At 55.2% G+C, this 64,745-nt stretch overlaps 5 protein-coding genes across 11 annotated transcripts; 3 read left to right on the top strand and 2 right to left on the bottom strand.

Moving 5' to 3' along the window:
• Positions 1–479: 479 nt before the first annotated feature.
• Positions 480–9,826, bottom strand: CDC25B (cell division cycle 25B). 3 transcript variants are annotated; one of them, XM_022592901.3, is made up of 16 exons: positions 9,528–9,824; positions 8,620–8,726; positions 7,949–8,000; positions 6,246–6,287; positions 6,023–6,059; positions 5,647–5,769; positions 5,411–5,533; positions 5,086–5,220; positions 4,537–4,617; positions 4,239–4,418; positions 3,955–4,050; positions 3,378–3,440; positions 3,138–3,236; positions 2,793–2,926; positions 1,954–2,065; positions 480–1,791 (listed from the first exon to the last, which is right to left on the bottom strand). In XM_022592901.3, the coding sequence occupies exons 1-16, from the start codon at positions 9,725–9,727 to the stop codon at positions 1,651–1,653; spliced, it is 1,725 nt and encodes a 574-aa protein (XP_022448609.1). In that variant the 5' UTR covers positions 9,728–9,824; the 3' UTR covers positions 480–1,650. The 3 variants fall into 3 exon arrangements, with proteins under 3 accessions (XP_022448609.1, XP_089752736.1, XP_022448610.1); XM_089896610.1 differs by lacking the exon at positions 3,138–3,236 and having other exon boundaries at positions 9,528–9,826; XM_022592902.3 differs by lacking the exon at positions 8,620–8,726 and having other exon boundaries at positions 9,528–9,733.
• A 5,017-nt stretch (positions 9,827–14,843) lies between these two features.
• On the top strand, positions 14,844–18,487 carry CENPB (centromere protein B). Its single transcript, XM_022592900.2, has 2 exons — positions 14,844–14,860; positions 15,376–18,487. The coding sequence occupies exons 1-2, from the start codon at positions 14,844–14,846 to the stop codon at positions 17,657–17,659; spliced, it is 2,301 nt and encodes a 766-aa protein (XP_022448608.2). The 3' UTR covers positions 17,660–18,487.
• A 2,663-nt stretch (positions 18,488–21,150) lies between these two features.
• SPEF1 (sperm flagellar and cilia associated 1) lies at positions 21,151–25,749 on the top strand. 3 transcript variants are annotated; one of them, XM_022592905.3, is made up of 8 exons: positions 21,151–21,340; positions 22,434–22,545; positions 22,896–23,052; positions 23,241–23,280; positions 23,453–23,513; positions 23,727–23,850; positions 23,950–24,053; positions 24,199–25,749. In XM_022592905.3, exons 1-8 carry the CDS (start codon positions 21,232–21,234, stop codon positions 24,518–24,520), a joined length of 1,029 nt encoding a protein of 342 aa, XP_022448613.1. In that variant the 5' UTR covers positions 21,151–21,231; the 3' UTR covers positions 24,521–25,749. The 3 variants fall into 3 exon arrangements, with proteins under 3 accessions (XP_022448613.1, XP_022448617.1, XP_089752737.1); XM_022592909.3 differs by having other exon boundaries at positions 23,950–24,304; XM_089896611.1 differs by lacking the exon at positions 21,151–21,340 and having other exon boundaries at positions 22,448–22,545; positions 22,862–23,052.
• A 933-nt stretch (positions 25,750–26,682) lies between these two features.
• On the top strand, positions 26,683–40,509 carry ADISSP (adipose secreted signaling protein). Of its 3 annotated transcripts, none has more exons than XM_022592913.3 (6): positions 26,683–26,792; positions 33,757–33,873; positions 35,301–35,443; positions 38,480–38,618; positions 39,480–39,602; positions 39,840–40,509. In XM_022592913.3, the coding sequence occupies exons 2-6, from the start codon at positions 33,855–33,857 to the stop codon at positions 39,938–39,940; spliced, it is 525 nt and encodes a 174-aa protein (XP_022448621.1). In that variant the 5' UTR covers positions 26,683–26,792; positions 33,757–33,854; the 3' UTR covers positions 39,941–40,509. The 3 variants fall into 3 exon arrangements, with proteins under 3 accessions (XP_022448621.1, XP_089752743.1, XP_030618802.1); XM_089896617.1 differs by lacking the exon at positions 26,683–26,792 and adding an exon at positions 26,890–26,988; XM_030762942.2 differs by lacking the exon at positions 26,683–26,792 and adding an exon at positions 26,892–26,988 and having other exon boundaries at positions 33,703–33,873.
• On the bottom strand, positions 40,280–59,075 carry HSPA12B (heat shock protein family A (Hsp70) member 12B). The gene is made up of 13 exons (XM_022592904.3): positions 58,693–59,075; positions 53,813–53,872; positions 52,069–52,166; positions 50,931–51,055; positions 48,175–48,361; positions 47,724–47,828; positions 47,277–47,393; positions 45,307–45,481; positions 44,507–44,593; positions 43,973–44,077; positions 43,605–43,863; positions 43,016–43,119; positions 40,280–42,424 (listed from the first exon to the last, which is right to left on the bottom strand). Exons 2-13 carry the CDS (start codon positions 53,853–53,855, stop codon positions 41,769–41,771), a joined length of 2,061 nt encoding a protein of 686 aa, XP_022448612.1. The 5' UTR covers positions 53,856–53,872; positions 58,693–59,075; the 3' UTR covers positions 40,280–41,768.
• Positions 59,076–64,745: the final 5,670 nt, after the last annotated feature.

Raw genomic sequence — 64,745 nt, forward strand, 5'->3', positions numbered from 1 at the left:
ATTAACATTTGAAACCAAATCTTAAAAGAGGAAAAGCAGATTGGGGAGAGCATTCCTGAGGATAATACAGCAGATACAAAGACAAGGAAACGTAACAGCAACTCTGTTGCTGGGATTTGATTCAGCAAGAGGTGAGGAATGAGGCTGGGGAGGGCCTAGGTCCTAAAGGGCTATGAGACTTTTAAGTTTATCTGAGGGCAATGGTGAGCCACTGACAATTCTAGAGGAGAGAACTGATGGCATCACTCTTGCCTTTTTGGTGCAGAATTTGGGAAGGGTGAGCCCAGAAGTGCTTGAGCAGCCAGATGAGGGAAATGGGGAGGCTGAATCCAAAATCTTGGCAAGACTTGGGAAGAGGGTAAGAGGCCACCTTCCCAGGAGTCTTCCAGCCTCAACCTGCTGACTTGCCCCTGCCATATTCCACCATCAGTGTCTGCCACAGTCTTGTCAAGGGCTCCACAGGACACATGCTGCCTTACTCAACTTGCTCAGTGCTTTATTGAACCAAGACCCTACCAGATGACTCATCAGGGCCTTCAAGAAGCCCTGCCCGTTTCCTGAGATTCAGAATCCAGAGGTGGCTGGCCTTGGTTTAGCTGCTTCCATGACATTTCCTTTTGAATATCTCCAAACCTTAAAGTGTAAAGATTTTGTCCACACAGATACACGTATACTCCTGCTGCAGGCTGTCATCCTCACTGAGACACTTTCAACTCAGCGGTTTGTAGACAAGGCATTGTGCACCCATGGCCATCCATCCATCCACTCTTCCATTCATCCATCTGTCCATCCATGACAAGACAGCAGCAAGTTCTGACATGGTTCAGGCCCCAGGGTTCACAGCAGTGAGGGCTGGGCTTCCAGTGGGCTCAGGATGCAGGCCTTAGCCCTCACCCAAGGGCCTCCGCAGATACTAACATCCCTTTCTGAGGCAACAGAAGCCAGGGCCAAGTGGGTTATGAAAGTTTGAGTCTTTAACCCCAACTGGACGGGGGAACCTAAACCTTAGCCTGTGACTATCCTGAGATGGGCAAAAAAAAAAAAAAAAAAGACAAATCAAGCCTACAGATAACACTGAAACAGGAAAGAGTAAGCGCTCATGTCCGTGCTGGAGGTGTTCATATGGAGGAACAGGAAAGAGGAAAAGAGAAAGGGGAACATGGCGCACACACTCAGGAGTGCTGTCGAGGGCCTGGGGCACAGTGCTGAATCCTAGGGCAGCGAAGAGTACAGCTGTGGCCCATCCTAGGGGGCTGTAGCTTTCTCTCAGCCTCATACATACAAACAAAGCCCCTAGAAAAAAGGGGGCTTTTCTGAATACAGGAAGACAAAGGGTTAACCCAAACAATAAAGAAAAAAAACCGAAAAGGCTCCTGCTACACACAAAATACTTCCTTTGAACTAGACTTAATCCAATTTCACTAAGTCAGCAGGCTGGGCTCTTCCAGGGGTGCCAGGGGTGGGGGCGTGGGTGTCACCAGGATATGGAGTATGACTGGAGTGAGACAGGGGATCAGCACTGGGGTGGACAGACAGGACACCCTCACCGTCTTTCACCCAGACAGCAGACCCTCAGCCCTGTAAGCCACCGGGCAGCTGACGCCCAGGCCGCACAAAGCAAGAAAGGCGGGTGGGACAGTTGCCAGCACTTCACTGGTCCTGCAGGCGGCTGCAGAGCTCCCGCCGGCTCCGCTCGCCAGCCCAGCTGCGCGTCTTGAGGCGGAAGGTCTTCAGCTCATCCTTGAAGGCCTCATGGTTCATGGGCCGGTAGTCTTGAGGCTCACAAAAGGTCTAGGGCAGGATGGGATGCGTTGATCAATTCGGGGAAATGGGCAACTTCGGTGGGGTGACCCAGTCCTCCCTACTCCTTCTCCTAGGGCTACCGCCTGGCCGAGCCCTTTCCCTGTAGCCCAGCCCTCCCACGGAGACTATGGCCACCCCCACCCATGGTACCGGGTGCTGTGGGAAGAACTCCTTGTAGCCGCCTTTGAGGATATACATCTCAGGATAGTAGAGGCTGGGGTAGTCATTGGAGGCTCTGTCCCGTTCCCGGATGAAACGGCACCTGGGACAAGCAGGGGTGTGAGGTTCAGAGCTGGGCGTGCAGTGGGTGTACATCAGGGGACCTGGTCCCCGCGCCCACTCCTTTGAGGGCCTTGGGGAACCACAGAAGGCTTGAGTGGAGGAATGTCAGCCACAAGAACACTTTGAGATCAGTCTGGCTAACTGGGTACAGAAGAGGTTGGGGAGATAGAAGGAACGAAGCAAATCAAGGGGGTTCTGTGTCCAGAAGACAGTTGCTCAATCTCTGTCAGAGACATTTCTCCTGGGCTGAGAAAGGGGAGGCAGAAAGGAAAGAAGTGGACAAAGTTCAAGAGGTAGATTCAGAAGGTCTAGACAAGGCTTGGTGAGGAGGAGGTGGAGAGAGAAAAGGACGATTGAACTCTGGAAGGGTCAGTGTCACTGAGGACTGGGACAGGGCCCTTGGACTTTAAGGACACTGATGGAGACTGATGGAGAATTAGGTTTTGGGGAGGGGGGCGGCAAGGGACAGAGGGTAGATGGGAGGCCTGTTGGGAAGGACAGTGAGAGGGAGACAGGAGGAGGGTGCCATGCACAGGGAAGCGGGGATGAGGTCTGCTCCAAGGTATCAGGTGAGACAACAGGTCTAGGCCCAGATGGGGCCATGGCTGGGCTTGGGCCTCTTGGCCATTGGATGGCTCCAGCACCCACAATCCCGGGCGAGGAAGGTCAGGAGCAGCACTAGCTGGCTGGGCGGAGCTGGGACTCACATGCGGGGCCCCCTCTCAGATGAAAATTCACAGTGGAAAACGAGGATGATTCTCTTGTCCAGGCTACAGGGTGTGATGGGGCTCTGTAGCAGGAAGGTCTCAGCATCCCTTTCCAGAGGCAGGTTCACAGCAGTCTGCCAAAGGAGCCAGAGGTCAGGCCACAGCCCTAGGCCTGGGTAGGAGACCCTGCCCTATGCGGTCCCCATCTTTCAGATGAGTGACCCCACCTCCTGAGGGGCAGAATCCCATGAGAGGGTGCACCCACCCCCTACTGATTCATCCTCCGGGCAGAGGAAGGATAGAACTGGGTGAGTCTTCAGGGCCTCTCCCGTCACCCTGCCTCACCTTGATGTGCCCGCCTTCATACTCGTAGGGGTATCTGCAGTCCACAATCACAAACCTCTCCACGATGTTGCTGAACTTGCCTGTCAGCAGTGCCACCATCTGTAGGAGGCCACGGAGGTGGGTTCCAGCAGTTCAGGCGGGCAGGCAGGGGCTGACCCATGCACGTAGCCTGACCCCAGGGGAGGTTAACAGGCAAACAGAAGTCCCAAATGCACCAGAAAATGGCTCATGCCTGCATACCGTTTCTGGTGAGATGTACTTGAGGTCTTGGTGCTTTCCATCCACAGTCTGTAGGAGGAAGGCCTGAAGGGAAGAGGAGAGAGAGGAGAGAGAGAAAGTGAGATTGGTAAGATGGAAAAGATGGAGTTTTTTCCCAAGCCCAAAGGCCACACCTGCTTTGACCTTCAAATTCAGCTCTGGTTCCCATAGCAACCAAGAGGGGCCTCTAGGGTCTGATCCCCAGGGAACAACCTTCCAAGGGGAAATGAAGATGGGGAGAAGAGATGAACCCCCATGCCTCCTGCCCCCATGTATTGCCAAGCAAGCCCCAGGATGAGGCCCAAAGAAGCTCAAAGCAAGATGTTATGGTTTGGAAATGTTTTCCAAGGTTGAGACACCACTGATGCCCTGTACAGATTTGGGTACAGTCGGGATATCAAGGAGAGTGAGAGAGAGGAGTCTAGATGAGAATAAAGGATAAGATGCAAAGGACAAAGCGAGGGGCCTCTGGGGAGAGAGGGAGTTGCTGAAGCAGCTGCTGGGCTCAGGGGCCAGTCAGTAAGGGATCGAGCCTCCTGAGGGATCCCACTGCTAGTACCTTGGAGTAATCCCCGATCAGTTCTCGGTGGTCACTGTCCAGGATGTTCTCAATCTCGTCATGACACAAGGACTTTGAGCGGAGAACGCGGGCTTTCTGTGAGGCAGGTGGCAGCCAGGGTCAGGGGTGAGGCTGCCCCTCAGTGCCCCGTCTGGCTAGGACCCCCCTTCCCCGCACCCTGTCCTCTGCCACAAACCCGGCTGAGAAGGACTTGCAGGGTGGACTTGGAGGGTGGCAGCTCAGCCCTGCCAAGCCCAGTCCCGCCCTAGAAGGAGGGCACTCACGGGTTCCTCAGCCTCCCGCTGCTCCTCCTCTGGAGGGGTCACGCTCCTTCTCCGCTTGCTCTGTATGGGCAGGTCCCTGTCCTGGGGCCGCTCCAGCCTCTTGAGGATGGGCCGGATCACGCTGCAGGGCATGGACGGAGAGCGGAAGAGCCGCTGGCACTTGCTGTACATGATGAGGTCCTGGCAGAGGTGGCAGGTCCGGGGTCAGAGTTTCCAGCCCCTGCTCTCCGCCCCAAATCCCACCTGGAGGGTAGGGCCCCACCCCTCCAAATTCTGAGGGGCCTCTCCAGAGGCTCACCTGCTCCTCTTCCTTTTCTGAGGTCTTGACCAGTGGGGCACTAATGAGGCTCTCCATGCCTGGGGGGACTACATCATCCTCCTGAGGCCAAATCAGCAAGGATATGGTTACATTCGCAGGCAAAGGTCCAACCTCTAAGGCCCCAAGTCCTCCAGGATAGGCTTCCCAGTTCTCCCAGCAAACTTCAGGCCAGCAGCCCTCCCTGACCCTGCTCACACCTCCCTCGCTTTGCCCGAGCACAGGGCAGCCCCCCAGAACTAGAAAGCTGCAGGGCCCCACTCGCTGCAGGGGCTTGCATAGAACTGTGAGAAGTGTGGCCACGCAGGAGGACCAGGCTTCCCTCTGCCCTGCCCATCCGCCCTTCACTGCAGCACCAGCCACCTCCTCTCCTCTGATTGGCCAGAGGTCAGGCTGTGACTCAGTTACCTCCAATTCTTCTTCTGACACTGAAGTGAGGTCATAGTCTTGCTGTAGGAGCTCAGAGCTCTCCCCTTTTCTGAGATCCCAAGGAGGGAGAGGTAGGGGGCCTGACAGGGCAAGGCTGTTCACCTTTAAGTCACTCTCCAGGATATCCACGAATCCATCATCTTCCTCGGCAGCCCCCCTGGCCGGGGTCAGGGAGAAGCAGCATTGGGCCAGGGGAGTCAGCTCCTCCACTTCCATCTTCCGCGCAGGGGCGAGACACTGTGTGGGTGACGAGTAGACACAGACGACTCAGGGGTGGGGCCCTGAGGCAGTCCCCACCGCAAACTTTCTGAGAAAAGTTTCCCAGCACCTCAGGGCTCAGGATCACCCTCAAGTCCCCCAGGCTGCCTTCACAGGCACCTGCCCCGCGTGCATGCCTGCCCTGCATGGGTCAGCTCTCCTGATATACCATCAGGTCGGGAGCCGAGCTTGGCCTCTGGGCAAAGGCTTCTCTGCGGCTGGCCCACTCTGCCAGGGCATGGGTGTGGCTGGGATGTGTGGGCTTCCCCGGCATCTTGAAGACAAATCCATCCTGCGGGCAATACAGGGAGAGGAGGGGGGTGCGTGATCAAATGCCAGAGAACCATCCCAGCAAGCCCCCTTCTCTCCCTGGAGTGCTCCCACTCTGGCCTTCTGGAAGCGCACATTCTCTTTGTCCTCCCTAGAGCTGTGGGCAGCTCGGCCACATGCTTCACTCTTCCTCCAGGTGCCAGGCGCTTGGGAGTTGGTGATGTTCCGTAGCACAGGGCTGTGGCCCAGAAGCCTCCCCTAGAGAGCCAGGAGGGCAGCAGGTACAGAAGGCTGCATTCCTCTGGTGCCAGCCCAGGCCCTACTTTCTCCCATCCCTCTTCCAACTCCCCCAGCTCCCCTGTCCACCTCCAAAGCCCCAGCTCCCACAGCCAGACCAGGGACACCCAACCGATTCAAGTCCACCCTCTGGGAACCAACCACAGTCCCTCCGGCCCCTCCACAATCCTGGCCAGCAAGCCCGAGCCTCCTGATGGGCCTCAAGGACACTCACCGGCAAGGACTGGAAGCGTCGGATAGAAAACTGCTCACTGCAGAAGGAAACAGGGACACCTCAGGGCTGAAGAGTTGGGCCGTGACAGAGAGCATGCAGGGTCTCCCCCTCCACCACAGAGCCCTGTGCACCCCTTTGGGAGGACCTGGGAAAGCACCCTCCCTGGGCCTACTCCACCCACACGGGGCAGGGGAGCCTGCGTGAGGAAGGCCCGAGCACTTACTTTCGAATAACTCGGCTGGCTGTCTGGATGGCCTGTTCAAATCTAGGAGAGAGAAGGGTCCCATGCAACCCAGCTCCCCTCACAGCCCATCGCCCACCCCCAGCATTACGTTTTTAGTCCACAAGGGCCAGGGCCAGGGTTCAGGCCAGAGGAAAGAGGGGAGGAAGAATGCAGACTATCAGGGGGCCCAGGTGTAGGGGAAGGGGAGATGAGAGGCAGCCTGGGATTTTAAAGGCTGCCGTGAATGAAGGAGGCCTGGAGAATGGCAGTGACAGAGACAGCTGGGGTAGGTTGCAGGGTGGCTGAGGAGTTACCAAGGCAACAACAGTCTCACCAGCCTGCCCACAGGCCTTCCACCTGTATGCAAATCACCTCAGCAGGGCCATATGGCTGCCAGGAAAGGCATCCATCCATCCTATGATGACAGGCCTTGTCCTGACAATGTGGATATCTCCAGGGCCTGGATGCCAGAAAGGCTGGGCTTCCCTCCCTTGTGTGGGACTGTCCTGGATCCTCCAGGACAGGGGCCTGGTTCAGTCTGCTGTACCAGACCCCCCAGCGACAAATGTGCAGGGTCACAACCTCTCCTCCCTCCTGCGGAATTTTCCAGGACCCAGACTCTGTCCTACCCCCTCCTCCTGCCTTAGAAGAGGCCAGCAGGCAAAGAATTCCAACAGATGTTCCTTCTGAGGCTAGCTATGTTACCAGAGACCACCTGCCAGGCGGGGCTTTTGTGTGTCTATGTGTACACACACACACACACACAAACACACACACACACACACACACATACACACACACTTCTTTCTGTGTAACCATCAAAGCAGGTGCAGTGGTGGTGGGGGGAACTGAGGGCTAAAGTGTCAGGGGGATGCCCCTGCCCCAAGTAGTGGGGTGGCTGTGCCCAGCCAACCTGGCATCAGGATGACCAATTTAATTGGCTTGGTTTTCAGTCTGCACCTGGGCCCTGGGGGTAAAGCAGGGACAGTTCTGTGTTACCATCAAAACCCAACGTGCAGTCCCCACACCACCACCCAATGCTCTCCCCATTTCCTGTTTATGAACAAACCTGCAGCCCAGCCCAGTCTGATCAAAGGCAATGGGAGGAAAGACAGCCACTGCCCTAAACCCAAAGCCACAGTCCCTTAGCCCAGGCCACGGATGCCCAGCTGTTCCCAGTAATGCCTGACAGCTGCTCTCCCTGCTGGGGCATGATCAGCTGGATGGGAACAGCTGTGCTCTGGAAGGTACTACTCATGCCCCACAACCAAGAAGCAGGGAACTATGCTGAGCAGAGCCCACCAACTTCTCTACTCCTCCTCACAAAAGTCCTGGTCCAGGGGTTGGCCAGAGGGTCAAATGTCACTGAAACCAGAGGTTACTGATAGGATGGCCAAGGGCCAAACCAGCTTGCAGCAACTGTTTTGTTTGGCCTAAAGTAAATTAAAAACTTTGAATTAGTTGGACCATATTTTCCTACCACCCCCGCCCTGAACCCACTCTACGCTGCTCCCATGAGAGCAGACCTTTCCATGAGACAAGGAGCAGAATTCTAGGACATGGGAAGGTCAATTAGTGCCCCCATTGGGGATCCAGAGAGGTCTGTTTGCTCTCCCAGGATTCCCAGTGAGTTTAGGGTAGAACTGAGATTCCCCAGGGCAGGTTCCCCGTCCTTGGTAGTGTGGTCCCTCTTCTCTACTCACGTCTGCTCCGCCACCTGGGGGTCCATAGGGCTGGGAGAGTCCATGCACAGACCTGAGGACAGAGTGCATTGGTTTGAAAGTGGTGGCATTTCCTGCACACTTTCCCCCACCATGTTCCAACCCTATTCAGAAAAGGGAAAAAAGCCTGTTGTTATTTTAGGTCTTGACATATTAAAAAATGAAACAAAACCCACCCATGGACCCCAAGGGCTGACACACTGCCAAATCACACAGGGCTCCACTCCCTGTTTACTATGGAAACTCCTCCCTGTAGGCTTTAAACCAGAACTCTGCTAAGCATTTTTCTAGAACTGGTTTAAAATAATCTGTTCTAGAAGAGATAATGGCTTTTTAAAGGAAAAAGTTAAAGCTGAAGGCAAGTGAATGTTATAAAATGACAGACTTTCAGCCCTAATGCCTCCCAGGTGGGGCTGTGGTTCAGGACTTTGGCGCCTGGTTTTAAATAGGTAAGATCTCATCTCCCGCAGGGGACCCCACCCAACACCCACCTTGCCCAGCCAGTCTGTGCTGGGCGTGGTAAGCCCCACCAGAAGTGGGCAGAGGGAGGCTGCTGGGCCCACCAGGTTGTGGTAAGGATGTTAGTCTGATCAGTAGTGAAGTGGGGAGGCTAAGGCAGCCCCCCAAACTCCCCTGGCACCCCTGGGCCTCACCTGCATCAGAAGATTCAGAGGACTCAGACGACAGGGAGGATTCAGACGCCCGACGGGACAGGGATAGGCATGTGAGCAGGCTGCCTACCTGACTCTTTGGGGTCTCGCTGGGAAGGGAGCAGGGACCCAGGGAAGGAGAAAGGTAAATATGGGGCTCAAGGGCTGGCCGGCCCATGTTCCCACCAGCCACCCACCTCTGAAGGGCCCATCCAGCCTCTGCACTGTCCCAGGGAGGCGATGGCATCAAGGGCCTACCCTCTTCTCAGGCCTTCTACAGAGACTCTAAGTGTCTTCTCTTTGTTGATTGATTTAACGTTCTCCTGGGTGCAGGGGAAGGTGAACCCGGAGCAAGAGCAAGGAGGTAGGCTGGAGGAGGTGGGCTGGGATCATGCTGGGGGATTGTGGGGCAGCAGACAGCCCTGGAGGGCCTTCCCCTAAACTCTTCAGGCCCCTACCCATCCACAAGCCTTTCTGGAGGAATGGCCAAGACTTTGGTCTTTATTGGTCCAAGGACAACCCAGGCTGGAGCTGCAGGCTTGCTCAGGGAGCAGGACCAGAGTTTAACCCCTTAACCCCAGGAAAGAACTGGGGGTGGAGGGAACAGGGCCACCCTCAAGTTCCCCCTCCAGACTCAGAATCCCCTGCCTGGGGCAAAATGGTGGAGATTTGGGCTCAGATTAGGAAGGCAGCATGGTGGAGGCGGGGAAGAGGGTCTCCAGAGGCTTGTGCGGGCCAAGAACAAGTCACCTGGAGGGTGTGAACAGCACAGCCCTAGTCCTGGGCCCCTGAAGCAGTCTCTGTCCCGGATGCCTCCCCATTTGGCACCCAGGCAGGGCTCCCAAGAGGCCTGGGACTAAACCCTAATGCGGGCCTCTCACCCCACATCCAGTATCCTTGGGGCGCCCTACCTGCCGAGCCCGGCGAGGTCGTGCATGGTCTGGGTGAGGGTGGTGACCGGCGAGGAAGCGGCGGCGCGCTTCGGAGACCCCAGGAGGCCATGAGCCCCCAGCCGGAGGCCCGGGAGGTGGCCGGGACGCTGGGCGCCACCGCGCACGCCGGCCGGACTGAGAGTCGAGGCTGCCGCGGGCTCCGGCTGGGGCAGCTCCATCTCGGTGGGGCGGGAGGGCTGGGCGAAGGGCGACCCACAGACGCCGGGCACAGCTGGCCGGGACGAGGTAGGGAGCCGGCCCGGGGTGGAGGGGGGAGGGAGGGAGGAAGGAAGAGCAACGGGGCCGGAGCGAGGGAGGAGAGGGAAGCGGGGAGGGTGGGGAAGGGAGGAGGGACGCAGGGACCAGCCACCAGCCCGGGAAGCCTCTGGCAGAAGCTGCCACCTCCACCTCCTTATATATTCGAAAAATAACAGCGGCCGCGCCGCCGAACGCCACCAATGGGGGTGCGGGTTAGAAGAGAGGCGGGACCGAGGGCGGAGCCCGTGTGGTGGAAGGCGCGGAGGCTGGACCAGCCGGGCCTCACCCAGTTCCAGGCTTTGGGTGGGGTGGAGGAATTAGGGTTTCTCTTACACCCCTCGCACTCCCTCCCAGCTACGGTTCGAGGAGCCTGGCTTCCCAAATTCCCCTTCTCAGTATGTGGTTTGGAGCTACACCCCCCGCCCAGCGAAGAGGGTGTGTAGAGGACCTCCAGCGAAGAGGGCCTCAGAGGATGCAACAACCCCCCAGGGTGGCCTTAGAGGGACCCCCGCCATTTAACATCACTCACAAGCACCGGTTGGCATCTTGAGAGCCTCCATTCCCGGAGCCTGCAGAATACAGCTGTGCTGTGCGGTCTGTTTTCTCCATTCCACTTTACAGACGGGGACAATGAGGCATAGAGAAGTTCATTAACTCGTTCAAGGTCACATGGTTGTGCAGATGGTGGAGTTGAGATTCACCCCAGGTGCCTCTACTCCCACAGCTTCCCTGACCCTGCAACTGGCAGCTCAGAGCGGCCCCAAAGCGTAATTCCCACGGGGAGCCCCCAGTGCAGGAGGTGGACCCGCGGTGGGGGCTGACACGTAACTGATGGGTGCTTCCATGACCTCTGATTAGATGTGATGCCAAGGGATCCAGTTTTCTCCCGCAGCCCCAGAGGAGGCTCTAACGGTTGGTCTAGCCATGAGTTTTGGCCGTAAGGGCCAAATAGTGTGTCAGCAACCTCAGAACCCAGTTATGGAATTATCTCATGCCCACTGACGGTTTGGCTAATATGGTGCCAACGTTTAATTGGTGTTTCTTTAATCAGGGAGGCTGAATTTGTCACTAGTTTTAACTGAACATCTTCTAATTATCTGATCACCTCCTAGGGAGCCGTCTTTCCTGGACCGTGGTGGGAAGGCTGAACCCAAAAGCGAGTGGGTGGTAAGCTACTCTTGCACCCCATCTCCCCCGGGGAGAGGTGCCCTCCGGCTTGTCAGGTCGCAGCTCAGGAATGCTGGAGCCGCGGCCTTGAGTCCCTTCCCCTGCAGCCCCAATCCTTCAGGCCAAGGAGCAGTGGGTGGGGGTGGCAGAAGGGAGGGCATGGCGGTAGGGGGTTGGGTGGGCCAGGAGACATGTGGAGGAAGGGAATGGAAAGACCCCAATCCCATCTGAGAGGGGTGAGGAGGGTGGGGACGTGACAAAAGTATGTCTCCCACCCCACCCAAATCTTCAGGGCCCCTCCCCAGAGGCAGTCACTACTATAATTTGTTGCATATTCTTCTGGAGTCAGTCTAAACAGTCCTAGCTAATAGAAACAAAATGGGAGGCACAAATACGAGCCACATATGTAATTTAAAATTTTCTAGTAACCGCATTTAAAAAAGTGAAAAAAAGGACTTCCCTGGTGGTGCAGTGGTTAAGAATCCGCCTGCCAAGGCAGGGGACACGGGTTTGAGCCCTGGTCCAGGAAGATCCCACATGCCATGGAGCAACTAAGCCCGCATGTGACAACTACTGAGCCCACGTGTCACAACTACTGAAGCTCGCTTGCCTAGAGCCCGTGCTCCGCAACCAGAGAAGCCACTGCAATACGTCCACACACTGCAACAAAGAGTAGCCCCCACTCGCCGCAACTAGAGAAAGCCTGAGCACAGCAGTGAAGACCCAACGCAGCCAAAAATAAATAAATTACAAAATAAATAAAGGAAGGGTGTTTAAAAAACAAAAAAAAGGAAAAAGAAACTTTAATATTTCATTTAACCTCTTTTAAAAGTTATCATTTCAACATGTTATCAATATAAAAATTTTTAATGAGATGTTTTACATACTTTTTTTTGGTACCAAGCCTTCAAAGTCCAATGTGCGTTTTACACACACAGCACATCTCAATTTGGACTTGCCAGAATGTTTTATACCTTGCTTTCTTTTACTTGATATATTTACTCAATTCCCTAATGCTGAACATTTATTTAAATGATGCAACAGATATGCATAGAATGAAGTCCTAAAGAGAAACTGCTGGAAGGAATGGACTTTATCAAAATCTCCTTTTCCCTTTCCTGAATCTCATTTTCTCAATCTGAGTTATTGAAGAACAGGGACCAAGTCATTTACCTCTCCTCCCGTCTCCCAGAACCTTGAATAGGCCCAAGCCCAAGGTTGGTCTCTAACCCCCATATCCTACTTCTAGAGATTTCTCTTAAGAAGGTGATAAAAGTACACAGAGATGTATGTTCATAATAACAATGAAAAATGGAGAGCAAGCTGAGTCCTTCAATAGGGAACTAGACAATAAAGGTGGTTCCTCTATACTGTGCAATAGCTGAAGCATTTAAAGAGAACAGGTATTGGGAGGGTCAGGATGCCTGGCACCTGGCAAGCCCAATAATAATTGCTGATTATTGAATGATTACCTATTGGGCTCTTGGAAAATGATCTTTTGGAGAAAGGGTTCCTAGAGTAAAAGAATTTTGAAAGTCATTGATGTAGATATTTATTGACGTGAGAAGATCTTTACAATACGGGCTAAAAAATATTATGCCAAGCGTGGTCCCATTAAAAATAATATGCACAGGGGACTTCCTGGTGGTCCAGTGGCTAAGACTCCATGCTCCCAGTGCAGGGGACCCGGGTTCGTGCCCTGGTCAGGGAACTAGATCCCACATGCCATAACTAAGAGGTCGCATGCTGCAGCTAAAGATTCCACATGCCACAACTAAAAGACCCCCGTGCCGCAACTAAGACCGGCGCAGCCAAATAAATAAATTTTCTTTTTATTATAAAAAAAAATGCACAGATAAGTATCCTAGAAGGGTATTCTCTGAGTGATGGAATTAATGGTGATTAAATGGTTTTATCCTAAAACTTTTCTGTATTTGAAAATATCTTCTAAAGAACATAATTTGGAATAATATTATAATAATAACATAATTATAATTTTTAGATTAATTAAAAGAACATGATCTCCATCTGGCAGTTCCTCAAACATTTAAACATAGAGTTACCATGTGACCCAGCAATTCCACTCGTAGGTATATACCCAAGAGAAATGTAAACATATGTCCTTGCAAATAAATATTTATAGCAGTTATTTATGATTGCCAAAAGGTAGAAACAACCCAAACGTCCACCAACTGACAAATGGATAAGCAAAATGTCATATATCTGTACAACAGAATATTATTCAGCCATAAAAAAAGAAAGAAGTACTGATAAATACTATGTCATGGATGAATCTTGAAACATGAAGCTAAGTGAAAGAAGCCAGTCATAAAAGACACATATGATATTATTTCATTCATATGAAACGTTCAGAACAGGGAAATCTATAGACAGACAGTAAATTAGTGGCTGTTTAGGGCCAGCCAGGGAAGGGGCAGAGAGTGGATAGGGAGATGATAGCTAAAGGTTATGGGATTTCTTTATAAAGTGATGAAAATGTGCCATCTTTCCAATTCTCCACCTTAGGAAAATCCACAGTCCACCTTCCCTTCTCTTGGCCTAGGCTGTCCAAAGCTGCCCATGAGGCCTATACCCATTCCACTTACGTCATCACTATCCTTTGTGCCTCTCAGCAAACTTTCCATTTTCCTTTTCACTTTATTATTATTTTTAAAACATTTTTGGCTGCACCACACAGCATGTGGGATCTTAGTTACCTGACCAGGGATCGAACCTGCACCCCTTGAAGTGGAAGTGCAGAGTCTTAACCACTGGACCACCAGGGAAGATCTCCTTTTCATTTTAAAAAGCCTGTAGTACTCGCTATTGAAGAAAACTTGGAAAATTCAGCAAAGTAGAAAAAAAAAGCTCATCTATAGTCATTTCACCCAAACAACCATTGATTATAAGTCAGGATGGGTGGGGAGGCAGGAGGACATACATGCACATGGATGAAACCTCCAAAACTGTAGACTTGGTTTCCTGAGGGTTTGTGGGAAGGAGTCCTCAGCCAGGTGGTCCTACATTTACTTCTGCACAGGGACCTCACACCCATTATGGGCCAAGCATTGATCTGGCTCCTAAAGGAAAAAATCTCCCAAGTTTTCTTCTGGACCTTGTGATTGGAAGGATATTTTTCATGTCTTGAGGCAGGGGAAGGGGGAGAAGCTCTAAGTAAGACACAAAATCCAGAAGCAATAGAGGAAAAAACTGACAGACCTGTCTACTTAAAGATTAAAAACTTCTCATATCTGAGATTCCCTAGGCTAAGTAAAAGGACAGTGGCAGACTGGGATAAAATATTTATAATATATTTAAAGATTTTATGTCCAGAGCATATGAAGAGTTCCTAAAAGTCAACAAAAGAGAAACAAGGGCAAAAGATATGACTAGAAAATTCTCAGGCTTCAAATGGCCAATAAACATATGAAAAGGGAAATGCACACTGAAACAGCAGTGAGTTATACTTTCTTCCCTTGGCTTCCAGAACAGCTTATGAGCTTGAATTTCCTCCTACTGCTTCAGCTGCTCCTCCTGTGTTTCTTGTTAGTTCTTTCTTGAGCCCTTAACCTTGGAGAACCCCAGCACTGTCTTTGGTGCTATTTTATTCTTCGTCTACACCCATTTTCTTGAAGTCTCATCCAGCCCCAGATCCTCAGCCTGTCCCTCTGGGTCACAGCCTTCCTCTCTGCCTACTCCTCAGGCTACTTTAAGATTTTTTTTAAAAAAACACTGCAATTCATTGTTTAAAGAATTTGTCATGTTTATGTGTTTGGTGGAGGAAGAGGTTTCAGGGATTTGTATGTATGTATGCTTATGTACATACATGACATTATTTCTGTAGGTGCAAACACATTTATGGCTAAATGCATGGAACAGCACAGAAAGTGAGACACTGAGATGTTATCAGTGTTTATCTATGAATTGTGGGATCATCATCAACCAGATTTAAAACTATACTGTTGCTTATAAAAATAACCTAAATGTGTAACAATAGGCCCCATCGATTAGTGTTCAACCATAATTGGAACAATATGCAACTATTAAAAAGTTTGTTGGTAGTACTTTATCAGTAAGGCAATATTTTCATCACTTGATGCCAGGTAAAACAGCAGGAGATGCCAATACACAGTCTATATCGTCTGATGCCAGTTTTATGCGATAAATTTTTAAAGAAAACTGCATGCGCCTAGAGAAAAGACTGGAAGTACATGTATCAAAATGTGACCTGCGCATCTCTCCAGGTGTTGGGGTGAAAGGTGCTTTTTAGTTTCCTTTACTTTTCAGTTTCCTCAAAAAACGTGGGTTATTTTTACCTTAATAAAATAAAAAAGACAAAACATAGTTGTTATTCTTTATAAGCAACAAATGGCTGCCCACCCGGCGCGGAGGCCGGGCACAGCGCCCCGGCCCGCACCGTTGCCGGCGGGTCACCAGACGCCCGAGCGCTGGCCGTTCAAGCAGGCCGAAGCGCCCCCGCGCGGTCGGTCCGGGGCGGGGAGGAGGGTGGGCACGGAGGGCTGGAGGCGGTGCCGGGCGTCCCCGCGCTTCCCGCGAGATCCCGCTCTACCCGCTCCGCCCTGCTCGCCGCGCTCCCAGCTCCCCGCGCCGCGGCACTTCCTGCCTTCCGCTCCCGCGCCTCCCGCTCTCGCCCGCGCCCGCCGCCTGCGGCCCGCCGCCCGGCGCCGCGCCCGCCGGCGCCCCCGAAGGTGCCCCCGGCCCGGCCGGGTCGCCGCCCCGCCCGCCGCCCCGCGAGCCGCTTTGTCTCGGGCGGGGCGAGCAGGAGAGGCCGCCAGGTGCCCCCCGCCGCGGGCCCGGGCCCCCCGCCCCGGGGCGGCGGCGGTGGCGCCGGGCCCCGGGGCGGGGGGCGCGCCGGGGTGGGCCCCAAGCGGCGGCAGCTGACGTTCCGGGAGAAGTCGCGGATCATCCAGGAGGTGGAGGAGAACCCGGACCTGCGCAAGGGCGAGATCGCGCGGCGCTTCAACATCCCGCCGTCCACGCTGAGCACCATCCTGAAGAACAAGCGCGCCATCCTGGCGTCGGAGCGCAAGTACGGTGTAGCCTCCACCTGCCGCAAGACCAACAAGCTGTCTCCTTACGACAAGCTCGAGGGGCTGCTTATCGCCTGGTTCCAGCAGATCCGCGCCGCTGGCCTGCCGGTCAAGGGCATCATCCTCAAGGAGAAGGCTCTGCGTATAGCTGAGGAGCTGGGCATGGACGATTTCACTGCCTCCAACGGCTGGCTGGACCGCTTCCGCCGGCGCCACGGTGTGGTGTCCTGCAGCGGCGTGGCCCGCGCCCGGTCGCGCAGCGCTGCCCCCAGGCCCCCAGCGGCGCCCGCCAGCCCGCCCACGGTGCCCTCGGAGGGCAGCGGTGGGGGTACCACGGGCTGGCGCGCTCGGGAGGAGCAGCCGCCGTCGGTGGCCGAGGGCTACGCCTCCCAGGACGTGTTCAGTGCCACTGAGACCAGTCTGTGGTACGACTTCCTGCCGGACCAGGCCGCGGGGCTGTGTGGCAGTGATGGACGGGCACGCAAGGCCACCCAGCGCCTGAGTGTCCTGCTGTGCGCCAATGCAGATGGCAGTGAGAAGCTTCCCCCACTTGTAGCCGGCAAGTCCGCTAAGCCCCGTGCAGGCCAAGCCGGCCTGCCCTGCGACTACACCGCCAACTCTAAGGGTGGTGTCACCACCCAGGCTCTGGCCAAGTACTTGAAGGCCCTGGACACCCGCATGGCTGCAGAATCTCGGCGAGTCCTGCTGCTGGCTGGCCGCCTGGCAGCCCAGTCCCTGGATACCTCGGGCCTGAGGCATGTGCAGCTGGCCTTCTTCCCGCCAGGCACCGTGCAGCCGCTGGAGCGTGGAGTGGTCCAACAGGTGAAGGGCCACTACCGCCAGGCTATGCTGCTCAAGGCCATGGCAGCACTAGAGGGCCAGGATCGCTCAGGCCTGCAGCTAGGCCTCATGGAGGCCCTGCACTTCGTTGCTGCAGCCTGGCAGGCTGTGGAACCTTCGGACATAGCCACCTGCTTTCGTGAGGCTGGCTTTGGGGGTGGCCCTAATGCTACCATCACTACTGCCCTCAAGAGCGAGGAGGAGGAAGAGGAGGAGGAGGAGGAAGAGGAGGAGGAAGAGGAAGAGGAAGAGGAGGGTGAAGGGGAGGAGGAGGAGGAGGAAGATGGCGAGGAAGAGGAGGAAGGGGGGGAAGGAGAGGAGCTGGGGGAAGAAGAGGAGGTAGAAGAGGAGGGTGATGTTGATGACAGTGATGAAGAGGAAGAGGAGGAGGAGGAGAGCTCCTCTGAGGGCTTGGAGGCTGAGGACTGGGCCCAGGGAGTAGTGGAGGCTGGTGGCAGCTTCGGGGGTTATGGTGCCCAGGAGGAGGTCCAGTGCCCTACCCTCCACTTCCTGGAAGGTGAGGAGGACTCTGAGTCAGACAGTGAGGAAGAAGAGGAAGATGAGGAGGAGGACGAAGATGACGAAGATGATGATGAGGATGGTGATGAGGTGCCTGTACCCAGCTTTGGGGAGGCCATGGCTTACTTTGCTATGGTCAAGAGGTACCTCACCTCCTTCCCCATTGATGACCGTGTGCAAAGCCACATCCTCCACTTGGAACACGACTTGGTCCACGTGACCAGGAAGAACCATGCCAGGCAGGCAGGAGTTCGGGGTCTTGGACATCAAAGCTGAGCCACGGGGCCTAGCCATGCCCCCAACCCGGATGTGGCAGCACCAGCCCAGGGCAGAGGACTCTCTGGGCAGCTGTTGTGGATGGAGCCAGAGTGGGGAACCCCAGATCCTTTAGTGATGTTCTCCTGGTCTTGTGACAGGCCCAGTCACCTCGGTAGGGCCTGGGGCTGGTGTCAGCCTCACTGCCTGCTTATTGCCTCTTTCTCAGAATCCTCTTTCCTCCCTATTTGCCCCTGGGCTTGGGGGACCAGGTGGGGAGGGTGGGGAGCTGTCCGGTGCTACCACACCGTGCCATCAGTGGACTAGGCCACAGTAGCAGCCAGGGATGGACCCTGGAAGCTCCTGGCCAGAGAGTGCCTCTCCCCTCTGCCATCCACACCAGGTCTTTGGTGGGGGGGACCCCAAAGCCATTCTGGGAAGGGCTCCAGAGAAAAGTCCAGCCTAGGACCCCGCAAGGCTGGCAGCCCCGCATCCCTGCCCCGAGGCCGCCTTGAGAAGCACAGTCTAACCGCAGGCTCCTGGGCCTGCCTCTGCCTGCTTCCCCACTTCCCCAACCCCTTCCTCTGGCCCAGTCCATGTTACTTTGGCCCTTGCTTTTCTTTCCAGATTGGAGGTTCTCAAGAGGCCCTCCAGAGGAGTGGTAATGGGCACTTCCCTTGTGGGCAGCTGCAGGCCCCATGCCTCTCCTCCCTCTCTGGCAGGGCCCTATCCTGGGCAGGGGTCCTGGGGCTGGGCCCAGAGTCCAGCCATCCAGCTGCTCCTTTCCCAGTCTGAATTCAATAAATCTGTCCACCCCCCTTTTGTGGGAGTGGACATTTTAACAGCCAAGGGTGCATCCTTCATGGTCTGGGCTTGCGTCTGTCTTGGGGACACTTTCTTTCCCGGTTCCCTTTGGTCCTTGCTCTGGTGGGACAAATGTTGAGAGAGTGGCTACAGCCCAGGCCCTGACCAGGGTGAGGGGCAACATGTATATCTAAGTGTTGCCTAGGCTTGGGTGGGAGGGGTCTTCAATGCACCTGCCTGGGGGTGGGTTTGAGCAAGCTGGGCCTTGCACTGCTTTGGGGTTAAAACTTTTGGGTCAGTTGGCTGGAACAGGAGGGAGGGAGCCAACAGTCCCTGGAGGGCCAAATTAAACTGTGGGCACCTCGGAACTAGGCTTATCAAGGACCATTAAAGAAGATCCCTGCAGGAGAGGGGTCGGAGGGCAGAAAGAAAGGAGTGTTGGGGCAGCTCCTGTGGTCCAGGTTGGAGTTTGTAGGGGCATACAGGGCATCTCTTGTATGGTGCCTTAAGAGGGAGTCCTCTAGGCCTTTCAGTGATTGGCATTTCCAATTCTGGTGGCTATCCTTGGGAACAGTGTCAGGATGGAGGTGAAATTGCTGGGGACACATTGCACCCCCAAGAGGTTAGCCACTTCCTGTGTGGTACCCTCTGGAGCCCCCCCCCCCGCCCCTATTCAAAGGTGAGGACAGGCCCTCTGCTGATCCTACCCAACCTTTCTCTTCAGGGCCAGCTCGCCCCTCCCGGGCCCTTTGTCACTGAGGCCCTCAGGCCCCAGTGGTTCTAGTGAGGGGAGGGCCTGAGCTTGAGCAGGCCAGCAGCTCTGGGCCCCAAACCGGTTTTCCCACCTCTACTGAGGCTGGCACATCACCCCTGTGGTTCCCTGCCCCCACCTCCTCACAGTTCCTCCTCTCTCCACCCTGGAATGTGGGGGTGGGGTGGGGGGTGTTGCAGGCAGTTATCCAAGTCATCTTTTTAAACAAGAAGGTGGAATGACTTTCCCTTCCGTACCTCTGACTCTCAGGGATTCCCTCAAGACCTTGAAGGCTTCAGAACTAAGTGAAAGCAAAAAAGCAGTTGGGATTTCCGGCCCCCATCCAGTCCCCATCTGAGCCCCGGAGGATGAGACAAGGAAGCCCAGCCCACCCCCTGGCCTGCTCTGGAGTAACTATGTGGGAGCAGTAGCCTTCTCCCCAGGTGCCCCTGGCCAACCCAAGGCCCTCACCTCAAATACCAACAAGGCAAATACTTCCATTTGTCTCCTGCCAACAAGAACACCTCTTTTGCTGGAACTGAGATCATCTCATTAATGATAACACCAACTGACATTAATAGGGCTCTTGCTGTGTGCCAGGCTCTATGCTAAGTACTTTAGATGCTCACAAAGCCCCTGTGAAGTAGGTAAAACCATGAGAAACACAGAACAGAAAGGTTCAGTAATGTGCCCAAAGCCAAACCACTAGTATGTGGCAGAAGCAAGCTCTCTCCCCAGGCTGACTCTAGAAGTGCCCCTTTACTAAGGAATTCCTAACCCTAACCATATTCCTAAAGGAATTGCTTACTGACTCAGTTTCTTTTTTTAAAAAAAAGCTTTTTATTTATTTATTTATTTTTGGCTGTGTTGGGTCTTCGTTTCTGTGCGAGGGCTTTCTCTAGTTGCAGAGAGCGGGGCCACTCTTCATCGCGGTGTGCGGGCCTCTCACTGTCGCGGCCTCTCTTGTTGCGGAGTACAAGCTCCAGACGCGCAGGCTCAGTAGTTGTGGCTCACGGGCCTCGTTGCTCCGCGGCATGTGGGATCTTCCCAGATCAGGGCTCGAACCCGTGTACCCTGCGTTGGCAGGCAGATTCTCAACCACTGCGCCACCAGGGAAGCCCCTGACTCAGTTTCTAACCCATGGAAGAATAGCTCTTGGAGATGAGGGATGTGGAAGTGTCTACAGGAGCTCTTGAAGCTCCTTTACCTATAACTAACCCCTGTTCCCCCAGTCCCCAAATACAGGTCTTCTGTAAATACCCTTCCCATTCTCTCTATTACTCCTCAGGGACGGTAGGTGAGAACCATCCCCATTTCATGAAGGAGGAACTAGGGTTCAGGACTATAAATGACCTGCCCAAGACACTGGCCTTGAGCTCTGGTGCTCTCCCTGGGAGTCTGGGTTACATATAAAATGCCTCACTGGGACACTACTTGGGGGGTGGGGGGCAGTGGTGTGGGGATGGCCCTATGAGCACAGAGCTTTGAGGAGGGACCTAGCAAGGAGGCACTGTCACCCAGCCTACCACACAGTCCAGATGTGAAGCAGCTGGTGATTAACAATGGACCACCAGATAAAGCTGACAAACACTGGGATGCTGACTTCACTTGGGACTGATTGCTAAAGGACCCTGGAGGAGTTTCCTTGTCCTGAGGATACTGATGCAGGGGTTCTGGAGGCCTGGTTGGCTTTGGCAGTTCCCAGAGTGGGCCAATGTCTGGTGAGCAGTTGGCAGAGGTGATTTCTTGGGAGGTGGACAAGACAAACCGCCTTTTCAAAGCTGGGGCCTGAGAGGAGGTAGCTGGAGGGGGAAAACTACAACTCCCAGAAGCCCTTGCTCCCCCGGCGACTCGAGTATGGTTGCCATGGTTTCAGAAAACAATATGGCCGCTCCCAGCTGGGAAGTGAGTCTTTGGGTTAGAGAGGCAGAGGAGGATCTAGGCGGCGGCAGTGGCGATAGAGGAAGCTCTTGAGGGGTCGTGAGGTTGGGCCTGGACTCTGCACAGCTGGAACGGCCTGACCTTTCTGAGGGCGCCAATGGCGGGCAGCGTGGACGAGGAAGCGCTGCACCAACTGTACCTGTGGGTAGACAACATCCCTCTGTCCCGGCCCAAGCGAAATCTCTCCCGGGACTTCAGTGACGGAGGTGTGCGCTCCAGCGTGTGTGTGTGTGTGTGTGTGTGTGTGTGACAGGCGTGTGAGCTCCAGCGTTTGTGTGTGTGTGTGTGTCCGCGTGCGCGTCTGGGTGTGTTCTGTGTGTCCTTGTGTGTCTACGCGCTCTGTCCTGTATGTACGGGTGTACGGGGTGTGTGTGCATACATGTCTCTTGTGCTTGTGTGCTTGTGGCGGCGGAGGCGGGGGTGGGTTGGTGGGAGGGGTGTCTATCTCCTAGAACTTCAGTTGTAGAAGTGTGCATCTTGGGTATGTGGGCATGTGTGTGTCCATATTATGTATACATGTTCTATCCTTTATGCATGTGGTGTGTGTGTGTGTCTGAGTCTGTGACTCCCTCCTGGGACTTTAATGACTAAGATGCGTTCTGTGTATGTATTTGTACATTTCTGTGTGTGTGCATGCCTATTCCTGTATTCTATACATCTGTCTTGTGGGAGTCTGAGCATGTGTTTGGTCATATGTGTGTTGACATGTTCTGTCCTGTATGTATGAGTGCGGATGTTGTGTGCATATGTTTCTTTGTGATTGTGTAGGTGTGTGTCCAAGACTGTCTCCTGGGATTTTAATAATAGAAGTATGCACCTCTCTGTGTGTATATTGGTGCATATGTGACACTTTGTGCTTCTGTGTGTGTGTGTTGGTGACTGTCTCTTAGAACTCCAGTGATAGAAGTATGTGTCTGTGTATGTTTCTGCATCTCTGTGTCATTTTGTGTGTGTGTGTGTATTTATGTCAATTCCTAGAGTGAGGCCCCAGCCTCCTGAGGCGTTCTCTTTGAGTCTCATAGAGGACTAGAGACCTTGGTTTTTATATGCCCCGAGTTAATGGCAAAGGAGTGCAGCTCCTTTGGGGTGTGCTGGAATTTTTGTCTCTGGCTGATCACTGATCTTGCTTTCTTACCTCACCTCCATATCATCCTTACCCCTTTCCACATCTTCACCTATCCACTTGGCCCCACCACTCTGCAACCCTGATTCTCCCATCCCACCCATTCTTTCTCCCTCCCCCTTCTTCCTTACCCATCTCTACAACTTCCATGTCTGCTCCCACCCCCTCTCCCTCAGTCCTGGTCGCAGAGGTCATCAAGTTTTACTTCCCCAAGATGGTGGAGATGCACAATTATGTTCCTGCTAACTCTCTCCAGCAGAAGCTGAGCAACTGGGGTCACCTGAACAGGTAGCAGAATACCTGGGCACACTAGTGGGATCTCCAGCCCCTACACTGGGATCCCAGGAAGGGCTGCCCAGCCCCTCCACCTCCTGTGGTCTCCACAGTCCAGGCTGGTGGCTGGCTGGGAAGGGACAATGCAGACAGAATCTGTCTGGTAACAAAATCAAGTGACTCTTCTTTTGGGGAGGTGACAAGGACCCTCAAGACATATAAACACTGGGTTCTGGTTGGGTGCCCTTCCATTCCCCCAGGGCTGTGCACTGAAGGGCTGCAACTGCTGCACCCCTTTCCATCCCCCAACCCTTCACTTCATCCCCCCCAGGAGCCAGTCCACCATCCCTGTGTCTGCCCCCCAGGAAGGTGCTGAACAAATTGAGCTTCTCTGTACCAGATGACGTGATGCACAAGATTGCACAGTGTGCCCCAGGCGTGGTGGAGCTGGTGCTCATTCCACTGAGGCAGTGCCTGGAGGAGCAGCAGAGGCGCAGGAAGCAGGGCACCAGCTCCTTACAGGTGCCACCCCATTCAAGTTTCTTGCACTGCTCTGGGGGAGTTTCCCAGGCAGCAGAAAGCTCTGCCTCAGCAATAAGTGTAGGAGAAGGGTGCCTGGCTAAAGGGAGCCTGGCGGGCGGGGTGGGGGGGGAGGTGCTCTTTGGGGGTGGGCAGCCTGAGCTCACAGCAGACCCTGGGGGTTCTTTCAGGAGCTGGCTCCCCAGGATGGCACTGACTACATAGATGTGGGTAAAGTGGCCTTTACTAGATGTGGGTAAAGTGGCCTTTACTTTTCTTCCCTCCCAGGAGGAGCTTTCCTCCTGTCCTTCCTTCCTGTGGGGGAAGGGGTGCGGGTGTGGAGAGGTGGAAGACAAGAAAACAGGGCTCCATCAGGATTACTCCTACACTTGCCTTGTCTCAGGTTTGTCCCAGAAGGCCCGAGGGGAAGGTGCTCCAGACCCCCAGGGAGGGGGGCAGCTCAGGTAAGGAAACTGGGAGCTCCTGACCTCACCAAGCCTGGTAATCTCCCTATGCACATGGCTAGGAGGTGAGGGTGAGGGTTGCACCTGGAAAGGTAGGGAAGTCAGGGATGGGTGGGGGAGGGTGGGGGGGAGAGAAGGCCTGGTCGAGGGACACTGGAAGGGTGAGGGTGGGGCCCAAGATCCAAGCCTGGGCTAAGCTGCTTCTCACCCCAGGGTGGGCCAGCTGCCTGTGCCCCGGCCTCTGGGGTATAGCCAGGCGCTGCAGGGCGACCGAAGCTTCGTCCTCCAGATTGCTGAAAAGGAGCAGGAGCTGTTGGCCTCGCAGGAGACTGTGCAGGTGAGGGCGCACTGGGAAGGCGCTGGGGGATTGGGGCCTGGAAACACAAGGGCGGGGGCAGCAGGCCGCAGGGCTTGACCTCTATGGGGCTCCTCCCAGGTCCTGCAGATGAAGGTGAGACGCTTGGAGCACCTGCTCCAGCTCAAGAACGTGCGCATCGAAGACCTCTCCCGGCGGCTCCAGCAGGCGGAGCGTAAGCAGCGGTGAGCCAGCGGCTCCAATGAGCCTCCTGGGACAAGAGCGCCTCCCCTCTCTTGGGGTGTGAGTGAGCATGGGGGGCGGTGGGACAGGAACCCTCCAAGCTGAGCCCCGTGACTGAGCCCCCTCCTTCCACTCCATCCGGGTCAGGAGAATGGACTGCTTTCCAGAACCTAGAAGCCACATGCAGAGACCTGGCATGCACCTCAAAGCAGTGCCTGACACCAGAGGGGGTTCTGCCTTGGTGCTCCCTGTGCTGGGCCTTGGGGGGTGGTCCCCCAGCTCGGTCCGCACCCCTAGAACCCGGTCCCCGCCCAGCTCTGATGACAGCAGCGTCTCCATCCAGGCTAGTCCTCTGTGCCCTGGGCCAAAGGGGAAGCTGCCCCAGACCCCTGAGGGGCTTCCTTGCCCCTCCTGGGCACTCACCTGGGACCCAACTGGAGGCTGGAAAGTGCAACAGCTGAAGGGGTGAGGAGTGAGCTCAGCCAGGAGTGGGGAAGACATGGGCTGTGTTTGTTCCAATTGCCCTCCCCTCACAGGGGTTATGTTAAGAATGTCTGGGCTGCCCCCATTAAAGGTATGCTCTCCTTCCTGTGCCTGCCTTCTGTTCTCTGAGGGGGATTTCCTGTCCCCCTTGTGCTACACCCCACCCCTTAAGTGAAAGAGCCTTGTGGGCCCAGAGTGGGTCTCAACTCGTGGGTAGCTGGGCCCTGAAGTGGCCACTGCTTGGTAGGTTGATGATACCACCAGGGGTTAGGTCTTGTGCGCTAGGACAGCCTGACTTCTAACTCTGGCCTTAGACTGACCCCCAAACCTATCCTCACAGTGTCCTCCAACCCTGTCCAAACCCAACCACAAACCCAGGCTTCAGATTCTCACCAAATGTAGCCACATAGTCACCCTCAACCCTGCTTATGGACTCACCGCTAAACCTGTCCTCTGTATGACTCCCAACCCTGCCCACAGACTGACCCCAAGTTCTGTGGACCAAGGCCAAGCTTGACTCTCAACCCTGACCAAGATACCACGGCCTTTGGTGCCATCAGCCTTTGGTGCCAGGCTGGAATCGAGTCCATGTTGTTAGATCTTCTGATATTTCAAAAGAGGAACAAGAAGAAGCAGAGAAGGAGGAAGAGGAAGAATAATTTTTTAAAGCCCCATGTGGACTAAACAAAATACATCTATCTATAGCTTACTCTGGGCGCACTGTCTGCCACTTTTAGAGCTTGAGGAATAGAATAGACGTGTGAATACAACTGTGGGGGAGGCATACCGGGGCACATGGAATGGTGGGTTGGGTAATAAGAAAGCATCTGGCAAGAGTGGATGGGCTGGGATCAGAATGTAGAAATCTCCCAATGACCATGCTGGAGGACAGCATCTCAAACTTCAGAGTGTGAACTTATCACCCAAAATGATGCTAAAAAGTTTGAGGCTCTTCTGGAGACAGTCCCAGAGCACAGAGCGCTTTGGAACAGGGGAGGATTCAATAGTAACAATAGCTCATGAAGATTAATTTGCCGAGTGTGTTCACCAGAGACCCGAAGATAGGTTAGGGGCCACAGGGATCCAGCGGAGGGTAGGAGCCTTGGGGGCTCCCCAAAGGCAGTGACCCCGCTCTTTCTGAAAGGAAGCTGGCCTTAAGCCGCCCATACCATCTCCTAGTTATGTTGGAAGAAGGGACCGTTCCCCGCGGGTACGTTAGGGACCCTGTTCCAGCCAGCGAAATCGGGAGGGGGTGTTGTTCAAGGACCTGCAGGCGCAGCAGCGGCTAGAACCCTTAAAGATCCGAGGGCTACATTTCTGCTCCCAGACTCTGTGCCCACATCCCACCCCGGGGCGCTGAACTAGGCACATCCCCCTGCCATTGCGACCGCCTCCGTGGAGATCGAGAGCAGAGGCTGCGGTCCCCGGCGGCTCCTGCACAAGTTCTCCCACCCCTCACCCCGCGAGCCTTCTTTGTTCTGATTCTTATCCGGGCCGGCAGGGCACCCAGGACGCGTCTCAGTTCCTCACGGGAGCGCTTCCTCCGAGGCAGGGGGATGGGACGGAAGGGGAAGATGCCGAAACCCGGGGATCGCAGAGCGGGAAGAATGGAGGGTTCCTCCGCTCCTGGACAGGACCTAGCGATGCCCGTATCGACTGCCAATACGGGCTTGGAAGCCTCGGAAGAAAGGCGACTTTCAGGCGCCTCACCTAGCTCTGAGCCCCACCTTACGGCCGCTCAAGGGACAGAGCCCAGAGGACGCCCCTTCGAGGTTGGGCGGAGACAGGAGGTGCAAACCCCCAGGCTGAAAGTAGACACGCGTAGGGCCTATTAAAGGCGCTTCTACCTTCTCTCGCTTCTACGGTATCCTGCCGCCTGGCCACGGAGAGCGCCCTGGCTGACTTCATCGCGAGAACTTGCCGGGCCCCGGGGCGTGGGCTCGCACGGCGCAGACGCAGGGGCTCCTGCAGTTGACGCAGAGGCGCAACGCCCGTTGGCGGTTCTTTGGGGCCCGCTTATTGGCCCGAAGTGCCCTCGCCCCACCCCTTCGGTCGACCAATGGGAGGAGGTGGGGGTGTGCCCTTGAGGCGAGCGGTAGCGGCGCGGGGCTCTCTCCTCTGGTTCTGCGCTGAGACCCCGCTGCTGCTGCCACCGCCACGGCTGCCGCCACCGCCACGGCTGCCGCCACCGCCACAGCTGCCGCCGCCGCTGTCGCGGTCGTCCCTTCCCTTCCTGGCTTCGGGGTGCTCCCCGCACGGTGAGACTGCTCTTCCTTCCGCCACCTCCCGGTTCCGCCCCGCTCGCGGAGATCCCCTCCCAGCGGAGCCGCTGTTCTGGGTAGTCGGTGCCTGCGACCCCATCCGGCTGGGGCTGGAGAGTTCCGCTGTCGGGCCCAGGACGGGGAGGGCTCCCTGGCATCTGAGCTGGGGAGATGTCAGGCCCCAGGGCCGCAGGTGACCGTTAGGTGGTAGAGCTGGAGTGCTTTCCGCGGGGCGCTGTCGGGGGCACGTGTGACACAGTGAGGGCGGGGGCCAAATGGGGTCAGCGCCGTCAGCAACTCCGCGCCCGCCCTCCATTGTCATCGCCTCAATGTGTGACCTTGGACGAGTAGCCTCTGAACCTCGCGTGGCTCGGCACCTTCAGGGAGGAGGGCTGTGATGTCGGGGAGTACGGGCTCCCGAGACTACAGCGTCAGCAGAGATGAGGGTGGGGACGGCACAGGATTATGAGGGACAGAGCCGACGCCTCGCAGCCCGGGAGGAGTGTGATGGGGGGGCGTCCAGACTCCTCTGTCCCCTTAGAAGATGAGGATGGGGTGGGGATGGGGGCGCCACACCCACGGGGATGGAGGCGGGAGAGGGTACAGATTCCTATACCCAGGCCCCTGATGTCTCTGGGAGCTTGGCCACCACCTCCCCTTTGTCACAGAGCAGGAAAGGTTCGTTTAGGTTCTGGACCAGTGTTCCTGTTAGTGAGCAGGAACCCTGGTGGACTGAGAAGGGTGGGCTTGGGTTGCCTTTCCTCTTGAACCTTGGCCTTGGGAAGTGTGGGTAGGGCGTTTCTCTGCTCAGGGAGTTGAAGAAGGTCAGAGGCAGCTGTCACCCGCTGGACCTGGCCTGGCCTCTACTAATTGGGGCCTGGGTGGGGCAGGCAGCCTGGAAGCTAGAGGGGTCTGAGCAGCCTCTAGCTGGGGGCCTGAGAGGTTGTGGGGAGGAGATGCTGGGGAGAGGAGGGCAGCACTTCTTGGGGAGAAAGGAGGGTGGGAGATGGTGGGGGTCCCTTCCTGAGTTCACCCCTGCTCCACTCATTCTTTTTCTAATTAATTAATTAATTTATGGCTGCCTTGGGTCTTCGTTGCTGTGCGTGGATTTTCTCTAGTTGCGGCGAGTGGGGCTCCAATGTCGTTGCGTTGTGCGGGCTTCTCATTGCCATGGCTTCTCTTGTTGTGGAGCACCGGCTCTAGGCGTGCGGGCTTCAGTAGTTGTGGCTCACCGGCTCTAGAGCGCAGGCTCAGTAGTTGTGGCGCACGGGCTTAATTGCTCTGCGGCATGTGGGATCTTCCCCGACCAGGGCTCGAACCCGTGTCCCCTGCATTGGCAGGTGGATTCTTAACCACTGGGCCACCAGGGAAGCCCTCCACCCATTTTTAAGAGAGAGAACACCCATACTTATCCTTGCAACTTTGGCCTGCTGGAGGGAGGACAAAATGGAGTCATATCCAGTCTGAGTTGATGTAAAACTGTCACAACCACTCCTGACCTTCAGCCTTGTCTTTCCAGGCCTTGTTCTAGGTATGTGGGCCCAGTCCTATGTCAGGTCCTGGAGTCAGCAGGTTAGTGTGGCCTCAGTGGGTGCTCTTTTTACATGCTTGAGCTTTGATGAGAGGCTTCTGTGGGACTGAGTGCTTAAGCCAGGACTGAGTCCTAGGCTGGGGTGGGGAGGGTGGAAGATTGTAGAGTTCCTAACTCAAAGTCCTTGAACAGGTTGAGAATGGGGATTAGGAATGAATGAGAAACGAGGCCCCAAGAAGCATGTTCCTAGCCACAAAGCAGAGGACAAGCTGGGGCTGGTCCTATGATGCCTGGGGTTTGGGGACTGCAGAGACGTGCTGTGGGGATGCAGCTGTGAGGTACAGGGCAAAAGGGTGGCAGGTTCTGGAGCTCCACTTTGCCATGGACAGACTGTCTTTGACCCTCCCTTCAGCCTTGGGCCCCAGTGTGGGACAGCCTGGAGTAGCAGCTAGCACTCTGTGTGCAGGGCAGGAATCTAAGGGGCTGAGAACTCTGGGTTCCTGTGTAACTGTCCATCTGTCCATTTGCCCAGCTGCCATTTCCCTGTCCTGCTCCTTGTGCCAGAGGTGCCACTGGGCCTGACTGAGACCTTCCCTGGGTAGGATAACCTCGAAGCAGCCTTTCTCTCTAAAGCTGAGAGGGATCTGAGCTGGGAGCTCTGTTTCCCAGAGAGAAGGTTCCGCCAATTTCCCTGAGATTAACTGAGAGCTGAAGGAGCCCCCGAAGGCCCTTGTTCCAGCTTCCCAGCCCTCCCCATCCTGTAACTCTCTGTGGTACCACCCCTGACCTGTTGCCAGCCCATCTAAAGGTGGGGGTGTCTTTTTTTTGCTCGAGTGGGATGTATATTCTTCACATCTTCTTTATGAGTCCTTCTGGTTGTAGGGCATAGTGGGCTCCCAGCAGTCTGCCCTCTGGCAATCCCTGGAGACCTGGTGGGGAGGGGAAGGCAGGATGAAGGAAGGGAGAGGGAGGCCCCTCAGCCCTTGAGCTGTTTTTCTTTTTTTTATATATAATTTATTTTTGGCTGCATTGGGTCTTCGTTGCTGCACGCGGGCTTTCTCTAGTTGCGGCGAGTAGGGGCTACTCTTGAGGTGCACGGGCTTCTCAGCGTGTTGGCTTCTCTTGTTGCGGAACCCGGGCTTTTTAGGCGCACGGGCTTCGGGGGTTATGGGGGCTTCGGGAGTTGTGGCTCGCGGGCTCTAGAGCGCAGGCTCAGTAGTTGTGGTGCAGGGGCTTAGTTGCTCCGCAGCATGTGGGATCTTCCCGGACCAGGGCTTGAACCCGTGTCCCCTGCGTTGAAAGGTAGATTCTTAACAATTGCACAACCAGGGAAGTCCCTTGAGCTGTTTTCTGAGAAGACTGAAGTCCCTGTGGCCCACCCTGAGGGCCATTCCTGACTTCCAGGATTGGCCTGAAGTGCCTCTTTGATGCTGAAATTGCTGTTGCTTCAGAAACCAGTCCTTTGGGGGATTTGTTCTGCAAAGGTGGGGGTGGAGTGGGGAGCATTGTCACAGAGCTTCAGGCACCAGCTGCACCAAACCCACTGAGGAAGAGGCCACTGCTTATTTCTGTGTTGCAGATGAGGAAACTGAGGCACAGAGACACGGAGTAACTTTGCCATGCAGCCTGAATTTAAATCGTCTTGACCATGTCCCTGCTGCCTCTTGGGGGCTGTGCCACTTGGGCCACGATCAAGACTTGGCTGGCACAGGAGGAGGCCTGGGGTTTCAAGGGGACCTAGTGGTTCCCTATGGACACAGCTGCCGCAAGAGGAGGCCCAATGCCATCTCCTCCCGATTCTGATGAAGAATTGTGCATGGATGAGAGTCTGGCTCACAGGGGACAGCGACCAGAGAGGCTTTCTGCTAGGAAAGGAGCTTTTTCCAGCCTTCTCTGAGCCCCTGAAGTCACTTGCCTCCTCGCTCTGCGTTCTCATTGCCCAAGGGTTACAAGGCAGTGCCTGAGTGCTTGCTCTGTCCTGAGCCCTGGGCAGTGCAAGAGACGCAGGTCCGGCCCTCAGTGGACCTTCCATTTCAAGGTTGAGGGGGCAGGTAACAGCTGATTGTGGCCAGGCTAGAAGATGCCCATCGGGGGGCCCCACTCTGAGATGGGGGAAGGGAGTGCCCTCCAGGGCAGGGGTTGGCTTAAAGAATGAGGTGGGGCGTTCCTCTTCTGAGAGCCTCTGGGCCCTGGTGCCACATCTGCCTAGAGGGCCCAGCTGAGGCCCATGCTTGGGCTCCACTTAGTTTGGTCATTCATTCATTTAACAAATATAAACTGAACACAGCTGCTCCCTGCCAGGTGCTGGGCTGGATGCTGGGAACACAGCGTTTGGCAAAAACACAGTCACCACCCTTGTTAGGTGGGGGATATAGATATCAAATGATCCCAGAAGTGAGAAAGGGGATCCTTTTTGAAGATTTTCAGGCCTATCCTGGGATGGGCGGTGGTGGGATGGGGTTGTGCTACCTTGAAAAACGTCCTCTGGAGCTGAGACTCAGGCTGGGGTGTGGATGGGGGGCAGGATTGTTCCAGGCAGAGGGGATGGCCTGGGTTAAAGCAGGCAGGCAGGCAGGCAGGCAACAGGCAATGGACTGGGGAGGAAGACAGGGACCGGACCCTGTGTGTACTGGGGTTTTATGAAGTGAAGAGAGTTTTATGAAGAGCCCCAGGAGCCTTTGCTTACCAGCCACTGTTTGAGTTTCATCCAGGCCTCCCAGGAAATGTCTTGGGAAATGGGGGCCTCTTGTCATTTCCCCTGGCTGCAGAGGTGTGGCTGGAGCAGCCTCTGCCCAAGGTAGGAGGAGGGTCCCCTTGCTCTTGGCCCCTTGCTCTTGGCCATGTTTCACATGCTCTGAGTCCACAGCTTCAGGGGATGGCTGGAGTGGGTAGGGTAGGGCAGGCTTCTCTCCAGGCGCCAGTCTCTCTGGGACAGCTAGGCATTCCAGGGCTCAGGGGCTGCCCTTCTGGGAGTGACCTCAGAGTACTCACCTGGGGCTGTTTCTGCCCTGGCCGCTCCTGCATTCCTGAGACCCAAGCCTTGCCTTTCCCTGTACCTCCTGAGGCCTCGTATGTGGGCTCCTGGTACCCAGGCTGTTTGCCCTGCCCTTGAGGCCAGGCTTGGGCCTAGGTGGACTTCTCTTGCATTGGGAAGTAGGGAGGGAGGTGAGGCCTGCTCTCAGGGCAGCTCGGCACCTGAGGGGCCTCAAGGTTATGCCCTCCACAGGCCCAGCTCTGAGGCCACCCCAAGTTGGCTAGTCTCTTCATTCCCTGGACTAGCCAACGTTGTTCACTTATCTCTACTTTAGTGTGTATCTCTGACAAATATGGACATACTTCTCTACGTAATCCAATTCCATTATCGCACCTAACTGATCAGCTTTTATTTCTTAATGTCATCTAAGATCCAGTCCCACTCATTATTTCCCAATTATCCCCTAAATGTCTCTTTTTAGAGATAGTTAGAAATCCCCTACCCCATTTATTTTTCTTCTTGAAACTGACGTGGTGGAAAAAACGAGGTCAGTTTTCCCATTCTTGGTCTCTTTGTGTGTTAATTTAGAACAGCGGTTGGCAAACTTTTTCTGTGAAGGGCCAGATAGTAAATATTATAGACTTTGCAGGCTATGTGGCCTCTGTAGCAACTACTCAAAGTAGTTTTGCTTTAGTGCAAAAGCAGTTTTAGGGAATTCCCTGGTGGTCCAGTGGTTAGGACCCAGCACTTTCACTGCCAGGCCCAGGTTCAATCCCTGGTCTGGGAATTAAGATCCCACAAGTAGCATGGCAAGGCAAAACAAACAAACAAATAAAAAAAACAGAAGCAATTTTAGACAACACGTAAACAAATGAGCACGGTTGTATGCCAGTAAAACTTTACAAAAAACAGTGGCGGCCGCCACAGGCTGTAGTTGGCCCATCCCCTATCTAGAACCACCTCCCTCCTTTATTTTCCTTCTTACAGTTTGGAAAAAAATTAGGTCAGTTGTCCTGTAGAATATCCTGCCTTCTGGGTTTGTCTCCTTGCTTTCTCGTGGAGTCATTTATTCTGCTGGCCTCTGTGTTTTTGGTAAGCTGAAGCTGGAGTTCTAGGGGCGTGTTAGATGCAGGTTAGACATTTGGGGTGGGGCTGCCCTGTTAGCACTGCTGTGACTTGGTGCTGCCTCACATCAGTAGACATCAGTGTGTCCAGTTGTCCCACTCTGAGTGAGAGGAGATTGACTAATGCAAGACTGACTGATGTCACATCCCTCCATTGCAAACTCGTTCCCTTTAACCCTAGGTCATCTGTCCGTGGCACTTGCGCATATGTGAGCATCCATTTCAACCTTTGCCTTACTGGTTTAGCACCCACTGATTAGTGCTGCTCCTAGCATTTGTGTTTTGGGGGTTGCAGAATTATTTAGCAGTTGATCATTCCTTTGTTAAAGAAGAGCTGTCCTTTAACCACCAGGGCAAGTTGGTTATAGGAAAGGCCAAGAGCGAGGCTGAATTAGTTCTCTATATTGCCAGTTTCCAGTAGAGAGTTAGGGCATTGCTACTGTCAGTAGTGACAAATGAGGATTTGGGTTCGTTTGTTTTGCTTTCTCCCATTTTTTGTAGTCTCTATGAATGCTCTGATTTTATGTAATTCCATCTGTTTCCATCAGTTGCACTTATTATTCTTTTTGATGCTGAGATGGTCTCAGCCCAGTCTTTCAGAGGCCTGGCTGCTCACACAGGCTTCCTGGAGGCGCCTCCCACAGTCTCTGCCCTGAGGCTGCCCTTGGGGAGCTGAGCTGGGAGGCCAGCCAGATAGTAATCAATCCAGAGTCTGAATGGTGGGTTTCGATGGACGGCAACCCCTTCATGGGTATCTGTTCTGTATATGGCCCTGACTGATCACTCGGAGGGAAAGCTCTGAGGACATGTTTTATTATGTGAGCCCCCATATTTGCCCCCCTCCAAGCATACTGTTAACTCTGACCTGGACCCACTTGTGCAACGTGAATACTGTGGTCTCTGGATGTAGGATGGTACAGCCTGTGTGTCTGGGATGGGCCAACCTTTGGGCCACCAGCACCAGAACTGACCCCTGGAAAGTGCCAGTGAAGTCCCCTTCCTTTGCTGGTTGCCTCTTCCCACCAGCCTTAGGTGGGCTGGGCACAAGAGGCTTGTGCTGGTGCTTTGGCACCCAGAAGCTGCAGCTCAGTACATGCTGGCCAGGCCCTGGGTCAGTAGTGTGTCAGGCAAGGGTGAGGGCTCTTGGTGAATGTGGGGAGTGGGTGGAGGAGTGGGGGGCAGAAGCCCCCTCTGCTACGGGGTGCAGGTACCCCTTGGGCTACTGAGAGCAGCAGGGGTTTGGGTCCTTCCTAAAGGGAACTCTCTGCTCTCCCCTAGCCACAGGCCCATTGGTGACCCTGACCCCTGCCCTCCCCACTCCCCATGCATCAGGCTTCTGCTGGTGTCCCTGGAGCATGGGAAGCTGCTGAGCTTGACCAGTGGTGTCTGGCAGGAGCTGCGTGTCTCACCCTGTGGCAGGGAGGGCATCCATGGCTGCAGCCAACAAAGGTGAGTGCCTGCCTGGTCTGGCGGGGTTTGTAGCATCTTCCAGTGGGCCCTGGTGGGAAGGGGCATTGCTGCATGTGGGGCCTGCGTTGGCTGTGAGTGTGTGTGTGTGTCTGTCTGAATGTGAGGTACTAATTACATTACACCAGTGTTTGTTCTGGGGACACCCAAGCCAAACCCGGGGACCCCTGCTGGCTCCATGGTGTGCTGGTCTTTGGAGGTGTGTGCCTTCATGGCCCCATGTTCCAGCCTCCCTGTTCCACTGTGGGGGTTGGGGAGCACAGGGGACTTTGGGTGAGCATTGAGGCTGCTGAGGTGGGTAGGGCCACAGCAGGTTGTGGAAAGGAATTTGGGTTTCATTCAGAGTCCAGAAGTGCTCATAGAAGGTTTTAGGCAAGAGAGGCCTGGTAGGATATATGAGGGTCAAGTCTGGGGGCCTCAGCAGGGAATGTGAAAATGCCAGGCTGGCCCCCTGGCCCTCCACTGAGTGTGCAAGAACCCAGGCAAGGGCTGGCCCAGGCCTTCTCACCAAAAGGACTCTGGGTAGGGCTCTTGGGAGCCCTAGGGGCTGTGGGGGTCAGAGAGGATTGGGGTCATGCTCTTGGCAAGATGGGCCTCTTTCAGCCTTAGCCTCCCCCGGTACAGGCCCTCAGCCCAGTTCCCACGCTCTGCCTGCCTTAACTCCCTGACTTCCTGGCCTTGGAGAACCTGACCCAGCTGGAGACAGCCATGGGCCATGTGAGGGGTTAAGCAGAGGAGGGAAAGGCGTCTCTGGGAGGGGTCCTGGAGGCTCCCCTGGGTTCTTCCTTCTTACCTGCCAGTGATCAGTGATGAGGTTTAGAGGCAGCTGCGGCCCCTCCTAGGAGGGCTGAGTGTGGTTTTTGACCCTGTTTGTTTCTCCCACTCCCAGGCAGGTCCCATAGAGCCCATTCCTGTCTCTGCCCTTCTCCCCTCTCAAGTTGGGTCAGCAGGAGGGGCAGGCAGAGGGCCTCAGGTACTGACAGACCTGGAAGAGGAGATCCCAGAGATGGGGAGCTTGCTTGGCACTGTGAAGGAGAGCATGGGGCAGGGTATCTTGAGGACTGGGGCTGAGTCCTGCACTGCTTGGTGTTTGGAGTCGGGAGGACTGTCTCTTCCCTGTTAGCCCCATTCCCTCTAAGTGAAGGGTCATATTAGCTAATCCCTGAATCCCACCCCCACAAACCCTCTCTCAGGATGAGTATTTTCTGTGGGAGGACTGAGCAGGTAGGGGCAGGTGGGAACCTCAAGCCTTTGATCGCCACTGTCCAGTAGGATGTGGCCTAGCCCAGCAGTGGATGCTGGATGATGTGAAGGGCAGTCGCAGAGGGCGGGGAGGTGACACGGTGGAGTAGTTTACTGGGATAGGTGAAGGCAACAGCTCCGGTAGCCCTCTCCCACTCTCTTCGTAGGCAATAAGCCCAGAGTCCGGAGTATCCGCTTTGCGACAGGCCATGATGCAGAAGGCTCCCAGAGCCATGTCCACTTTGATGAGAAGCTGCATGACTCTGTGGTCATGGTCACCCAAGAGAGCGACAGCAGCTTTCTGGTCAAGGTATGTGTGCATCTTCCCCGCCCGCCCCCACCCCCCACCCCCATTATCAGCCTCATTCCATCTGTCTTCTCCCTGGCCCTGCCTGGCTTCCTGAGCCTGTTCCATTTCCTCTAAGTTGGCTCCATAGGCACATCTTTGTCCTTCCCTGGGCTTTGGTTTCCCCATCTGTAAAATGGGAAGTGTGAGACTGTGGTAAGATGAGTGCACTTAGCACAGGGGTCCCCAACCCTCAAGGCCACGGACCATTACTGGTCCATGGCCTGTTAGGAACCAGGCCACACAGCAGGAGGTGAGCAGCAGGCGAGTGAGCGAAGCTTCATCTGTATTTACAGCTGCTCCCCATTGCTCGCATTACCGCCTGAGCTCCACCTCCTGTCAGATCAGTGGCGGTATTAGATTCTCTTAGGAGTGGGAACCCTACTGTGAACTGCGCATGCGAGGGATCTAGGTTGCGTGTTCCTTGTGAGAATCTAATGCCTGATGATCTGAGGTGGAGCTGAGGCAGTGATGCTAGTGCTGGGGAGTGGCTGCAAATACAGATTATCATTAGCAGAGAGGTTTGACTGCACAGAGACCATAATAAATCAATTGCTTGCAGACTCATATCAAAACCCTATCAGTAAGTGGCAAGTGAAAGCAATCTCAGGGCTCCCACTGATTCTTCATTATGGTGAGTTGTATAATTTTTTCATTATATATTACAATGAAATAATAATAGAAATAAAGTGCACAATAAATGTAATGCACTTGAATCATCCCGAAACCATACCCACCTCACCCCCACCCCCTGGTCCGTGGAAAAATTGTCTTCCACAAAACCAGCCCCTGGTGCCAAAAAGGTTGGGGACCACTGACTTAGGATGTTACTTGAATGGGAGTGGAGCTGTTGTTATCATCGGCATCACCCCAACCATTGCAACTGGAAGGCAGGTGTCAAGGCTGTGGTGTCACAGGCCTGGGTTCAGGTCCAGGCCTGCTATTCTGGCTCTGACCTTGGGCAGGTCACCTCAGTTTCCCTTCTCTGAAGTAGAGACAATTTATATCCCAAAGAGTTGGAAATGGAAGGATGTATGTATGTCACTCAGGTGTAAGGCTAATTATGCTGATAACAAGGTGTGACTTTATTTACTCTTCTCTGCCAAACCTCTGGCTGATTTAGGCTCTTTGCAGCAGTATTTATCACCCCCATGTTTTTCCCCTCTCCTCCTCTCCGAGTGGCCACATCTCATACACTCTTGTCTTCCTCTGCTGCTGGGACACACACAGTTGGATCCCACATCCACTTTGGAGGGGCAGGAGGAAGTCTCTGGAGGGGATGGATTGGAGGGAAACAGGGACTGAGGCCCTCAGGTTGGACAATAAATCAGGGCTCCAGAGTTGAGCCCTGGAGGGCATGGTGGTGAGGATGCAGGATGGTTTCTGGTTTATTGAGATCACCCTGAGGAGGGGCCCAGAGTCATACCTGTTTGCCCAACTCTAAAACCCTTGCTCTTCCTCCAAGAGCTGACGACTTCCCCAAGGGAATAAACATAATTAACCCAAACTTTCAAAAATAGCTCCCTGCCTCCCATTGCAAAATCCATTCATGTAATTAGAGAAAATCTGGAAGATAGAAAAAACTATAAAGAAATTTAAAAGTACCCGCAATCATACTATCCAGAAATAACTACGGTTAATATTTTGATGTGTGTTATTCGAGTTTCTTTTTTAGCTTTGTTTCCAAAAATGAAAAACTGGTATCACAATGTACACACTGTGTTTTGCTTGCTTCTGCTGTGAACCATCTCCTGATGGTTTCCACGAGATTTTAAAACTGCCTGGTATTCCACTATATGTATCATCATTGATTTAGCTGGTTCCCTATTCCTGGTGTTACAGTTTTGTACTGTTATAAATAGGGCAGTGATGAGTATTTTTATTTTGCACATCTCTGAGTATTTCCCCTGGAAAATTCTGCAAGTGATACAGCTGGATCACAGGGTCACCATTGGCAGGTACAGCCAGAAAGTCCTCTTGAGAGGTGTGCCCTCTACCAGCAGAGTGTGGGGGCCACAGGGACTGAGCTTTATCATGCAGTGACATCATCTGATCTCATTGAAAGGCTAGTTGCTCTCCCAAAGGACAGGGCCATCCATTTCCTGAAACTGAACAGGAGTGTGTGTGCATGTGAGCTGTGGATACAGCATGCACCCCTGCACCTCCTGGACTGGCGCTCCAGTCAGCCTACCTGCCCAACAGCCACCCTGGCCTGTGACCCTTCACATGACTGGAGTTTCCAAGGATGGCCAAGCTCTGTGTATGAACAACAGAAATTGCTCGGGCTGTGAATCAGGGCTGTTGGACACAGTGAGCCTTTGAGTGGGCAGGCAGGAATCCATGTTCACATGCCAGCACGGTGGGCTGGAGCCCAGGTTCCATGGCTGGTGCCAGTCTTGTGGGCCAGCTTTGGACTGACACAGCTGGTCTAGTGTCTGTTTTTCTAATTCTGTCCCATCCTCCATCTTGTGCTATCTGTGTTGCCTGGTGGCCCCGCCATGACTAGAGGACCAGAGTCCCTGGGCTCTTGGCTCTGGCCACATGCTGGTAGTGGTGGGAGCAGGTGGATGGCCTGTGTCGTGGGGCTTTGAGCCTCCCCTGTGGGCAGTGGCTGGTGCTTTGCTGTGTGCCACGTGTGGCAGCAGTAGCCAAGAGGTCCAGGGAGGACTATACCCTGACCACACTGTGGCCTTCAGCCAGTCATTTCCTAGCTTCCATTTCATCATCTATAAAATGGCCACCAAGGAACTTCAGGGCTCATGAGACAGATGCTGAGGACTGTGTGGGCCAAGCTGTAAGGATGGGGTCCTTGGAGAAAGGGCCTAGAGCTACCCGACCAGGGGTGTGGACCAACTAGAGTGATGGAGGGAGTCAGGCTCCCCTGGGATTGTCAAGGAAGCAAGTGTAGGGCCCCACAGGATCATCAGTGGCACAACCTGGGTGGGCCCTGGGGGAGACTGTAAGTGAAGGTGCCTCCTTCCCCCACCCCTCCTGCTGCAGGTTGGCTTCCTGAAGATCCTGCACAGGTATGAGATTACCTTCACTCTGCCCCCAGTGCGCAGGCTGAGCAAGGAGGTCCGAGAGGCACCTGTCCCCAGCCTGCACCTCAAGCTCCTCAGCGTCATGCCCATCCCAGAAGGTGCGTACCCTGCTTGGGGTGCTGGAAGCCCGCCCTCCTCCAGCAGGGCCTGGGTGTGAGTGGGAGTGAGAGCATGGGGTACTTCTTCCCGCATCTAGGGCTGATGGGCAGCTTAGCAATCAGGGGACATGATGCCTCATTATGGCCTTGCAGTGTGGCACCTTGGCAGGTCCCATACCCCAGGCCCCACTCCCTGAACAGAAGTCCATGCGCTCACACAGTTGGCCTATGTCTGCTCATTGCCTGATAGTTACCTTAATGGGACAGTGGGAGCCACTGAGGAACTGGCTCTGGGCCTCTAGCCCTCCCTCCGCCTGTACCTCAGGAAAAAGCTACTGGAACCTCAGGGACTCTGGGCAGCTACCTCCCATCACCCGCCAAACCTGGGCTTGGGCTTGGGGCTGCTTCTCTATACCCTGCCAGCTTTAGTGTCCCCCCTTCTCCCAAAGGCTAGGGTATCAGTTTCACCATGTACCGAAGCCCCAGCTTCAGTTTCATTTCCCTCTACCTCTACCTAATGACCTCACCCTCAAGTGGATTGAGCAAGCCCCCTCAGGCCTCTTGCCACCAGATCTGCTCAAGCCCTGCCCTGCCCTCCTTTCCCCTCCCCATCACCCTCTCTCCTTGCTTGCCTTTTTGGGGAATCCCACCTCTTGGAAGCCTGAGTTTGACCTCTGGCCTACAGGCAGAGGCATGTAGAGCTCAATGAAGAATGGGAAGTTGCTGAGGCCCATGCGCCCAGCCCTGGGGGTAGGGTCCTGGGCCATCCTTGCTCCTCTGGAGGTCTTGGTGGTGGGTGGGGGCCAGTGAGTGCTGGGGGGTGGGGGCGGGAGGCCGCAGAGGTGCTGATCACCCGGGCAGGTTACAGCATCAAGTGTGAGTACTCAGCGCACAAGGAGGGCGTCCTCAAGGAGGAGATGCTGCTAGCCTGCGAAGGTGGCACCGGCACCTGCGTTCGCGTGATGGTACAGGCGCGCGTCATGGGTGAGAGCTCGAGGCCCGGGTCTGGCTAGAGGAGGGAGGCACCAACTTGGCTGCAAGGAGTTTCCACCCTCCTTGAGTCTGAAAAAGGGATCCTTGTCCCGGCCCATCCCCAACTTCCTTGGTGGGTGCCTTTCTCCCCATCCCCTAGCAGAGCCGGGAGGGAAGGTAGAGGAGTCCCCTTGGAGTAGGTGGGGCCAGGGTCCAGCCTGGCATACTGACTTGTCACCTGCCTTGCAGACCGACACCACGGCACACCCATGCTGCTAGATGGTGTCAAGTGCGTGGGTGCTGAGCTAGAATACGACTCAGAGCACAGTGACTGGCACGGCTTCGACTGAGGCCCTCGCCCCCACCTGCCTCGGGGCCTCTCAGCCTTAAACCCCACCTCGTCTCCTCAAATGCTGCGTGATGGTGTGGCTTCCTCACCCTTCCCAGGGATGGGCATGGAGGTGGAGGGTCCAAGGGCCTCCAAGCTGGAGCCTCGCCCACACCTCTCACCTCATTTGTGCCACCTCCCTGCCTCTCCAGCATCCTCCTCTCCCACTTCCTCCGCTCTGTGTGCCTCAGTCTCCTGCTGGAAGAAATGGGCTGAGCCCCCAAGGAGGCTCTCTGAGGAGGGATGGAGAGGGCCTGGGGTGGGTTCTACCCACCCCCCTACCCCAAGCCATAGGGGCTGTAGCCAGGGCCTAGGAGAGGAGGGAGCTGGCTCTGTGGTGTAGCTGCCCCCATTACTGCTGCTGTCGTCTTGATTTAGCCACCTCTCCTGTCCCCTCCCTCTTTCCCACTGCCGTCCATGGTGAGGAGGAGGGAGGTGCAGTTCCCAATCCCTACCCCCCCAGGTCTGTGTTACTTGGTTTTTAAACAACTGGTTGGGATAAAACCCTAAAGAAATAAAACTTCCAGTGGATACCAGAGGCCAGCAGGATTTTTGTTCTCCAGGGCCCTGAGAATGCCCAATCCTTTACAGAAGGGCCAAGGAACAGTTTTGGCTCAACTCATTCTTTTTGGAGGCAAGGTCACTTTGTGGTATTACAGCACCTGGCCCCAAAAGAAGTATGCACAGGGGGTGACATTTTAGGCCTGGGAATAGTTGCCAAGACAGAGTTTGGATGGGGAGGGGCCTTCTGCCCAGGTCAGAGAGAGGTCTTGTGGAATGGGGCGTTCAGTTTGGGAGGCTTGACCCAGAGACAGCAGCACCCCCTTCTGGTCAGTTCCCAGCCCCAGGCACAGCTGAAAACCTCCCTTTGCAGATCCCAGCCCCTCTCCACTACTCCACTATTAGGGTCCACTCTTGTGAGGTACCAGGAGGCTATAGCTTCACCTTGAGCATAAATGCTTTATTGTCACCTTAGGGTTCTCAGGCAGGTGGAGCTGTTGCACATCATGGGAGGGCAGGTACACTGAGTTGATGGCAGAGCTGTGACCAGTGCTCCCTCTGTCCTCCCTACCCTCCCCCCACTCCGTGGCTCGATGGAGTGCAAGTGGGTCATTCATAGGCTGCCCCTGGGGCCTTCTCAGATAGAAAGGAAAGGCCCCCCCGACATGTGCCCCCACATCCCCCTCATAAGTGCCTCGCCCTGTACCCTTCTCATAGTCTGCTACTGCTCTTTCTACAATTAACATTCATACTTGGGTGGTCAGTACCACACCCAGGAAGGTCTTACTACCCCTGTCCCTTTCCTGTCAGTTTCCAGTCCTTGTCCTGTCTGGCTCCCTAAACAGGCTGAGCCAGTCAGTCAGTGCACTCCGCCCTTCAGGCCCAGGCCCTGCACAACCTCCTTCCTCTTGCTGCCCCACCTGCAGCTGCACCCCCACCCCCCCACTCCCATCCCGGACCCCAGTTCAGACCAGGGCTCAAGTCTTCCGGTGCATTCTGCTTTCAGGATCATGTGCTCCCTGTGGGCACGCCGTCTTGCAAACCTCTTTTAAGTCTCCTTGACCTCAGTCCTTGGCAGGGCCCTTCAGCCTTCCAGTCAGCGGACCGGGGCTCAATCCTAAAGCCAGAGTTTCTGGATATGTCCCCACCCATCCTCCTGTGACCTCACCTCCCCTCACCTCCCGGGGCAGGATGGTGGGGAATGGGGCCGGTTGGTCCGCCTCAGCCCGCTCCCCAGGCCCTGGGCCAAAAGAGAGTTCAGCGGGGCCGACGGGGCTGGCACTGCGCCCTCAATTGGAAAGAAAGTCGATGGCGGCGCGCACGGAGCGATTGGTGCTGACGTCGACGGCAGTGACCTTAATCTCGGTGTCGCCAAACTGCATAGCAGTGCGGATCTCACGGCGGCTAGGGGGCGCGCCGGCGGCATGGGGGCCTCCCTCGGCGGGCTCGAGCTCTAGACTGAGCGCGCCGCACTTGCGCACGCCTGGGTCGGTGATGAAGCGCGCGTCCTCGGCGGCGCAGCAGTACAGGTTGATGAGCACGCGCCGCTGGCCTGGGCGTGCTGGGCAGTAGCTGCGCAGCACCTCCTCGCCTAGGGCCACCGACTGCTCGGCGGCCACGAAGCGCTCGAACACGTCGGTGCACCAGCGGCGGCCGTCGCGAACCAGCAGCTTGTCGGGCGGGTGGCGCCCAGCCACAAAGCGGTTGAGCACGCCCACGCCGTAGGTGAGCGGCGAGCGGCGCACCCGAACCACGCCCGGAGCCTGCCCGAAGAGCACCGCGCCCTTTAGGATGGTGAGGCCCACGTCGTGCGGAACCACCACGCGGAGGCCGCGGGCACCCAGTGCTGCCTGCACCGCGTGCTGCAGCACGGCCGACTCTGCGAAGCCGCCCACCAGGAACAGCAGCTTCACGCCCTGCACTTCGGGGCGCGCCAGCAGCGCCTCTGCGGTACAGGAGCGAAGGGTGGGGGTAAGGAGGAGGGACGGGGAGTGGGCCACTGAGGCCACCACTGCGCATCCACTGGTGCCTCTCCTCTGCCCGCCTGTATCCTCGGGCAACCAGAAACTAGTCATTTCACTATAAAACGGTAGCCTGGTTCTCATAAAGAAAAACACCGGGCACTTTCATGAGGGCCCCTGGCAATCTTTATGGGCTCTGCTTCCCCACCACACTGTGGAGGGCTTGAGATAAGGGTCTGCATTTACACATATTAAATGCCTACTACGTGCAAGACATTGCACTCTCTAGATACTTCAGCTCATTTAAATCCCTGTGATAACAGTTTGGGGGACCTAATACTATCACCCCATTTGGGGAAACAGGCACCAGAGGTTCTTTAACCTGGCAAGACTGCACATTTTCCCGCCTATCTCTTAATCCCTACCACACTGCATCCTCCAGGTATTCCAGATGATTCTGGGTCTCATTCCAGTGTATGGATATGGGAAGGTTTCCAGGCACTAACAGGGTAACATATTCCCGCATCTGGGTGTGTACGTTGAGGTGAATGAAGGACCCAGGCTCAGGTGCTCACCTATGTGCTGGATGATCCCGCTGACCGTGGGCTGAAAAAGGTCGTTCATGGCCTCACAAGACATCCTGAGCATCCCCTGTGAGGACCACTTCACGAAGTTCACGCTGTAGGTGTTGAAGGAGGCACAGGCCCATGGGTCAGGGTCCTGGGCGCTACCCCTATTCCAGGCCGAAGTACCTGGGCACTGACTGCACATTATGTGTTGTGCCAGGCGTACTTTCAGGGCTTTAGACGCAGGTCTGTTCCAGGTCCAGGCATGAGGTCCCAGGAGAGGAGCCTCCCTTTGCCTCGAGCAGAGGAACCCAGACCCATTGGCTAGCATATATGTATGTATGTATGTATGTATATGTATATGTGTGTGTGTGTGTGTGTGTGTGTGTGCAGGGAATGGGAAGAGGTAGATGTTGGCCTTTCCGCAGGCTCAAGATTCTCGCCCCAGTTTGGGCTGCTGATTCCAGCTGGGGTACTCATGCCCCTCCCCCTGCCTCCACCGGGGCTGGCATGATATGTGCGTGGGACAGATAAGGTGGCTCCCCTACTCCCCCCTGGGGCCCACACCTTCCCCTGTAGGTGCGGTCCCCCGGCCCACCTGCTCCTGCGCAGGGCTGTCTCCACGTTGTGGCCTCGCTGCTTGCGGTAGAAGTCAATAAACGAGAAGGGCAGCGAGATGTTGAGCGCCCCCGCACGGTGTGGGCCTGCGGTGCGTTTGCGGGCCTCGAAGGCTATAGTCAGATCCACCCAGGCTGCTGGGCGTTGCCTTTTGAAGGTGGCGATGAAGTCCTCGCCGAAGATGCGGCCCAACAGCTGCTCGAAGGCCAGGTCCACGCCCACCGCGCCACAGGGGCCACCTTGGGTAGGGCAGGGGAGGAAGTGGGGCGTCAGTGCCGACTCCGCCGCCAGGGGGCGTTGGCGGGGCCAGGGCGGTCTGGGTACCAAGGGCGCTGCCTGGCTACTCACCAGATGCCTTGTAGAGCTCCTTGAGGGTGCCATGGGGCTGCTCCAACTGGTGCACGGTAAGGTCCACCGTGCCTCCCCCGCAGTCTGCCACCACGTAGCGGTCTCCTACGGGGGCGAGCGTGAGCACACACTCGTGGCACCTTCAGCTCTGTGCCCTCTGCAGACTCACCCAGCCTCCAGCCCTGCCCCAGGTCCTGAGCCCTGTCTGTGGGGCCATGGGGGTTAGGGTTGAAAGGGGCTTCAGGTGCTTGAGGGTCACCAGGTAGGAGCACAAGGTGTGGGGGAAAATGGTCCCAGGATTCTGCAACTCCATCTGCAGAGAATCCCCCAGGGGAGTGGGGGTTAGGGGCATGGCTGTGAGTGGGGGTGGGAGTGCAGGTGACTGAGGGGAACTACCAGGTTAGGTACAGCTGAAAGAGTTGGAAGGGGCAGGGTTCCTAGGGGCTAGAGCTGACTTCGGGAATGTTCCCCCCACCTTCAGTATACGGTGCCCCACAGGGCCCAAGGAATATCCCTCCATCTCCCCTCCCCCACCTGCTTGCATCTCAGCCCACAGTTCTCCGACACCCGATTCCACCAGGAATGTGCGACTGTGGCGGGACCTTCGAAGCTGCTCTCGGGCTGTGTGTTGAGGGACAGCAGGACAGTGAGGTTAGAAGGGGTGTCTCAGCTACCACGCTCAATGCCCCACGTCCTTCCACCAACGCCCTCCATGAGCATCTGGAGCAGCGAGTGCTCCTGAAACTCCTGCTCCACTCCTAACTGGGAGAGGGCAATGCTGAACCCCAAAGAGTCCAGAGAAACTGGATGGGGTAATGTTAGGCACTGTAACCAACAGCTAAGGGGAACTATTTCTGGCTGCAGGACCTTCCCTTAATCCAGAAGGGCTCAGGCCATGGCAAAATCAGAATTAAGAAGGTCTGAAGGAGCTGGGGATGGGGTGGGGGGAGGTCCTGGGACCTCTCCCTGTCATGGGAGATGGCATCTGAGGGGATGATGAAGGTTGACCATAGTTGTCCCAGTTCCTGGTCCTGGCAGCAGGAGCTTGGGGCTGATGGGGGAGGGGGGAGGACAGCTGATGTGCCAGGAGGGGAGGGAAAACTGATTCAGTGGCTGTTTAAGGGGCAGCTCCTGAAGACCTCCACCTTCAGCTCAGAGTACCCTTTGTCAGTACCCAAGCACCTCTCCCCAGGGTAGGCATCACTCTCCCACTCTCAGATTCAGGGCTGGGCTGAGTCCTACCGTCCTCTGACAGTGCTACTCTAGGGCAAGGTGTAATCTTCAGCGCCTGCCTCCAAGGCCACCACTGGGCAGTATCCCTGGGGGTGGCTCACCCTGACGGAAGCTGGAATCAATGGAGCGGCGCTCGCCCAGGCGCCCACTGCCTGGAGCTCGGCTGCTCAGGTCCACGAGCTGGTGCAGACGCAGCTTGCGGCAGTAGACAGAGGCGGCCTCAGGCTCCAGGGCGATGAGTAATTGCTCTGCATCCTCTCTTGACACCAGTCCGGCCTGAGGTTGGGTGGTTAGCAGGGTTGGGGAGCATCATGGGCCAAACATCACACTGAAATGGCACCTCAGGGCAGGCAACCGGGGGCCTGTGGGGCTCCAATCTCCTCTGGATTATACCCCACCCATGCTAAGCTTCTCAGGCCCCTCCATGCTGCACAAATTTGGAGCTGTCTCACAGCCACCCTGTGACCAGGCTGGGGAGGGGCATGGCCATGGCCAAGGATGCCATGGTGTTGCCCAGCAGGAAGAGACCCTAGACTGAGTGAAAACCTAGAGCACCTGGGATCTGCCTCCAGGCTGCCCAAGGTGTCCCTGGGCTGCAGCAAGGTCCCCTTCACAGATGCTGGGTTGGCCAGCTAAGCACTGGCTGAGGGGGTTAGTGGAGACTCCAACACAGTGTATTGGGGAGGGTGGGTATAATGGCTAGACCATCAGTCAGAGGGGTGGGGGGGCCCCTTTTGGCTTACTGAACCCTCTTTCTCCACTGGTGATAGACAGTGGCTATGGGCCTCCCCACTCTTAGGAGAACTTTGTTCTCAGGGAATCTGATATAGGAGGAAAGAAACTTTAACTGAAATTTCAGGCGCCAAGGCAAGGCAGTCTGACCAGGTGGGGGATGGGGATGGGTGGGTATTGAGACTCCAGCCTGTTCTCAGCTGACAGGGAACAGTGTGGGAGGAAGCAGGGTGGGTAAACCAGCAGGGTGCCACTGGTGTAGGTGTTCTGGCTGGGCACAGCCATGCTTTCATCCTGGTCTCTGCAGGGGGATGCCCACTGGCCTCAGGGTTAGCTCCTTCTAGAGACAGTGTAGGCACCTGCGGATTTGACAGCTGTGGCATGCCTGGCCCAAAGTTGTGTTTGTGGGGGGTTGGGGGTCCTGGTATCTTCCATGGGAAGATGTACTGGAATTCCTGAGATCCCTTTTGGGGATCCTAGGGTGTCCACCAAGGCCTCAGGTTCACAGGCAGGATCAAACAATGAGTCCCCCTCCAACCTCCCCATTTCCACTTGAGAGGGGGGTGCCTGAGCCGTCCCCCTTTCTCCAGACCTTTGGGCACCTCTTATGGTAGGAAGACCAGCAAACATTGGCCAAAATCGCCTCCCTTCATAGTTTCATAGTCCTATTTCCCCTGCTCAGTGGTTGGGGCTGTGGTGAAAATACTGATGCTGGCTGAAGTGGGTGTTCTTGATGTCCTGCCCAGCTACTGTGAGTGTTGGCTGCTACTGGCTCACCGCTGCCCCTTCTCTGAAGAACTGCCCTCAGCTGAATGGGAACCGCCTCACTTGGAGGGGCTTTCCCCAACTCCCCCAGTAACCAATGACAGACTGATAAGGATGGACAAAAAGCCACCCCCCCGCCTCCCCGTGGCCAACACCACAGTACATTCTCCCTCTAGAGCTCTCCATGGGATCAGGCTGAGGCTAGACTCCAGCTGAGACCACATCCTTGCTCAACTCTTTCTCCTGTCCTGCTTTTCTCACTCCCCTTTCTCCTGAGAGTCCTTGCAATAGACCACATGCACAAGAATCCCCATCTTGGGCTCTGCTTCTAGGAAACCTGCCCTAAGACACTGTTTAAGCTGGCCTGGGCTGTGTCTTTTGTCCCTCTGCTCTGTGGTCCTGCAGGCCCACCCCCTTTCCTGGTGGCAACAGCCCTCCAAAATGGCCAGCAGGGTGGGGCTGGCAGTCTTTACACAGTGGCTCTGTGGTCCCAAGGGTGGTGGGTGAATGAGGGTATGGGCCCTCCCCGGGGCCCTCCCGACCAACGTCCACGGCTCTGAGTGCACATTCTCACCAAGTAGGCAGCCTCTCGCATGAACTGCTTAGCTGGCTGTTTCCAGATGGCTGGCACTGTCAACACCCAGCGCACAGTGTCCTTCTCTGGCAGCGATGGGCACTGGTCCCTCAGCTCCTGGAGCAGGAGGGGGCAGTGAGGGGAATGGCTGGCTTGGTTTGCGGGGAGTGTCTTTAGCCTCTATGGGAGCTGGAGGAACTAATCAGGCCTCAGGAGGAACTTCCCAGCTAACTTGGAATCCTAACACCCACTTCCCCACCACCACCACCTCCCCAACACCTGTAGGGTTGATGCAGGCTCTACCAGATAGAAAGGCAGGGGACTGGAGAAGATGACCTCTGTCTTCTGACAGTGGCTACCCATTGGATGGACAGGGGATGGGCTGAGGGGAAAGGATGGACCTGGGGGCCCTCCACCCCAGTAGGCAGGGATGGGGTCACAGCGCACCTGAAGGGCATGCTCCTTGAAGAAGCGCAAGGCATGGGCGAACACCTCCAGGGCAGGCATTTTCTTTCCATTTACCGCTTCTAGCTGGGTCTTCAAGGTGAGATCCTGGCAGGGACACAAGGTGACTCTGCAGGAGGCCGTAGCTCTGCCTCCATTTCCTGACAACCTCTTATACTCACCCCATTTCCTGGTGCTCCTCCTCTTTGGCACTGTCCCACTCTGGCTCTAATCTCACATTAGTTCTCTCCCCAGCCCCTCTCTTTACCCTATCTTCACCCCTTGGTCATGCCTCCATCCCTTACATTCAAGTTCTGCCTCCTTAGCTACTCCTCCACCAGTCCCCTCCTCACCTTTTAGCTTCACCTACCCTCCATGAGGCCTCCCTCCCCGTTTTCCCTCCTAGCCCTGCCTCCCTGGCTGGAGCTGGGCCCTGAGCCAGAATGTGACTCACAGTGGCACTGTGGATCTTCATCTTGAACTTCTCAAAGTAGAGCCAGTCACGAGCCTCCTCAGGGTCCAGATCGTGGTAGTAATCACGGGCTGTATAGCCAAAACTGTGAAAGGCACCCTCTGGGGTCAGCAGCAGGCAGGTGGGGGTCTTCTGGTGGGCCACACCTGGGTCCCCGCCCTCCCATTTCCTGTGGAGGCAGATAGCTGTCAGTGTGGTCAGCAGTAATCCTCCCTTTGTGGGGTTGGGTGCTGGCTCTGGAACCAGCTGTGTGACTTTGGGCAGCTCACTTGGCTTCCCCAAGCCTCAGTCTTTCCATATGTAAAATGGGAATGATAATAATACCTGCCTTTTAGGGTTCTTGTGAATATGGTGCTTGGCATCCACTTAAATCTCCATAAACATTGCTCATGGGATCCTCTCTATCCATGGGGCCATGGGTCCCATCCGACATCCTCAGCTCCTGATCCCTTCCATGAAGTATACCATTGGACCTCACCTCCCTTTTTTTTTTTTTTTTTTTTTTGTGTTATGCGGGCCTTTCACTGTTGTGGCCTCTCCCGTTGCGGAGCGCAGGCTCCGGACGCCCAGGCTCAGCGGCCATGGCGTACAGGCCTAGCCGGTCTGCGGCATGTGGGATCTTCCCGGACCGGGGCATGAACCCGCATCCACTGCATCGGCAGGCGGACTCTCAACCACTGCGCCACTAGGGAAGCCCACCTCCCTGTCTTTTTAACAAGCAGCAGCAGCAAACCATCTGCCTTGTCTGGCCTTCTGATATGTCTCTCCAGGACCCTGGCAGAGGCCTCCTCCCAGCCAGCTGGTTTGCCCTCCTCTAGGCCATCTTCCACAGCTAAGCTCTTTCAAGGTATTCATGATCACTCCTATCTGGCCCACATCAGTAGCTACACCCCAGCTGACTGCACCTCCAGCAGGCCCCCAAAACCTGAGACTCCAAACTTCCCTATGTGCAGGCATCATCTGGACCTCCACCCAGAACTCACTGCCCAGTTCATTAGCCTGGCAAATCCTTCCTCCCCTTCCTCTGCATTGTCTGATGCCCTGACTCCTCTAGGCCAAGCTCACCAGTGCAGCCTTTTGGGGAAATAACTGGGAATCCAGGCAGAAGGAAGAGCATGTGCAAAAGCTTAGAGGTGTGAAAGACCAGGGAGAACTAGCTATAAGTTGGCTCAAAGCAGGAGAAAATACAGGAATCTTAAGATCAACTAAGGAGGAGTATCAAATGCCATATCAGAATTCTGTCTTGGTGGGTATTAGGTAGGGGAGTGAAGAGGCATGACCACATTTGCCTTTAGAAAGGTCACTGGTTCCCATGTAGCAACAGAGTGGAGGGGAGGGAGGATGGAGAAGGAAAACCAGGGAGGAGGATATTGCAACGGTTCAAGTGAGAGAGGGTGGGGCTGAACTTCGGGGTGGTAGTGGTGGAGAGAAGTAGGCGGGTATTACAGAGATATTAGAGATAGAAGTGATGGGGATTAGTGGCTAGTGGGGGTGGGAAGGACTTGGGAGGAGGCCAAGATGTCTCCAGTTACTTCCTGTGATTGTTATCTCCAGTGTCCCTTCATGTGTCCTCAGCCCCAGCAAGGGGCCCAGCATGGCCTTGGCTGTGCGTGCTGACAAGTTGGGATGCCCTGCAGCTCTTAGAGAGCTCTAAGGGCCCAGAGCCTTTGTGGCCTCATGTGGATGTGGAGGGAGCAGAGAAAGGGGAAGGACAGTCCACGCTCATGTAGGTTAGGTCCCCTGTATCTTTGGGGCAGTGACCCTTTGCCTGTCTCTCCACCCACGCTTCCATCCAGCCTCCCAGGCCCTGGTGAAGCCCCCTGATCCCCCACCCCAGGCTGAGTTGGGAGCTTTGGGGTCTTCTATAGGGGTCTTCCCCCTATAGGCTACAGCCCCACTAAGATATATTCAAAGGATCAGGGTCTTGAGGCCTGAAGGGGAGTGTCAAACAAATGTTTCATTCAAACAAAACAAAATCCATCAGAATGGATTTTTCAAACAGCTCTTTCATGACAACTGTGTGACTTGTCAACTCAGTTAACCCTCTGATCGTTCATTTCCTTGTATTTCATTTGAGCAGAACCTAGGAATCTGCCTCTAGGATTCTACTGCATAGAAATTCCAGCACAAGTTTTCAAGGAAGAATATTCATTGCAACACTTTTTGTAATAGTGAAAAATTAGAAGGAAAAATAGCCTCAAAACTATCAATAGAAGAATGGATAAATTATGACACATCTGTACTGTGGAATACTATGCAACCATTAAAACAAAATTGTGGCTCTCTGTATTCACATGAAACATGTAGAAAATAGTGTTGAAAGCTTAAAATAAAGCAAGTTGTATGATATACCACTTTTATTTTAAAACCACATATTTATTTGGTTTTTGCATATGTATTTGTGCATATGTATTTGTGTATGTGTTTGTGACTATCCCAGAAAAAGATCTGTGTATTTTACTGTATGTTTGTTATCTCGCAATAAAAAATTTAAAATAAAAAACAAAGCCCAACATTTCCTGCAGAGGTCAGAGAGCTGCCCCAATTGGGGCTGAGGGCCCAGGCCTAGCACCCATCCTCCAAACTTTTGCCCCAGTGAGGAGCCCAGACTAGGGGTGGAAGGCACTCTGAGGAGACCCCATATCTCCTTAGTGACGGTACTTCTGGGACCAGGTCTCTCCCAGGCTGTAGGATTCCCCCCGCACCCCACACCAATCTCCCAGCCCAGCCACCCTCACCTCATCATGTGGATGGCCTCAGGGTCACTGGCAAAGCTGAAGGCATAGCCACTGGATGTGGTGCCGAAGTCGATGGCCACTACCACGGAGAAGGGGGCCTGCTGGGGGGCTCGGGCCTCAGGCTTCTGCAAGTGCAAGACGTAGTCAGGGAGCAGCCAGATGGCCAGGCTGAGTGTATGTGGGAGCCCTCCCAACCCCTGGCTGTGGTCCAGACCGGCCCTGGCCCAACCCCACCTACCTGCCTGCCTGGCTTCCTTCCTCTCCTAAGCTCCAAGGTAAGCTCTTGAGATGCCAACTGTTCAGAAAGCCCAAGGCCTCTCAGGTAGCCCCATGAAGTTTTGGGCTTGAGCTCCTGCTTCCCTGCTTCTGGTTCTCTGCCCACCTTCTGCCTGGACTGCCTTTGCCCCACCCCCATGTCACACCATTTCACAGCCTGGGCCCAGCTGGGGGCAATTTTGCTGCTCTGAGCAGCTTCATAGCACATGGACCTGCGTATATTTGACCCTCTTGCTCTTTGTGGCCACAGTGACACAGCCAGACTCTATCCAGTTTTGTGACAGAGAAGAGAGGCCCCATGCATGGCCTGTCCATGTGCCCAAGAGTGGTCCCTGACTCCTCCCAGGCCAGGCCTGGGCTCCCTGAGAAAAAGGGGGTCCCCAGGCTGAATCACTAGGGTGAGGCCACCCCACGTGGGGTGACCTAGGGAGCTTGGGGGTGGTGGTTATGTCCTGGATACTTCAAGCTAGCCCCAAACTATTTTTTAGCAACATGTCTCCTCTTCCCTAGATATACCTTGTATTAAGGTGGCTGTGGTTGACAGGAGGGGAAGCAAGTCTCGGAGGCCCAGTGCTCTGAGAACACACAAAACTACTTGCTCAGAAGTACACCTGCCCCAGGCAGGTTACGTGCAATGGTCCCTAGATGTTATCCTGGAGAGAGATCACCTCAGTAGAATTGTTACCCCTACAGTCCAAGGTCACCTAAGGCTAACCCATCAGGGGGAACATGAGTGGAGTGTGTAGGGGCAGGAAGCATGATGGCACCCCCAGCCCAGACCTGCCAGGGTTCTTCCAGACACCAGTGTGACCTTCCCCACTAACCAGGCCACCCACCACCCCAATCCCTGCTCTGGGCTTACTGGAGACTGTGAGGGTGTGAGGGGGGCAATGCCACAGCTTTCTTGGGTCCTTGGGGAGCTGGGTGGGCTGGGCACTGGAGACCGCTCTGGGCTGGAGCCTGCAAAGAGAGGGCAAATCACTCAGGCACAATCAGGGTAACGGGGTGGTGGCTGGGGCCCAAGCCTGGGGGATTCTCCATCAGTCATTGCTGGGCCAAGGTGAGGGGTACCCTGCTGGGGAAAGGCGATGAGGGAGGGAGGATAGGAAGGACGGGACTGAGGTCGGGGTCGGGGATAGCTGGGCTCAGGGTCTGTTATCAGTTAGAGGCAACCTATTCCTGAAGGGTGACATACTTCACCTAGGGACTCACTGTCTCCCCCAGCACTCCTCAGACACAGCAGGGAAGGGGAGAGACAGAGAAGCATTGTGGGGGTGGGGAAGACTGAGACCAGAGATAGAAGGGCAGGAGAGATGGGGCAGGTGAGCTCCTGGGGTGAGGGTGGAGAAACCAGAAAAGGTTGGGGACTACAGACCTAACTGAGTGGGAGTGGAGCCACTCCTCTCCCCACTAAAGTGCAGCCACATGGTTCTAATCAGGACCCGAGGGAGTTGCCTCCCCGCCTCCCTCTGCCCCACAAGGGCCATGGACAGGCCCAGCTGGCTGACTGGGGCAACACTTCCCCCAGCCCAGTCCTGAGCCAAGAGGTGTCCACCACACTAGGAAGTCAGATTCCAAGCCTCCCCTCCCCCATGACACACATAGACCTGGAGCCAGCGTTTGGGGGCAGGAGGCCCCCTTAAGACCCTCTCACAGGCCCAGGACTGAGCTGGACCTTTGGTGGGAGGAAGCAGTGCAGCCCCCAGAAGGCAGCCCAAAGCCTGGTTTGGAGGCTCTGGCAGCTCAGGGGGCAGGAGGGCCTGCTTTGCTGGTGTGGGCTGGTGGCTTATCACCACCACACTGAACTTTGCAAAGGCCCCTGGGAGGGGCACTGGGGCTGCCCTGAGATCCATGTGTGGGGACGGGGGCGCTGGCCAGGGAGATTGATGGGGTCTGGTATGAAGACACATTGGCAAATCAATGTCTGGCTTTAGGCTGAGCCAGGGCTGGGGCCTGTGTACTCGCTCAGCCACAGCTCTGTGGCCCTGGCAAGTCCCAGCCCTCCCCGACCTTGGGGTACCCTTGGAACATATGTGAGGGGCCGGGCATGATTCTGGGAAGTGCTTGGACAGGGCTGGCATCTGTCTTGCAGTGCTGGAGGGGCAAGGACATGGTGGTCACACTCCCAGAGCCCCTTTTTCTCAGGTGGCCAGGGCAGGCTTGGGTCCTGTCACCAGCTCCAGCTTGAGGGGCCGAGTTGCTGTGGTTTGAGCCTGGGAAGGGAGTCAGGAAGGAAGCCCCAGCCCACCAGGTCTTTGTGAGTGGACTTCCTGAGGCGTGTCCGTCCTGCCTCCTGGCCTCCTACCCCTGCACAGAACCCAGAGCTGCGCCCAGACCAGGCCAAAGGCAGATGCGCATGCACACAGAGTTCTGTGCAGACATACACACCCTGTACCCAGAGACCTGCCCATAGGCAGACACGCAGACACACACACACACTCACATGCGTAGTCCTGTTACACTGACCCTCCTTGCGCACACACATTCACAGAACGGTGCTCAGGAGCCTCTGCTGGGCAAGGCACGTGGACAGACTAGGGGTGGGTCTGAGTGCCAGGGTGAGGGGGGCAGTGGGCCCCGGGCAGAGGCGAGGGGGTGGGCCTTACCGCTGTACAGCCCCTGCAGGCCCATCTCCGGGACAGCCAGCATCTTTGTAGGCCCTGTGGCTGTGAACAGGAACAGACAAGCAGAATGGCATTTATTTGTTCCTTTGTTCCCTTACTGAATAATTGTTTATTTTATTTATTTACTTTTGGCTGGAGTCCTTTGAAGCAAATCCCAGGCATGTTGCTTGACCTATAAATTATTTAATGTCTCTCTAACAGAGATTTTTTAAAAGACATTGCCACACACCACTATCATGTCTAACAAAATCAACAGTAATTCCTTAATTTCATCCAATGCTCAATCCTCCATCCCAGCTTGTCTCAAAAATGTCGGGTTTTTCTTTGGGCCACACTGCGTGGCTTGCAGGATTTTACTTCCCCGAGCAGGGATTGAACTCTGGCCCCCCGCAGTGGAAGTGAGGAAACCCAATCACTGGACTGCCAGGGAATTCCCTCAAAAATGTCTTTTTAACAGTTGCTTTGTTGGAACCAGGATGCTCCTAAGTGTTTTCAGGTGCGCACTCTCTGCCAGATGCTGTGGGACATCAGTGACCCAGAGAGACACTGTCCCTGTCCTGGGGGCCCACAGCCTGGTGGGGAAGCCATTCATAATCAGATAATCATGTAAGTGAATCTGAGATTACAAACAATGCTGTGAAGGATACTGTGAAGCAGGGCAGAAAGGGGAGCATGGCAAGGCTGGAGAGAGGGGTTGGGCTAGGCTCACCCTGCAGGCAGACCCTGGTGGACCCAATTTTAGATCTGGCTTTACATGAAAGGCAACGGCAAATCTTGAAAGGTTTCAAGTGGCAGAGTGAAGGCAGGGGCATGACTAAATCTGTGTTTTAAAAAGCCCCTCTGGCTGCATGGGAAGTGTAGATTGCAGTGGGACGACATGAAAACAGGAGCCAATAAGTGCTCCAGGCAACAGATGATGGTGGTGGCTGTGTGTCTTGAGACAGAAGTGTAGACATTTACGTTAGAGGTTAAAATCAACAAGCCTGATGGAAGATGGCTGGATTGGACATGGGAGGTTAGGAAGCAGAAGGTGTCAAGGATGACACTGCCTGATTCAAGCTAGGAGATGGATGGTGAAATGGAGAATACTGGAGCAGGGCAGGCTGGCAGGGGGAAGGGGCAGTGTTCTGGGTGCAGTTTTGAAACTGCTGAGAGAACAGACTGAGGAGTCAGATGACATATGACCTAGAGGACAGGGAGAAATCTGAGGTGGAGATGCGTGTCTGGGAGTCATTGTCACGGGAGGCTTGGCAGAGAGTAGAGTGGGGGAAGGGAAGGGAGGAGAAGCTCTGAATAAAGGTTGACTGGAGGAAGGTTGGCTGGCCAGGGAAACGGAGTTGCCTGCTATGGTTTCATGAAGATCTTGATAAGAGAAGGCTGTGAAGCTAGACGCCTTTAGAGATTTTTAGATGAGACTGGAAACACCTGTTTTTAATGGCATTTCAGTGGAATGATGGAGATGGGGCGGGAGTCAGGTAGGCGAGGACGGAGCAGACAGTGAGAGAAGAGAGCTAGCTAGCACTCCTCCAGCTAGCACCTGGAGGAACATAATGCTTGAGGGGGGGAGGACAGGTTTTTATTTTCTCTTCTAAGGTGGGAGGAACCTGAGCTTGTGTCTGTGAAGTTCTGAGGGCCAAGCTAGAGGCCTCGTCCTCCAGGTCATTGACAGCTTTGTTACTCAAAGCGTGGTATCAGGACAGCAGCACTGGGTCCCCTGGGAGCTTGTTAGATGTGCAGGCCCTCAGGCTCCGCCCCGGACCTGCTCAGTTAGCGCTTGCTTTTTCACAAGATCCCAGGTGGTTGGGAGCACCCTAAGGTTTGAGAAGTGCTTGTCAATGTATCCTGGCCCAGTCTTCAGATCACCAATGCTACTGTCCTCAGCAGTGAGCCTAAACAAGGGTGGGGACAGCCCAGAGCCCACTCCCTCTCTGTAGCCAGTGGCCAGATCAGGAAGTTTTGCTAACAGAACACAGCAGACACAGAGCTGGGCACTGTCACACCCCTACACACATGTGCACACACCCTTGCTCACACAGAATTCACACAACCCAGCCCCAGCATGGGCAGACACTGAGACACATCCAGGATATTCCCCCATGGCCAGCACCATGGAGATTTCCAGACGCATGCAGTCCTGCTGTCACTGGAGGTGCACGAGTGGATGTCCAGGAATTAGAATCAGGGGAAATACAGGGGCTGATCGTGGGCACTTGTACAGCAGCTGGATGATGCTGAGAAAAAGGAAAGTAAATGGTGGGGGTGGGTATGGGCCTTGAGAACCAGGGACAGGTGCCCAATTCAGGGTGATGGAGTGTCATGCTGGACGTGGATCCTACCAGCTCCCAAGAGCTGATTCTGTGCATCTCTTCTCAATTCTGCATTTATTGACATCACATTGATAGCTTGAAATCAGCCATGGTGATTCTACCATAGAAGTTGGTAAACTGCAAATTAGGTTTTTCTCCCTCTTGGGGAGCTGACGGAAAAACATCTACCAACACACTACTGGATCAAGCCCACAAGAGAGAATATGGCAGCCCTATTTATACATTGTTTTGATTCATCAGCAAAAACTTATTGACATTTCTTCCTGCCAGGTTCTGCAGCTAAGTGCTGGAGAAATGCTTTGCTGAATGAATGAATGGATTTTCTGAACCAAGGATATTGTATTTGGAGCAGAAACAATCTAGAACCACCAAGAAAAAAAGACTCAAGAGTTGTCACTCTAAGCTGATTCCATGTCCAAACCAATGTGTCTATAATCTCCCCAGCTCTGTGAACCTGGTCCAGTTATCTCCCATCTTTGAGCATGTGACACGGAATGCCCCTACACTCAGGGCTGACAAGGGCCTGTTATGGCATCTGGCTGGAGTGCATCATGTTGCCTCTCTGTGCCTCAGTGCCCTTTCCTGTAAAATGGATCATGCAGGGGGCTTGTGAGGATCAAGTCCAAGAAAGGAAGGTGGCTGATAAAAAGGCAGGAGGTTCGACAGATGTGAGCAGTGTTCTTTCCCTTCGTGATGTGGATTCTAAATTTTCTCTTGTCAGAAGTCTTTGGTCTTATTGAGACTTTTATTCTAGTCATTCTGAGTTCTTTAGGGAGGGAGGGAGGCCCTGAATCAATTTGTGTTAAAGAAGGAGGATCCTGCTGATTCTCTGAGAGGTGGAGGTACAAGAGGGTGGCAGCCACACAAGCACACACACATACCCCATATTTCTTTGGGACATCCCCCACCATGCATACACACCCACATACCAGAAACATGTAAGGAGAATGCTGATCATGGGACTTAGGACAACCTCAGCTACAAAAGCTATATCTGGGCGGGGCCTGCAGCTGGAAGTGGGGAGAGGTAGATCCCTGCCCCAGGGGCCCACTAATTTCAGACTGGTGATGCTTATGGGTTTGAGAATTGGGTGGGGCAGTTTGATATACAGAGAGAATAACTTCATTTCCTGGCTACAAGGGCAGGCTAAACCCTGGCCCCAGCCTGACCCCTACCCTACCCACAGACAGACCCTTAACCCTGCCTATGGTCTGTCCCTTAACCTTGCCCATGGACTGACCCCTAGCTCTTGGCCTCATATTGACCTCTCATCTTCAGCTTTATCCTGACCCCTGGCCCTGGCTTCTACCCAATAGGCATGACTGGGGACTAGGACAGAGTGTGGCCGAGTAGGGACTTGAAACTGGTGACTCCCATCCCACAGTGTCCCCCAGACTCACAAAAGCCTAGGACTTTCACCTCCCTACCCCCGCAGGCCTCCTTTTACCAGGACCCTGCCTCTCCCATCCACTGCTCTCTCAGCATCCTGCCAGTCAGCAGGCAAAGAGAGGCCACAGGCGTTTCTCCCAAGCCAGAGACTGAGCCAATCAGGGCCCAAGGAACAGATCAGAAATGGCACCCAAAGGGCTGCCCCAGTCTGTCTCTGGAGAGGCACCCTCAAGGAGAGGGACCAGTGGGAGGTTGTGGGGTGAGGAAGCTGCCTTCTCCTGGCCTGAGGCAGGGAGTGATAGAAATGGCCTCCCAAGTCCCCTCCCTGTCCTCAACTTTTCTTTCTATACATCCTGCCCTGCCCCCATGGGTCCTCATCAAGGGAGCAGCCAGTTCACAAACAACCTCTGTCCCACACAGCCTAGGGCATAAAGCCCCTCCCACCCTCTGCCCACTGTCCCTCATCACCTCTCTTACCTTCTGGGGATCCAGGGCTGCCTTCACTCTCCCAGGGAGTCCACATTTTAGAGCACCCTCCCTGTCAGTTTCTCTCCCCCACACAAGCTAACTTTACAGCCTGGCTCCACTGGGATCCCACAGGGAGCCCTGACCCCACCCCACCTGGATTCCCAAGCTGGCCTCACAGAGAGAAACCAGAGGTCCCTGTTCATGAGGCCAGCCCACAGTCTGGCACTGTGCCACCCAGCCACTCTTGAACTTTCTGAACCACAGGCCCTGGGAACTCCCCCTGCAGGCGTCCCCAAATACACACACACTCAACCCCCGGGTCTCCACCTCTGGCCTAAGCACCGTGTCCTCCACAAACTGGCTCCCTGGAGCAGCCCCCAGCCCCACAGACACCCAGACATGGAAGTCCCTCGAGCCCCCCTTCCTTCCCCCAGATCCCCACCCTCCACTGGGCGAGTGTGGGGTCCCAAAGCCCGGATGTAGCCCTCCGTCGCTACCCCAATTGCCTTACCGAACCCACAGCTCTGCTGGAGAGAGGGGCTTGCAGATCTGCCCCAGTCCTATCCCCCTGGGTCAGGAAGTTTGTGGTGGGGTCTCAGCCACCAGCCGGCGATGAGACCGCAAACCTTGGCGTTTTCTCCTCTCTGGGAGCCCAGCGGTCCCCTGCCCAGAACTCACCTCTGCCCCGCCGACAGCTCGACCTGTGTCCAGACGCCTGGATCCTGGGCCCAAAGCCGGTGGGGCGGCTGTGCTCTGCCGCGTCGGCCAAAGCCCTCGACGTGCGCCCAGCCCCAGCCCGGCTCTCCGCCCCGCACCTCCCCCGCCCCTCTCCCCCCCTCCCCCTCCCCCAGGCCGGATGGCCGCGCCGCTGCCGCCGCCGCCGCCGGGTGGGCCAGCGCTTCAGCCCAGATGTGCGAGGCCGGGGCGGGGCCTGCAGCACTGGCCTCCGCCGAGGGGCCCGGCCCGGCTCGAGTCCACCGCCCCTCCCTTTGCCCCTCCTGCGCCTCCCCCACTTCCCAGCCACCCGGGGGGCCGTGAGGGGAGAAGGATGAGGAGACGAGGTGGAGGGAGGAGGAGAGGAATTTCAGGCCCTGGTAGGCCTCCTGCAGCCCGACTGCGAAGGGCTCCTCTGCCCACCCCAAGGCCACCTCGGGATTCAGCCTAAGGGGCCTAGCTGCTGAGAGGGAGGGCCCTGCCCAGACCCCTCCAGCCCCTGCCCCGGACTCTCGCAGTCCCTTCACCCAGACACCCCCACCCCACCCCCAAGATCCCGAGCTTGGTCTCCAAGGGTCAGAGAAGAGAGAAGAAGCCAGATTGAGGGTGAGGACAGGCCTTTAAGCCCCAGGCTGGGGCCTAGGTCTGTCCTTGCTGAAGTTTGGGGTAGGGAGGGAAGGGTTCTCACAGTTTGGGTCCCCACTCCTAGCAAAGGGATCACTCAGAACTCATCCTGCTTTGGCAAGGAGCACAGAGCTCCTTTCCTGTGAGGGTTCATGACCTTCTTCCTGTCCTAACCCATGCTTTCGTGGGGATTTGGGGACCTGGCCTCCAAACAGGAGACATAGAGTGGAGATCTCCTTGCTAGGCCCCTCTAAGGCAGCTGACTTCCCATAATGCCCACCACCTCCTGATTCTGGCAGAGCCTGGGCCTGGCTCCTTTCTCTCTGCCCAGTGTGTTCCCACAAAGGCTTAGGCTGGGCACGGATGGGATAGGGCCAAGGGCTGCTTCTTAGCTTGTCTCTCTGTGTTAGGGGGGCTGGCCTCTTGTCTGTTCCCCCAGCCCCTTCCCCAAAGAAGGCTCCCACAGTTCTTTGGGCATCAGCTGCCCCTCCCACCCCAAACCTTGGCAGGGGCTATTGTCCCTCCCTGGAATACTTTCTCTCCTCATCTCTGACCATCTATAAGGCTCCCCAGCTAAAGTGTCATCTCTCCTAGACTTTTTATTTATTTATTTATTTTCTAAAATTTTTATTTATTCTTATTTTAAAATTTTTATTACTTATTTTTGGCTGCATTGGATCTTCGTTGCTGCAAGCGGGCTTTCTCTAGTTGTGGTGAGCAGGGGCTGCTTTTCGTTGCCATGTGCGGGCTTCTCATTGTGGTGGCTTCTCTTGTTGCAGAGCACGGGCTCTAGGTGTGCGGGCTTCAGTAGTTGCGGCACATGGGCTCAGTAGTTGTGGCACGCGGGCTCTAGGGTGCGCGGGCTTCAGTAGTTGTGGTGTGCGGACTTTAGAGCGCAGGCTCAGTAGTTGTAGCGCAGGGGCTTAGTTGCTACGCGGCATGTGGGATCTTCCCGGACCAGGGCTTGAACCCATGTCCCCCGCATTGGCAGGTGGATTCTTAAACACTGCGCCACCAGGGAAGTCCCTCTCCTAGACTTTTTGCCCTTATTTTCAGGGCCACTGCTCCAGAGGGCTCCCTGCAATGAGACTGGGGGTGAGGGGTGTGCAGAACCAAACAATTTTGTATGTTAGCCCTGGCCAATAAGCCAGCAAGGTATCCAATCAGCAGCCTCCCCTGGCTGTTCCAAATGTGTGTCTGTAAGAATGTGTGTATCTGCTGGTGTGTCTGTGTGTGTGTCTATGTGTACGAGTGTGTCTTTGTGTCTATGACTGTGTGTCTATGTATGTCTGTGTCCATATGTGAGTGTGTCTCTTGGGATGTCTATGTGACTGTGTCTGTATGTGTCTATGCCTGTTGGTGTGTCTGTATGTATTATATATGTGTGTCTCTGTATCTTATGTCTTTGTGTGTGTAAGCGTGTTTGTTGTATTTGTCTGTTTGTGTGTGACAAGTGTGTGATGGGGGCTGGCAGGCCTTCCTCTCATTCCAGAGGCCGAGCAAAGCCAGGGAGGGTTGAAGTGTGGCTGGACATTAGTGTATGGGGAAGGGGCAAAGGGTTCAGCCTCTCAAACACAACCTGCCTCTTGTTATTCTTTTTCCTCCACCCCAGGTGTTCCTCCCTCCCCACCCCCAGCTCCACAGACTGGCTCATCTCTGAGGGCTACAGCAGCAGGCTCTGAGCAGGAGTGAAGAAGACTCGTGGGTGGGGAGGTCCCCAGCCCCTGGTGCCCTTCTGTTTAGCAGCCTTCTGTTCCCCCCTATTTTAGGCCCCCTCAGTCTGACATAGGCATCACAGCCCCACCCTTGGGCAGCATCCAGTCAGACACAAGAGAAGGACATCGAACAATCCCAGTGACTCCTTGCCACTGGGAGGTTTGATTCAACTTCCACCAGAAGATTTGGGCCGAGGTGGGCATGGACAAGGGTCCTCCAGAGGCCCTACCCCTTGTCATCCTCCCTGTGCCCTTGCACCTCCCTCCTCTCCCCTCCATCGCTATGGGGACCCACCCACTGACCTCACCCGCTTCCTGCTTCTCCCCGGTGGGGGAGGAGCGAGGAAGGATCAGTTCCGAGTGTGTCCTTTCAGGAGCAGCCTCTCTCCAGGTCACGCTTCCCTCCTCTGGCCTGCACTCAGGATATCTCCCTCCTGTGGATGCCCTCGTTCCCAGCCCTGCCCCTCCAGTTCATCTCTATTATGCAACTGGAGGAGACTTTAAAAAGTGCAAATCTGGTTCCATTGCTTCACTGCTCCTACACTCTCCATGATTCCCCATTACCTACAGCAGAAGAGCCAAGTGATCCAAGGCTTGGACTGCCCTTGGCTGACCTCTCAAACTCCCCTTCCCAGCCCTAACCTCCAACCGCATCTGCTGCCCTTCAAGCCCAACTTGCCTTCTCTGCTTCTGAATCTTTGTTCCACCTGGGCCAGCCCCAGCCCTGCCTTGCTTGGCAGGCAGCACCCTTCCTCCCTTGGGCTCTTTGGGAGAAACTGGCCCCTGGGAACCTGTTGTGGGTGCTGTGTCTGCTCAAAGAGCCCCCAGCCCTGGTCACCACCAGGTGGGGCTTTTAGGAAAACTCTTTGGGTCTGGAAGGCAGGAGCAATGCTCCTCTTGCTTGGTGCCTGACCCGCACACCAGCAGGCAGTATTAGGGCAGAGGGTGATATTTGTCTTTAGGACATGTCATTTTCCGCCTAAGCTTATGTGTTCTGTCTCCCCTCCCTCTTGCCCAAGTCCAGCTGCTTGCTCCATCCCAGAGCTTGGGGCAGGCAGACAGAGAGACACACAAACCACACACACACACACACACACACACACCTCTCACACATACACCAGGAGGAGGGCAGGTGTTCTCACAGCGTTCCTCGGGAGGAGAGGATGGACAGAAGTTTTTTTCCATCAGTAGACCCTGTTGACTGCACCTCGTGGTGTGCTGGTGCCTATTTGGGTAACTTACCTGCCACTTACGCTGCCACAACACCCTCGGTGGGGAGGGACTCTCCATTCTACAGAGGAGAAAGCTGAGGCTTAGAGAGAAGAGGGCACTGCCCATTTCAGACCCGCTGCTGATTCAGGGCACAGATCGATTCAGTGGGCTGTCTCAGAGTCTGTGCTCTTGCAGGAGACTGATGAAGGGAAGATGGTACCTGGGCACCCAGACGCAGCCTTCCTGGATAGTTGTCCAGCCCTGCCTGCCCCTCCCTGGGGATGGAAGGTGGGTGGCTCCTGGGACAGAGGCCTCTAGAGTGTTCCTCTACCAGATTCCTGAGGTGCGAGCTTCCTTCCAGGAATGACTCTGCCTGCCCCACCCAGCTGGACTTCCTCTCTGTGGCTCACAGCATCCATCTGCATCATTTTCCTCATTGGAGATGGGAGCGTGGGAGGCCCAGCCTGTGGCCAGGAGTTCAGGATGAGCCCTGGTGGTGCCCTGCCTCCGCTGTTGCATGGGCAGCTGGCACCTCCTCCTTCATAAAAAGAGAGCCCTGGGGTTCCACCTTCCTGCTGAGCCTCCCTAGTACCCTGCCCCAAATGACCCCCAAAGCACCGGAATTGGCCCTGTCTCCCAGAGCTCTGCACTGACATGGCTCCACTTGCAGCTCCTTCTCCAGAGTGATGTTATTAGGGTTCCCAACAGGGACATTGGGAAGACTTCTTGGAGGTGGTGACGCTTGATCTGCATCCTGAAGGATGACTGAGAGAGTCATCCATGTGGAGAAGTGGGCAGAGCATTCCAAGAAGAGGAAGCTGCAGACAAAGGCATGGAGGGTGGAGTGAGCAGGAGGCAGAAAGGAATCAGCAGACTCCATAGCTGGATGAGGGGCTGGCTGTGTGTGTGCCTGATGCTTTCAAGTACAGTCCTCCCTTGTGCCCTACCCCAGCAGGCATGTTGGTTCTTTGCTCAGGAACCCTCAACCCCACTTGCTCAACTTGGACATCTTCTGTTTGGGATCTTTGGTCTCTAGTCCTGACCACCAGGAGTTCAGCTTCACTGCACAACCCCTTCTCCGCTCACGCCTTCACTTACCTTGGGCAGCACCTCCCCTTGCCAACCCCTGCCCCACAGAATGGCCTTTCTGCTAGGGTATGGGGGTACAGAAAAGGGCCACGACTCTAAGGGAAAAGAAGATGTTGGGGGAGAGAAGATACTTTCCTTTCAGCCATGTTAAGTTGGAGGGAATGCTGTGTAGACAGTGCTGGATGCCCCCTCCCCTATTATCTAGTTTCTTTTTCTTCGTAATAGAAACTTCTCTTTTCAGCCATACAGAAGAGTTCCATAGTGTCTTTCAGCTTTTAAACACTGCTGTTGGTTGCCCATTGTTTCTTGTTCCTCATCCTGCTTTTCTCCATCTTGCTGCCTGGAATGTTGATGGGATGACTGGAGCTCTAACCACCATGTTGGACCATAAGGTTGAGGGATACACCCCAGTGATAGCAGAAAGCGACCAGCAAGGAGACTGGCACTCAGCAATAGCCCATGCCCACCCAGGGCTGAGTACTTGCAGACCTTTAAACGTGAAAGAAAGAAACTCTTTTGTTTAGGACCCTGTATTTTCAGTCTCTGTTACTCATAGCAGAATGTAATCCTATCTGATTTGACCCTAAGGAAAAATGTTGACTAGGCAGTGGGTAATGGACCTGGAGCACAGAGCAGAGTTTGGAGTTGTGGGTAGAAATTTGGCAGTCATTCTCACGGAGATGGGAATTGAAGCCACCAGAGCAATGAGATCAGCAAGACAGAGTGTGCTGTGTGGAAGAGCAGACAAGGCCTGCCCAGGAGGCAGCCTGTCCCTCTCTTGCCCAGAAAGACTGTTCTGGCTCTGCTGCTCAGTTTCATCCACCCGCTTCCGAGGTTTCATGAGGAGGGTTCTGCCTCCTCAGCATGCTTCTTGGCTATTATGATGCAGATTCAGGATGGAGGGAGGCTGGGGGAAGACAAGAGGTATATGGACTAGGGTTGGAGGAAATTGTTTGGAAGAGTTTTTAGAGAGATAATTTTAAGAGCAGCTGTGGTGTGTGTGGCAAAGTGGATTGGAGAAGGAAAAAAAGAGGTTTTATAATGTGCTGTTGTAGTGTGAAAATCCCTTTCACGGTGTTCAAGAAAACACACAACTTGAAATGTGTTGAAATTACTTTTTGATTGCTAGACTGGACCTCATCTGTCATAACATCACCTGAGACTGGTCCACTTGGATGATGGCTTGAGAAGTGCCACACAAGTAATAAAAACCCATTAGAGCCGCAAAAGTAAAGGAGAAGCTCATATCACAGGGGTATGTATGTTATAGAATGTGGGGGCAGAGGAGTGCATCTGGGCTCCACAAGGGTCTGGAACAAGGAACTGGAAATAGGCCAGCAGCAGGGAGCTGTCGCCCTGGCCACTTTCCTCCTTCTT

Source organism: Delphinapterus leucas, chromosome 15, assembly GCF_059928025.1.
Source record: "Delphinapterus leucas isolate spDelLeu-1000000601 "Yukka" chromosome 15, BTC_Dleu_Yukka2, whole genome shotgun sequence".
Taxonomy (NCBI): Eukaryota; Metazoa; Chordata; class Mammalia; order Artiodactyla; family Monodontidae; genus Delphinapterus; species Delphinapterus leucas.

Coding starts and splice junctions, on each gene's coding strand:
- HSPA12B (XM_022592904.3), bottom strand. CDS start 53,855: ATGCTGGCTGTCCCGGAGATGGGCCTGCAGGGGCTGTACAGCG. Junction 51,056..52,068: donor TCACACCCTCACAGTCTCCA/GTAAGCCCAGAG, acceptor TTGCACTTGCAG/AAGCCTGAGGCCCGAGCCCC. Junction 47,829..48,174: donor TGAAGATCCACAGTGCCACT/GTGAGTCACATT, acceptor TGTCCCTGCCAG/GATCTCACCTTGAAGACCCA.
- CDC25B (XM_022592901.3), bottom strand. CDS start 9,727: ATGGAGCTGCCCCAGCCGGAGCCCGCGGCAGCCTCGACTCTCAGTCCG. Junction 4,618..5,085: donor TCCTGGAGAGTGACTTAAAG/GTGAACAGCCTT, acceptor ATTTGGCCTCAG/GAGGATGATGTAGTCCCCCC. Junction 4,419..4,536: donor CAGAAAAGGAAGAGGAGCAG/GTGAGCCTCTGG, acceptor CACCTCTGCCAG/GACCTCATCATGTACAGCAA.
- SPEF1 (XM_022592905.3), top strand. CDS start 21,232: ATGGCGGGCAGCGTGGACGAGGAAGCGCTGCACCAACTGTACCTGTGG. Junction 21,341..22,433: donor CCGGGACTTCAGTGACGGAG/GTGTGCGCTCCA, acceptor CCTCTCCCTCAG/TCCTGGTCGCAGAGGTCATC. Junction 22,546..22,895: donor AACTGGGGTCACCTGAACAG/GTAGCAGAATAC, acceptor TCTGCCCCCCAG/GAAGGTGCTGAACAAATTGA.
- ADISSP (XM_022592913.3), top strand. Junction 35,444..38,479: donor ACAGCAGCTTTCTGGTCAAG/GTATGTGTGCAT, acceptor CTCCTGCTGCAG/GTTGGCTTCCTGAAGATCCT. Junction 38,619..39,479: donor CGTCATGCCCATCCCAGAAG/GTGCGTACCCTG, acceptor TCACCCGGGCAG/GTTACAGCATCAAGTGTGAG.